A 72,089-nucleotide genomic window follows, 5' to 3' on the forward strand; every position below is an offset into this window, starting at 1 on the left:
GATGAAAATGTCTCCTGTAGTGGAAACTGTTTGTAATATTTTTACCATGAGATAAAGCGGAAAGCAGTTGTTTATGTAACATTTTGCCAGTCTGTTATTACCTTGGGGAAGATCTACTTTCACTATAATAGCGTATTGCGGCAAGTAACAACATTAACCAAACGTTGATTGCGATTGAAAATTTTGATTTTGCTCAAGGTATACATCTAACAGCATACGCAGTCAATAATAAAAGTGATCGGAGCCGAGTTGAGTTTCTTGTTATTGACTTTTATTTTTTTACGTTATATATTTATACTGACTGTAGTCAGAATTCCTTTTAATTGCGGAGGTAAAGGAAAAGGCGTAACATACGACGGGATACAGAAGGTCGGGCATATCTAAATCAAATTAAACTTTCATTCTTTCTAAGAGTCTTTCGATGAAACCAATGTACTTACTCCTGCTTTAGTCAATGCATGTGTTGAATTTGATTGATGGTTTTCCAAGATTCTCCCTTCTAGAGAAGATCATCTCACGCTGTGGTTTTGAGTAGGACGGTCAAGGGATGTACAAAACGCAAGAGCAGAGCGCTTGCTCTGCTCATTGAATCTTTCCATCTGTTGTTGTTGTTGTTTTTTTTTTGCTTCTTTCTCGTTGCCTTTTAAATCGCGGATTCCTATGAGAACTAGGGAACCTTAAGCCATCAGGGTGCCAATGTTGATGGAAATTAGTTTATGCTCCTTATAAGAAATTTCGCGAATAGGTTAATGCTAAAACCGTTCTCAGCGGCGTCAGACTACATCTCTAGGGAAAGTTATATGAGCAGTGTTGAATTTCAAACAGAAACGTAGATAACTCGCCGTTAAGCCCGGTTTCCATATAATCGTCCTTGTCGCAACAGTCGTCTCTGTCGCTTGAAATACTTGGAAGCGACAGGGACGATCACATGGAAACGCTCTTGCGATTAGCCGGGACGATCCTTGCGACAGAAACGATCGGTCGTCCGAGATAGACTCGAGTTCTATCCTTGCGACTGAGACGACTGGAAATGACTCAGAAGCGATCGCATATTTTTAATGGAAACCGGTGAACACGACCCTTGCGACAGAAGCGACGCGACATATCCCATGATGCCCCTGATTAATTACAGCACGTAATTGAAAGTGGTTAAAAGCTCAAGCTTACTTGTAGTAATACTCGTGATCTTTGTCTTTGTATTGTATTGTAATTGTATTGTAATCTTTATTTAGACACGATCAATTCATCAGCCTATAAAAATACATATCACATACGCTAAGATATTTAAAATTAAAACTACATACTATAACACTAAAGCTGTTTTCCGTGAATGCCGTGCGTTAGACTTTAAAAATGTCATTGATCTTACGTTTAAATAACCCCAGAGACTCTGTGTTCCTTATATCGCGTGGTAAACTGTTCCATAATGTGGCGCCATTGTAGCTAAAGCTTTTTCTGTAATAATTAGTGCGCGGTAGTGGAACATTAAGCTTATTTTCAGAGTCCCTGAGGTCATAACCAGAGTCACGCCACGTAAACTTTGAATATAGATACCTTGGAGCTAGCCCGTGCAGACATCTAAACATCATGGTGGCTTTATGGATTTCCTGCTGGCGTGCAAGATTTTTCCACCCTAAAAACTCGAGTAGCTCAGTTGCTTCAGCATCATAGTTAGAGAATGTCAACACACGGGCTGCTCTATTCTGCAATTTCTGCAGTTTGTCTCGTAGCGTTTTCCCACAGCTACCCCAAACAATGTCACAGTAATCAAAGTGAGGTTTTACTAAAGCTTGGTAGATGAGATGTAAGGTTGATGCTGGGATCAGGTGCCTAATTCGCTTTAGGGCCCCGATACCAGAGGCGATCTTTTTCGTTAGTTTTTCGATGTGACTATGCCAATCGAGTTTATCGTCTATTATTACACCAAGCGATTTTGTAGCTGAAACCTGGCTCACTTGAGTATTGTTCATTCTAATTGTTGGAGAAGCTGTGAGAGTATTCAGTCTCTGCCTCGACCCTATTAGCATGAATTCGGTTTTAGTCATGTTCAACGTGAGTTTGTTCGCTTGTAGCCAGTTGAAGACGTTTTCTAGGTCTTCATTTAGACAAAACTGAACGTTCTCAAGATTGCATCCCGCATATGTGAGGTGCGTGTCATCGGCATACATTCTCGGTTTACAATTTGATAAGCAATTTGGAAGATCGTTGATATATAATAAGAACAATAATGGACCGAGGATGGTCCCTTGTGGGACGCCGCAAGTCAATGAGTAGCTACTGGATAGCGACCCGTTGACAGAGCATTTTTGTGTTCGGTTTTCCAAATATGACTGAAACCATCTGAAAGATTTTCCATGTATACCATAACAGTTTAGTTTCGATAGAAGGATCTGATGATCATCAGTGTCAAAAGCTTTTTTCAAATCTAGAAAAATGACTCCATTGATTTTCTCGTTATCAATATTATATGCCCAAGAATCTGTCGCTTCCAACAAAGCTGTTGCAGTTGAATGATTAGCACGAAACCCTGATTGGTTTTGACATAAAATATCGTGCTCTTCCAAATAGGCATATAACTGTTCATAAACTATCCTTTCAAACACCTTCGCCATTACTGGAATCACCGATATTGGGCGGTAATTGTTAGCATCACCGCGGTCACCCTGTTTATAAAGAGGGGTAATCCTTGCATATTTCCAGTCATCTGGGAACGTCCCTTGGCTAATAGATTGATTGAAAATATCACATATCGGCACACAAATGAGATCAGCACATTCCCTGATAAACCTAGCAGATATTTTGTCAAGGCCTGTTGCCTTTGACTTGTCTAGTTTATTTAAAAGTGAAAATACTTTAGTTGGATTGATGGGTTGGAGCTTAAACCGTTTATCTGTTGCGGTAAGATATCTTTGATAGCTACCACTATCACAATTTATCTCACTGGCAAGTTTTGGACCAATATTAGCAAAGTGGTTATTGAATTCGTTTGATAGCTCCAACGGATTAGTTATCGTTAATCCGTTCACTTTTAGTGACGCCACTGGCGTTTTCCCAGATTTTCGAGAAGTTAACTCGTTTATAGTCTGCCAGGTCTTTCGGGAGTCGCTGGTTTGCTTATTAAAACTATTTTGGTAATAAGCTTGCTTAGCTGAGCGTATTTGCTTATTGACTATATTTCTTTGTTTCTTAAATAATGCCCAATCGTTAGGATCATTTGTCTTGCTAGCTTTGATTTTTAATATGTCTCTATTATGCATAAGGTCTTTCAATTCAGAGGTAATCCACGGAGAACTCCGTGAACGAACGCGCATCGTTTTCAGTGGGGCATGTTTGTCAGCGATAGCCAGAAATGTACATTTCCATTGCTGCCACATCACGTTTGGGTTGGAAGACTCGTATACATTATCCCAACATTGAGATAGAATATCATAACGAAACTTTTGGCGATCGAAATTTCGGAAATTTCTGTATGTAATAGAATTATGTCCGTTAGACATCCCATTCAGGGCAAGTTTTCTATATACATACACCATGCTATGGTCACTTATTCCGATATGACAAACTCCCGAACATGCAATCTTATCCGAGCAGTTGGTATAGATTAAATCAATTAGAGTTGATGAGGTGGGTGTTATCCTCGTCGGTTCAGAGATAAGCTGCTCGAGTCCGTAGACATCAGCAATACTCCTTAATTTGGATGTGTTATTGTCATATCGAGTCGTGATCATGTCACAGTTCATGTCTCCCAGTACAAAAAATTCTACATTTTCACTATCCAATCTCCCAATTAGGGATTCAAAAGGTGAAAAAATGCCAATAGGAGAGTCAGGTGGTCTGTACCAAGTAACAATCACAAAGGATTTTGAATTTGGCTTATGGATTTCCAAGCAAAGATTTTCTAGTGTATCCATGTGTAGGTCATTTCGTACTGTAAAGTTGATTGAAGTTTTTACATAGAAGCATACCCCTCCGCCGCATTTTGTTAGTCTATCGCGGCGAACTATTTCGTATCCCGGAATATGAACTTCTTGATCTCGAATACTCTCGTTCAGTTTCGTTTCATTTATGGAAACAATATCGATATCATTGTTTGCTAATATGATTCTTAATTCGTCTATATGAGTAATTAATTGATTAATATTGAGTGATGCCATTCTAAAACCGCGCAAAGGAGGCAATATTGAGACAGATTTTTCGGCCTTTTGGTTGTTTAATTGATCCCGCACGGCATTGACGGACAGCACATTATCTCATTCTAGGTGCGATTTAAAATTATTATAAAACTGCTCATTACCTTTAAAATTTAAGTGCAGTCCACCTTTGTTGAGTCCACTATGAGATATGTTCTCATGATGGATTAATTTCCATCCATTTTGATGGCAGAACTTCCTTAGATGCTTGTTGGCTGTTTTCACTGCCTGGTCCAGCTTATCTTTTCTGCATACCAGCTCCGACAGCGTAACTGTAACTGTCTTTCATCTCTTGAAGGAGTGTATGAAAAACTCCAAGACGTTCTCTCCTGGAATATGGTTCGAACCTAAAACCTATGCTTTCTTCGATGTTCTCTCTCGCTTCTTCTTCGAAAAACAATTCGGAGAAGCAAAAAACATGCCAAAAATCTTCTTCTTCGATCGACTGCCGCCATTTTTATTTTGGTTTTGGCGGTAAAAGTGACTAGTCCCAGTCTTTCCACCATTTGATCCGATACATACGATTTAATGAAAACCAGTTTTCGCATGGATCGCTTCAGTCGCGTCTGTCGCTTCTATCGCTCCGGGAAGTGGCAGAGACGACTGTTGCGACAGGGAAGATTATATGGAAACCGGGCTTTGGGGTTCCCTTTCTCGAAGCATTCACATTTTTGTTATTTCATGTTGTTGTTTTGAAGAGGGAAATTACATAGAATGTATTCAGAGCACTGAAAAACAAACGTAGCGAAGTAGCGCAACATAAAACGAAACAAAATCTGCATCATTTTACCAGATTTCTCAATTCATCTTATCCGACAGCCCATCTGTAACAATTCCATTGTTCAGGTTTGGCGAGAGGGGCGAAACACTCTGTTGCGCTCGCTCCGCTCCCCTGAAAAACGCCATAAAAGAACAGAATTTTTTAAACGGCCTTCAACTTTTAAAAAAAATTACAAGTCCAGCTCTACTTGAGATTCAGGGCCGTCCCTGTACCCCTTCCCAGACAGAGTCAATAGGACTGCAGATAAAGCTTAAGCAAGACTCAATACTTTCCTGACAAAAGACTCAAGCGTAAGGTCTAAAAGGTGTTTTATTAAAGGCTGTGGTTTATAGTAAAGATGACTCCTTTATTGACAATTTTATAGCTTGGTACAATGTTCTAATCTCGGTGCCATATCCCTCTAAAAGCCACTTTCATGTTCAGGTTATTCTTACTGTAAAAGCCTTGTTTGACGATCGCATTTCGACCATGCTATCAAGCAGTTTGAATATCACGTGCTACAATGAGCTAGATTTCTCAAAATGAGTTAAAAGATCTTTAAATGAACTACAAAATTAAACACAAATCAATACCAAATATCTAACTTAGTGATATTCGTAGACCTTTTTTTATTCATTTATTAATTTGTTTATTTTATTTTCAAGAGAAATATTAATATAAGCGTAATATGCTTGGACGTCAATTAAAGTCCTAATGCCTATCATGCTCGCAAACAAGTTAAAAAATCTAAGAAATGAGCTAGGTTATTGATAAACTACGAAATCTGTCATAAGCGATGTCAACCTGTGTAGTTTTTTTTTTTCATGCGATCACTTGTTCTATTCATTCGTCTATTTATCGACAAGAGATACCCATGAAACTCAATGATTAGATTCGCAGCTTGAGTGAAAAATACTCACTAATGAGTTTTGCAGAAAACTATTTATGTTGTTGTCCTACCAATTAACTCATAACTGACTTAAGTACCCAAACGTTTGTCCAAGTTATATAATGGATCCTCTCGATCAGTCGTGGAAAACGTCCTAACATTGCGAAAGTAGACTTCACTTTACTTTTAAATTACCATAATGCTTGAAAACGAGTCAAAAAGATTATAGAAATGAGCTACTTATATCACTTAATGCCTGAACACTAGTTGGTAATGTGCTATTCCGTAAATTGTTCTCCTTTTTTTTTGCCATTTTTATTCTTATTTACTTTCATTTAGAGATACTGATAAAGCAAACAAAACAAAACAAAAAAGAAAAACAAACCAAACGAAACAGAACAAAACAAAGCAAAGCAAAACAAGGCAAAACACAACAAAACAAAACAAATGAAAACGAAACAAAAACATAAAAGGAAACAAAAAATGCAACATTTTACTCTGATTACCACTAAGTATCTGCCATGTGAACGGTACGGCTGTCTAAGTTGTATAGCCACATTCTAAAAACTCTTTTTTAGTCTCAAAACGCGCATTAGGTGCAAAAATACTCCTAAATTTGTTTTGAGTTAACAATGAGCCACAGAACTTTGTTATACTAATAAATCTCTTGACATATTTGCCTCAGGATCATACTAAGTTTTTTCTCCAAATTAGTTGACTTTTTTCTTAAACTAGAGATACCTATGACACTTAACTGTCGATACGCAATCTAAGTGCTAAACATTTGCTTTTGTTAATATGATATATGTCATTTTATCAAAGTACGGTTTTAAAAAAAAAATCTGAGGTAGAACCTACTCTAGAAAAAAGTTATTCAGGAAATTGAAATATTGAATCCCCCCTAGATTAGAGGAAAGCCCCGAAGAAGGCTAAAAAGTTGTAATCAAAATCAGCTAATATTCATATTTAAGACCACTGAGGCATTTTCCTACTCACTTTAAGTTAATCTCGTGTACTATTAATGATAGGAAAATAACTTCCTTAAAAAAAGAATCAGCACGCGGGCGTGATTTTCGGTGTTTAGCCGCTTTCCAGGTGAAGCCGTCAGGCAGCTTAAACTTCTTTCTCAAATCTATGATATCTTAGTATATGCCGGAAATAATAGACCTACAATATCAGCTAGCTAGACATATATCGCAATTGAGCACAAAAAGAATATGGAATCAGACCAAATGAACTCTGAGACACAAACAGAACTGTCACTACACGCCAATTCAGAGATAGCGCCCAATGTCTTTGATACTAACTATACCATGCTACGAGTTATATAGCTAAGGAATCAATTAGGGAAATTAAAAAAAAACTGTCAGATTGAGTTGACTAAGATATTTCCACAGACACTGTACTTGATCGTTACTAGAATTACTTTTTTCTATTTCTTGAACTATTTGTTTCTTTTCTCCAGCCCTGACGGTCTCTTTGCTGATGAAAAGAGGAAAAGTACACAGATAAATGATTTCAAAACGTATCTAATTAGTTGATTACTTGACCTGCCTATCAAATAGTCCCTTTGGGTTGTCTGTTCCAGCCAGGCAGCTACAAAATGGGATAAGCGATTGCCATGCCAACCATTTAAGCGTACAGTCAGGCTGACATTCCCGCAAAAAAAAAATCAAGCAGAAAGTCGAGCTGATAGACACCGCAGCAGTTAGGCAGACAGCCCGCCTAACAATCAAGCAGTGAAATAGTTAGATAATCTGTCAGCCATAGTCAGCCAAGCAGTCATTATCTCAATGTAATCTGAATGCTTACTCGTCAGCTGGCCGATTGATCTGTCAGCCATACTGTTATGTATAGACTCGTTAAGTTGGCTAACTTAAATTATCAAATTTAAATTGTTGCACTAGTCAATAAGCAGGGTAAATAATTCGAGGAGGGCAAGTAGATGTGTGTTAACAAAGGATATGCAGCAAATGGCACTCATAGAGCCCGCTAGCCACAGAGGACTCGTTTTTATTTCACTTTTTTCAAGTCATACATCGCCAAAATCAGAACGCAAATCGACGCGTATGTAAAACCGTAACCAGGACATTATAATCATTACTAGTTACAGTGCTATGTTCCTCGCCAGAGCCCGCTTCAGTTATATCAATTGCAGTCAGAATCTCGATTTTGAGCCTTGTTAGATCGACCATAAGCTTTAAATAATACATGAAAATTTACTCTGTTTAACTGGGAAAGAAAGTCAGTGGGACTCATATATGTATTAGGAGGTTTAAGTAATCAGGAGGCAACCGTCCATGCATATACACGGCAATGCATCAGGACAAAAAATAAGATATTTTCACCCTTCATTTTAAATGATATATATAAGACTAATGTCGCACAGAATAACTTTGATAAGATAGCGATCAAAACGCAAATTCTTTTTAGGACTTTGTTTTCCACACCCCTTTAGTTAGTGGTATTCAGTCTTGAAGCAAAGATAATAAAGATTTACCTTGGTTCCAAAACAGAGAACTAAAGCCTGGTATCAAACACCTCTTCCTCCCCTGGATAAATTACGAAAAGACATGGAAATACAAAATATTGTAATATGAATATATTATTTCTAACACAATGCTTGCTTGACTGTGTTAAAGTGCTTATCAAAACTATTATTTATATTTTCTCTATTTAGTGTACATTTGAGCAAGTACCTGTAAAGTTAAAGATGATATAAAAAGTGAGTCACACAACTAATTCAAGTGTGACATATATCAAGTTTCAGTATTTCAAGACAGATTTTGGCCCATTACTAAGACGAAGTATAATAATACCCAGTGTTTTCATTTTTCTCTCAATTCAGTCGCTTCTGATGTGAATCACCACGTTTCGATTTTCTTGAAGCGATAAGTTGGAGTGATTATGTGTCACTTTATGAACACTGACTCTATGTTGGCGGATTTACAAGGAATTTTACCTTCCTTTGCGATCTCTAAGTCAGGCTCAAGCTCCTTCTCTTCCTCTTCAACTCTTTGAACATCTGAAGGAGATGATGTATTTCACAAACACTATATTTGTGTTGAGTTGTTCAATCTTCTTTCTACTTAAGCATGTTATAAAACCATTAATTTTCCAGTGAATGTCAAGATGACAGATATGCTTCAATAATTCAACCCCTTGCCCTAACCTCACAAGTGAACAATCAAATAGTACCCCCTTCTTTACCTTTGTCACTAGGTAATGAAACTTCTTCACTCTCCTCTTTCTCCTCAGCCTCGAAAGCTGTGTAATAACAAAGCTATTTGTTAGAATGAAGTATAAGTATCTTAAAGGCGAAGCATAGAAAGTAATTGAGTTACCATCATTCTGACTGTGTAGGCTAACACCATTGCCGCCAAATGTATAAGTTTGTCTTCATAGTAAACTTGACCCATGGCCCTTCCATTAAGCCAATTAATTGCTCCAAATAGCTCTTAAGTCTAAATAAATATAGAAATTATAATAAAGAAAACTTGCACTGTATGCAGAAAAAAACTGAACTCTTAAAATGATGTCTATTTGGATACTTGCGATCGACGAAGTTGCCGTGATGTTGGGAGAATCACGAAGTAATTGAGAGAGTTGAAACGTTCAGAGTTAAAATTTTGTGACCCTCTAAAAGCCTTGCTGAAGGACCACCAGTTTAACCGATCACCATTGTCTCTGTTTCCTCAAGTAGAGAATTAGTGCAGATACAAGGCCTACCCGTATATGCCCTTCAACCCTATCCAAGCGGAGAGCCTAAAATGACTGAGGCCAAGTTAGTTTACGCTTTCCGTTTTCTCTGTAAGATGATGTGTGTACTCAAAGATACATTAGTCCTCATTCATTTAATCTTGTTCGTCATAAAGGAATTCAAAAGATATTTTTTTAAGTTTCTATTAAGTCGAATATATATTTTTTTATCAACTCATCTAGAGCCTTGTTATCTTGATCGACCAGTCGAAGACAAACCCCACCTTTACCTTTGCAACTTGGCTCTGGAATCCCTTCGCTCTCCGCTTGCTCCTCAGATTTACCTGTTGTGTGAGAACAAACGGTTGTTGATTAGAACTAAGTAAAGTCGCTCAAAGCGACGAATAGAATGCAAGTGACCGTCATGACCACTGAGTAGGTCAACACAAATATAGTAAAATTAAAAAGGTGGGTTATATAAAAGAACCCGGCTAATGGCCTGCAAGTAAGCCAGGTACATGCCCTCGTTGGCTTTTAACTTCATACAAAGAAAAACGAAAACAAACAAAAAACAAGAACTTGCACTGTATGTGGTATTAAAGAAGGGTGCTATATAATGCACCGTTCCGAAAGAACTCATCGCTTTTACCTTCATCAGTTGGATCTTCAGTCTCAGGATTTTTTTCTTCTTCTTGACCTACAGAAATACATCATAAACAAAAGGTACCCATAGAATGATGTTACTATTTTTTTTGTTTGTTGGTTTCATTTTGGGTAGATCATCATTATTCAAAACAATGACAACATCAAAATTTAAAGTATTAAGGAGAAAAATGACCCATTAGATGCACCCCAAATAGCGGTATGTATAAACCTCCATGAATAAGAAATAAATATATCTTATTAGACATTTTGTTGTGTAGTATCACTGAGTATTTTTACGAGTTGTACTGTATTTCGACGAGCCCGTAGTGCGAGTCAAAAGAGAGATAACGAATAAAAATACTTAATGATACTGCACAACAAAACGTCTAATAAGTTACTTATTATCCAACAGACCAAATTCTTATTTCAATGCGGGGGAATTTCGCGGATATTCATTTACAGGGAGTGCGTGACAGAATTATTCGAGGCGGAACGGAATTGGGTTGTTGTCGTGTTGCTATTTCTACTTTCTTCTATAAATGAAGAAATTTCCTGGTCGTCTAGCTGTTTTTCCTCGTTCGATTAATCTAATAAACTTGGATTTATATTGGCAAGCCATGCTGACTCTTCGTCGTCAGAAATATGACTCAAATTGTCCGCCATTTTTTTTCCAAACTTCAATCCAAATCTTCGCTTGCGCGATGCAGGAAAACCTGTCTAACCGGTTCTCTAGGGTACAAATATCGCGTGATACTTGTACTCGTCGGTGGCGTTATCTGCACTCTACGGAGTGTAGTTGGATAATAAAACCTATTTTTATAAGGCCGATTTGGTGAAAGCCTAAAGAGAAATAGGCGTACGTTTTGGTTTGTTTTGACACTCGCGGGAGTAAATATGACGGTCAGCCGCGCCGCACTCGTCCCGGAATTTTTTGGTGATATTACAAGTAAACATTTTCACAAGAGAGTACACTCTTCAATTCAAAATATGAATAACAAAGCTTGTACGCTCACGGAAAAGTAAACAATAATAATCAACTAGGAGCCTGTAATGGCATTTTGTTTTTGCCAGCTCCTTTTACTGTCCTCAATCTCGACTAAGCAAACTTAGGGAAGCGCTTCCAATGTTGCTATGTGACGTCATATTGGCATTGATCATCTGACGGCGGCGTATACAAGAGAACAGTAGAGTGATAGAGATAATTGCACAAAATATAACCATAAACCCACACTTCATTTAGTAGGTCGAATGTAAAGAATTGTACCTTTTGTACAATGAAGGCTGACAAAATGTACTTCATGGATGTGTCCCAAAGCAAGTGTCCTGCTTTTTTCAACAGGACATTGTGGCCGTAAGATAACATCGTGGGCAGCGGAAAGACTGCTGACCACATGAATGCTAGTTTTGTAGCAGTTTGCTGCGGCAAATAGAATAACATGGTCACCCCAAGCGCCATCTTGCTCCATGTACGTTAAGTAATCAGCCCATGATGGATGTCCATGGACGAAGTGAAACAGATCTGTTCCATCCGGCTGAGAGAAGAGTAAAATAGAGAAAGAAACTTAAAGTGTAATGGGAATGGTACACTGGACGAAGTTGAGGATGTTGGAAGGAATCATCGGTTTAGAAAATATCAAAAGGATACTAAACAGTAATAAGAACGGACAATAACCGATCAGAGTTATGAACTCAATGTTCTACATTGGATGTAGCAGTCTATTTGCCCTTTTGAAACATCAAATGTCTAGTGTCCACTTTATCCAGAGTCAAGGCTCCCCAGTTGGGACTGTCCCATCTGGGGGGAGATTCAAACGTAAAGTACTTTTAAGAAACCTCGGGTTGGCTGCCTTCTCCACAGGACAAAGCCCTTTTGACACGGAGGTCTGCATTCTGCATTCATCCGTGACCCGGACATGGTTTCTATTAAAACTCGAGAACTACAAAGCGTGTTCTATGGGTCATCCGACATATTAAACAATAATTCCCCAGAATAAAGGTGACTAGAGCTGGGTATTTATCGAGGCGAGGAAGCAAGGTAATTATCCATCACTTTCACAGACGCTGAGGTAGAAAATTACTTACGTATATAGTAGAAGGCGGTGAATGGTACTTATTAATCACTTACCATAGCCAATGAGCACGCGGTGTGGTTTATACTAAAAGCTGATGTCAGAGTATTTATGATCTTTATTAACCCCTACAGGAGGAGTAGTGATGTGTTGGCCAGTTGGCCCACATGGAGATCTAACGTTCATGGTGCTCCTAAAGTAATAGTAGTTACATAGAGTGTAAGACTTCAACTTACTAGTTTAGGGTTTTTTTTGAGGTTCTGGACCAATATTTGTCTTAATTCGTCGTGTTTTATTTTGATTCCCATAGTAATTTCCAGTTGATCTGACAAAGCAAAGAACATGCAGTTTCCTGATCCTTCATTGTCGACAATTCTGAAGCCTTTGTCTGAAGCAATTTTCTTCAACTCAAGTTTTAGGTCTGTCTTGTCATTGACTTTGCTTGCATCGAGTTGCATCTGTTGAAGCTGAGAAATTAACTGGACAGAACCTAAGTGGAGAAACGGATGAATAGACAGAGGATAAGTACCACCATGCCCGTGATTAAAGGAGGACCAAATAAAAAAAAATATCTACAATGTAAATATTTTTTTTTTAGGTTTCTGCAAGTTCTTAATATTAAGTTTTCTTGATATATGGAGGAGCGTTATAGAAAAGGAAGTAAAAAAAGAATTCTTAACGCCTCGGTTTTCAAATTTCATTAAATCGCACTAAGTCATTTCTCCAAAAACTTCCTAGGAGATTAAAAAGATCTACACTTCGCCCTCCAAAAGCCAGATATTTTAGTCCAATACTTTTTTTTAGTTCATAGTTAAAGTAACGGGTTACTTTTGACCTAGTTAGATGAAGCTTGGATAAATACAATGAGATTATGTATACAAAACAATCAAAAAATGCTCAAATTGCTGTCAAAACTTATGTCGTTTTTCAAGATTTAGTACTTTTTATTGGCTCAAGTGTTTTCAATTCGTGGCGCTGCGCTCTTAGATTGGTCTGTAGTTTTTAGCTTCTGACGCGGCATTTTGGTTTCAGTTACTATCGATTTCCTCGAAAAAAAATCAATATTCAGCCAAACGAAACATGTAGCGGTTGGTTTCATTGTAAAGTACACATAGCTTGAGAATATGGGCCGAATCAATTTTATGGCCGCTGCCACGATATTTCGAAAATTGTTCAATTTGGCCACATTTGTTCTTGAGCGTTAGTTTATTGTTTTGTAGAGTGATTTATTTCCCCATTAAACAGACAAACCAAAAACCCGGATGTCAAAATCATCGTCATAATCTGTTTCAAAGAACAAGTAGATTAAACCATGTCATGATGCTGACGGTTGGTGTTTTCTTTTGAAAGAAATTCCTCTCAAATGCAGTTTTTACATAAGTTAATATTCGTGTACGTTCAATTATTCATTGATTCGTGAAATAAGATTGTAAAGCCTAGTTTATACGTCGCACTACAGCCGACTTTTATTCAGACGAATTTAATTCAAGATCCCACAAGCAATTAAATTCGACGATAGCGCGATGTCTAAAACGAATTCAATTCGTCTGGTAAATTGAATTCGTTTTAGACGTTTTATCCGTCTTGGTAAGACGGATAAAATATCGATAAGGCGTCTTCAGTTTTAACGTCGCACTAGCAACGAACAGTCGAATGAAATGCATACATTTTCTTCATTTATTTTGGCGAGCCCGCAGTGATCCGTGGCGAGCCCGCAGTGACCCGTGGCGAGCTTTTCGAGTGACACCTCTGACCAGAGACACTGCATTTAGGAAGATAATTAAATTCGACCGTATTGACTCCGACGCATACAACCACACCACGATTTATGTCGATGGAACGACGAATTTGATTGAATTGAATTCGTCTGAATTAAATTCGACTGTAACGCGACGTATAGACTAGGCCTAAGTTATCCAGTAAAGGCATTTTAAAAGATATAAGTATAAAAAAGAAAAAAACAGATTTCATTTTCGGTCAAGCTTACTGTTCGTTTTATTGTCAGCAAAGGACCAGCGTAACTTGTACCAAAGTTTAATAAAACACGATCGATCACTTAGTTGAGTTATCAATCAAAAAAAAAAAATATATATATATATATATAGAGAGAGAGAGAGAGAAAATTTTAAAAGATAATAATAATAAGGCTAATACTGTTGCCAAGGAAATTTGATAGCACTCGTTTCTCTCTTTTATTCATTCCCATTACATCATTTCTTCTAAGGCATTGGCGATTCTTAGAAATAGTTGTAGAAAGCAGTTCAAGTGGAATGAATGGAATACTAATCTTGTGCGAATGACGCGGTTATCTATGACTTGCTTTCATATTTTATTGATAAACCAAATTTTAAATTCAAAGAAAAGCAAATAATAGGCAAGGAATTTTATTTCAATTAATAGGACTTTGTACCTGAAGGAGATATGGCGTCATCCCCTCCACATGCTTGTTCCACTGCTATCGATGGAGTAAATGATTTTTTTTTAAGTAGAGTTATTTATCAAGTAATAAATTAGAAAACTTGATACCCTGAATGGTTACTGTCAATACACATTACCAGATCTGTGTCATACGGACGACGCAGGTATAATTTTTAGACAATACGACGTATATGTTACTTATATAAACGGATGATCATGAGATTCTCACAAGCGAGGTTCAGAAAGTGCGTTAAGAAAATTGTCATCAGGATTTTTCGAGTTGATTTAGTTTCTATATGGATTCCTCTTGCAGTTATCAAACAAAATTGATAACATCAAATTTCTTCCCACTTATGTCATATGGGGAGACCATTGCTTAATCTTTACTTATTCTATAGTGCACAAACTTATGTGTCAGAGCATGGTAAGGAATGCTATGATTTCATTCTAGAAATCTCAGTATTTTCAAGAGCTACCGTTTGGTAGACTAATCAATTCTGATTAAAATGACTGAATTCAGAGGTTTCCCATTTCATTGTCCACTTTACTAATTTTGAAATGACGTATCAATAAAAATAAGTAAACGGATAAAGCACAGACCTGGTTGCGGAGCAGGCAACTCAGGGGCTTCCGCTTCTGGGATTTCTTTCTGTTTTATTTCTTGCATTTCAATTTGTTCTCCTATGGGGAAGAAATTGCAAATCAAATGGGACTACGAATGGGGCAGAATGAAAGGAGAGACAGGTACTACACGCTGAGCCCCTACCCAAGAGGGGAGAAGACTTTTTATATATAATTACACTGAGAATACCCATATTTTACCGTTGTTAGCATCTCACCTTCAAATCTGATCTGTCTCTGCTGATCATTTTCTGTTTCTTCTGTTCAATAGAACAACAGCAATAAATCTGTACTGCTCTTCTCCAACCGGAGAATAAACTTATGTCAAGTTTTTCGAAATATTGATTTTGAAAAATAATTCTAAATGGCCGCTTTGTATCTTCACCTTGGAACTAGAAACATCTCTTTATATCTTAAGAATAATTTAGAAAACTCCGTTATTCTTCATAATTCAAGAAAGTTTGCAAACTGAATTCAATTAGATCCTAACAAATACCTTTGAAGACACCAGCCAACATTAATTGGGATCAAATCATGATTTCAAATGGCGTCGTTGCCCCTTTTGAATTCGTTAATTTATTGCTTTGTCACCAATTCTACCTTTAAACTTAGAGTCACTCACATGACTGATTTCATCTTAGCTACTTCTTCTATAGCAATTCATGTTCTTGATAACAATCCTGTTTTCACATTTTGCTTCTTACACCTTTGTGGTTTTAATAATTAATTTATTCTATTGGAAATAATGTCTATTTTTGCCATTTCAAAGCAGTTTCACCCTTATCCTCTTTGAAAAACTTATAGTATAGGTAAATAGAACATCAAACTGAACCTTCTTGTTTTTTTCCCCTGCTGAAAATAGATCGAACATTGGCCCACAGCTTCCTCAGTTTTACTTTCAACACGGCTTGTACCTATACGTTAGAAATTCATGGGCTTGTTAGTGATCTGCATGGGTATTATCAACCGTGAAAAAGCGAGCAAAAAAAGAACTTTACAATCATTTATTCCATTTTGATCTATGCGACTTTTGTGTCTCTATTTCGGGTTATTTCGCAAAGAGAAAACTCCTCTCGAATGAAATGTGATGGTTTCAAAATATTTCTTGTCCGTCAGGGAAAAAAAAAACCGCCTTTGAAGTAAAATTATCGCCAACATCTCTGAGGAACATCTATCGGTGTTTGTTTCAAACAATTATCTTGCAGTGTGTCTGTTAACCTAAAAATGACAGTTTGTCCTATTCCGAAGAAAGATGAAAATGTTACCTGTGGAGTAGAAAGGGTATACAGCAGTGGGTTGATAGCTGAATTGATCGGCAGGGCGAACACTGCAATCCACACCGCCAGATCACCAGGTGGATCAAACGTTTTCTCGACGTGCGACTTGATGCCAATGGAAATGATTGGTATCCAACACAAGAAATCGGTCAAAATAATAAAGAAGACTCTCTTAGCAAGTGCCCTTTCTCTTTTGGCCTGTGCACTTTGTGCTCTTGCTCGTATTTCACGAACAGTTCCATGCGCACCGAGCCGTCTGCTTGAAGACCACGATTTCAACAAAATGACAACATAAGCCACCATAATGAAGATGAAAAGAGAAAAATTTAGGACGATAAAGATAGAGGTGGAGTATTCCCAGCCTTCTTGTAATTGCGGGGAAAGTTGCAGGGGCAGGCACACAACGTTCTTGCCATAATACCAGTCACCAAAGTAGTGCATTCCAGACAAGGGAAGGAATGCCATAACGCCTCCCACCAGCCAGATAACTGCACACATTATACGAGTCTGCCTTGGCGTAATTTTTGCAAAAGTGTAAGGAAACACAATGTTCTTGAGTCTGTCCCATGCAATCAGAGAAATCATCATAACTGACACCTCACTTGAAAGGACAGACATGGCGCCATTAAAATGGCAAAACCAACCGGTGCGCCACTTATAGTCGTGCATGTAGTATTCCCCTGACCATTGGAGGTCTTTTATACCAATAATGATAAGGTAAATGCCCATGATGCCATCTGATATACCCAGATTCACCAACATGATAGACTGGACCACATTGTTATCAGGGAAAAAATACTGCCACCCAACTACAAACAGAGACCCAAACAACGACAGGAGGCCGACAACCCAAAGACTTCTCCTTGGAGCAAGGTTGCGGAACATGGATTGACAGCTTGCAAAGTTGTCATTGAAGGAATATTCGCAATCGGCATTCTCTTTGAAAAGATCAAGGTGACAGCACATCAGATTAGTGTCCAGAGTTCTGGAATTAGAAAAAAGAAGAGGAAATTTTAAAAGGTGCATCGCTAGAACATTGAGAACGAAACTATAGAGATATAAAAAAAATCGGCAAAACAGTGATTTATGCAAGCTAAGACAAAGATAATTGATAGAAAAGTAATTTCTTTCTTTTTCATTGATTGAATCATAATAAGAAAGCCCCACAAAGTATGTTTGAAGCATTTGCGTTTGAAATCTAAATATAGCATCATATCATTTCCAATATTGAAATTCGAAGTGATGGTGAATTTTTTCATGAATCCAAAGTCACTGGTGATCTGAACTATAAAAGGCTGAGCTGAAACAAAATGATTGAAATGATAACAACATGCTGCATGCAGTAAATGGCTTGAACCCGGGGGTAACATGTGAAGTAACATGTGATCGTCCGGGTGAGTGTAGTCCTGTGAAGGACTGTTGTCGGTGGTAGTGACTGACGTTTCGACAACCTGTGCGGAAGTCATCATCAGAGTCAAGTGAATGATTGTTGTCAGTAGAATGTTCTTATTCCAGTTCGTGTGAAATGATCGGTTGGTTTTGCCGTGATGTTATTGGCTGTAAGAGTCAAGTGACGTAAGTCGGTCGTGATTGGTCTATTTCGATCTCTCGATAAAGTTAGGTCGTTCTTTTTCGGTCGTTTGTGATGTTTATGTCGTGAATGAGTCGTTTGTATGGAGCGGGTAGCTGTTGACATCTGTTTAGGGAGTCTGTTGTAAGTTAGTAAACCAGCTTTCCAGAGTCAGTCGTTGAAAATAGTCAGTGCTGTAGGTTAGGCATTGCGCAGAGTCCTATTTAATGTTGTCCCAGTCCCAGTCAAACCAAAACATGAGTCTGATTGAGCGTTCAAACACAATCGAAGTTGTTTAATGAGCAATATCTCATTAAAGAGACAATCAAACTTGTTAGGGCATTTTCTCAACACCTTAAAACAATTGTGAAAGTCATCCGGAATCCTGCCCGCTGAGTGTTGTTTGCAGTCGTAGATTTTAACGCAATGAAGACTGGTCAGCGATCCTTAAGTTTAGGAAGGTTTTAAAAGTGGAGTCCACAAGTTCCAAGGGAAACCTCAGTTTAGAGAACAAAGACTACTGTCGTTCGCACTCCTCAGTGAAGTAAGACCATGACGAGAACAGGCGATACGCGCGATCGAGGATAGTTGTCAAAAGGCCGCGCGTGGACCTATTATCAACATGACTATGGTAATGGAGGACCAGACCGTTGTTTGTTGGTTTCATGAACACTTTAGTTTCCATGTGGGGCACTCGGTTTAGGAGTCGAATACCCAGAAAGGGGAGCATTCCATCATTTTCGACCTCCATAGTGAATTTGATAGCGGGTTGAAAGTGGTTGACGGTGTTGAGGAAGTCCCTTGCTGTAGACAAATCAGGCATCACAGTCTTCATCGTGGTTAAAATCTACGACTGCAAACACCACTCGGCTTGCCAGACCCTCTATTAAAGACCAGGAATCAACTAATATCGTTAGGACACAGTTAAAAGATCTCAGTGTGAAACTCCAGACCATTGTCCAACCAGTGTTTACGAGCCGCAAGATTGCCCAGGAGTTCCCGACAAGCGAACCAAAGACTCAGCTTACTGATCAATGATGTGTTGTGTATAACTTCAAATGTGACCAGTGCGATGCTCGTTATGTCGGATACACACGTAGCCATCTCTTCGTACGCGTTGATGGACATAGAGGCAAGACCTCGTCAGTGCGCAAACACTATGATTATAGACACGCGGGCATGATTCCGGATGACTTTCACAATTGTTTTAAGGTGTTGAAAAATTGCCATAACAAGTTTGATTGTCTCTTTAATGAGATGTTACCCATTAAAAAACTACGCCCGTGTTTGAACGTACAATCAGACTCAGTTCGCGCCAAGGTCTGTGGCTGACTTATGCAAATTAGTGACTCTGGATTCTTATTAGTTACTCTTGAAATCGCATATTTAATTTAGTTTTCCTTGACAATGCCGCCAAGATGTCGCCGAAACGTCGGACTTTTATCGTTAGTTTTTGGCTGTATGGATATATTTTTTTATTATTATTTTTTTCCAAGGCAATTCAAACAACATTCGCCTCATATATCCTTTTGAAACCATTGAATAAAATGATTAGAATAGAATCTTACACTCTGATAATGTGCGGAAAATAATTGAAAAATCCTTTGGGCAGCTCAGCCATGAGGTTGTAATGCATGAACCTGCAGTTTCGAGTAGAAAGTGAAAAGTACCTTAGATTATGATGTATAAACTGTTCAATTATCTCATTTTCCCAAATAACTATTTACAAGCCTTCCCTCTGACTGCAAAAAAACTGAAAGTGAATCCACTTCAATACTCTAAATAAAATTCACGCCGACATCTCATCCGATTGCAAAACATGCGATTTTATTTACCATGACAAAGATCAGTCATTTACAATGAACTTACAAAAATCGCAGTTTATTGGCATGCTTAAAAGTCGTACTGCTCACGTCTTGTATCTTATTACCGAAGATGTTGCTGTAAAAATGAACAACAAAACTATTTAAAATCAGAAGGTAAACGTTTGATTCCTTAAAAACTCACATGGAGTTGCCTTTAAAGCTAAACAGTACTCAACTATGTTTATTAGCGTTTTTGAAAATATTCACTTTGGTCATTAAAAGCATGTTTTACTAAAAAGGCTACCTTTTTTAGCTCAAAAAAGAAATTATCAGCAAAAATTACATTGTTGAGCATTGCAATTTTTTTTAACATGCCTGTTCTACTTCACGTTAACATTTTGAAATCAAAATTCCATATTTTAAATGTTTCTGCTACATACATTCCATCTCCTTAGAAAACTCTAGACATTTTTTGTACGTGATCGGCTGTACTTACAGGGACTTGAGTTTGTTAAGGCCCTTGAAAATTTTGTCAGGTAAGGCCTCAATTCTGTTCTCCGAGAGATATCTTAAACAGGTGAAAGGGAATTTTCAAAATTAATATACAACTGAAACATTTTTCGTATATGAGAACGATCCTTCGCAGTAAAGCACTATTTGAGCAATAGTGAAAATCAGACCTGAAAAAAATTTCAGGCCTGTACGGGATTCGAACCACTGACCTCTGCGATACTAGTTCAAATAGTGCTTTACTGCGAAGGATCGTTCTCATATACGTCTCATAACCGCAGTTCACACATATGTTTCATATGTTTGTTGTTAACTGAAACATTGTAATGAGGCATGGCACATTTAAATTGACCATAATAATTAATATTAAATATTATCACACTCTTTGCAAATATCTATCTGATGGCAAATAGTCTAATAGATTTATTGTACTAGCCGTCACTGATAGAGGATTCTACCTCCATTCAATTTTGAGGTGTTTCCTGTTATGGCTCCGAATATAAGTTACCAACTAATATCTGTAGACAGTCTCACTTCAACTTTTATTTACCGTGCTTTTAAAATGCAGTTCAATGGGCTGGTTCTGGATTGTTTTGTGAATACAATAGATCACCGTGGAAAACTAACGTGTCAGTTCTAAATATACTTACAAATCAAACAATTTCACCAAGCCCTGGAACTGATCTTCATGAAGCCTCTCAATTTTGTTATAGTCCATTTTCCTGAAGAAAGCACCGTGCAAAGTTTAGACTGAAAGACGCACATGTAACCGTGGATTGATATCCTTAACTCTGCTTGGAGCTTTCTTCTAAATCTACTACAGGGAATTTTTTTTAGTGAATTAGCAGCCAGTTTTGATGTTTAAAATTCAGGGTGAAACATCTCCAAGGCAACAAGTTCTAAGCTTCTATTTCTCTCTCTCCAAAAAAAAATTATGATAAGACAAAACGCTCTTAACTGATGAAAAAAAATTTACAAATGTAACTTTTCATAACTAGGAAGCTGACTTATTTACCACTCGTTGTTATTTGCAAGACAATCCTTCGAAGTAATTTTCAATTTCTTAAAGAAAACAGAAAACCTCACTTACAGCATTTCTACTTCTGTAATGTTTTTGAAGATGTATGGCGGTAGATTTCCGAGTTGATTATTTGACAAATCCCTGAATAAAAAACAAAAGAAAACAAGGTTGAAAATCTATAATTGTGAGATATCACCATTGATTCGCAGAATAAAAATCATTCACGGCTTCTGAAGAACAACTGCACCTCAACCTCAATTACCAAACACAGCTACATGATATGGCATTGTGTAATTCATCTAAACAGTTTCGCAATTTTCAAGACATCGAGACAATTAAAAGTACGCTTATTTGTTTATCCTTAATTTTTGCTAATCATTATGACGAAGAAAGATCCTCGAGCAATTGGTCTTCCTTGATCCTATATTACTTTCGTTATAGTTTTCTAGCTCTTTAATTAGCCAGCTTGGGCTTAAAATTTATAAAAAAAAAACCATGGTGTGTCTGTAACAAGGAATTAACATTTGGAAATTTTGATTTATAAACATTTGTTAGACCTATCAATTCTACCATTTCTCGGTTAACTGAATATGGCGCACAGCTTTGACAGTCGGAGTCTTAGAAAGTTCTGATTACCTCTTTTCATAAAATTTTATTTTGTTCATTTTACTCACAGAAGCGTCAGCTTCGAAAGGCTGTCAAAAATTCCTTCTGGAAGATTATCCAATTTGTTATTTGACAAATAGCTGATTGAAAAGGCAAAGGAACAAATTGAGTCTTGATTTACCCTGTTATTTGTAACTCATAATTCAAAATACATACAGACGCTTGTCATCAAATTAAAAGTGGTCAAATGCAAAAGAGCCGAAAGTAATCATTCATGTGCAAACAATATGCGTATTCTAGTAAAGAGGATAGAACAGGTATTGTGATAGATTTGTCTTAGCTAGGTCACGATTTTTTTTAAACGAAACAAGCACCTGAGAACTTAAAACAGCTCACGATACTCATGTCTTGTTTTCGAATAGAGATGACAATAAAAGCTAAAAATCATTCCTTTATCTCAGCTACAAAGCTAATTACTGTAAAAAGGCGTCTGCATGTAACTTACAGTTCTTCCAGACTTTTTAGATCTTGGAATAATCTGGGAGGCAACTCAGTGAAATTGTTGTCTTGCAACCATCTGTGTTAAAAAAGAGAAGTTGATTTAGTTTTATTAAGAAGCTTACAAAATGACTATTCCTCTGGTTGTATGTGTGTGATTAAATATTAATCGGAAGTTTCACTAGCAACCTATGTGGCTTTTTTGTTGCTGGTAAAAGGAATCCAAGACGGATGGGATTCCGCTCCTGTGATGGATGATCAGTGGATGAACTGGGAAAGTAAACTGTATGTGAGGATGAGCAGGCGTAAGGAAAATGAAAATCTTAAAATAGAATGTGTTAAGGTTACTGATTATATCGAGGGTGCAACTTCTGTAACACAACACTCTCCGACTCGATAAAAGTTAAAAAAAAAAACAAAGAAATTTAAAAGAAAATATTTGTCTTCTGGATATAGAGATTCAGGGGCAATCATGGAAGACAATGGAATAAAAAAAAATGTTAAAGAGAAACAAAACCAACAACTAAAGGCTAATAGGAGGGAGCGAAAGATTCTAATGCTATGTTGATTATGTTTCTAACCACACGTTACAAAACAATGCAGTTCGACTCAATGCAATGCAAAGCGGGCGATCAAGTCGTTTAAATTTATTCAATGGGAAGGAGGGCCGAGGTAGAAATTTTTAAGCTCGTGATCTTGACGTAAGGACCGAGTGGAGCGGGTTGTGTCATGTGATAAGATGAAATTGAGCAATTCAATTACCACATACTGATAATGGATTCTCAACGTGATACAATATAAAGATTTCATATAGAGTTTATCTCAGTTCTTAATTGCGGAGCACTTATTCGCTCCAGAAAATATCTTGATCAAACCTTTCGAGATAAATATTTTTAACAAGGAAATTTCCAGTCGTGTCAGAATTAAGAAATATCCGATTACCTTTATAATTTCAATAATTTCAAAATGTTATTAGTTCTGTTTTTTTTTATCTGTTTCCACATTATCTCTTGTGATGTTTCACAAAAGAGATCTTACTACAGAACGATTCAGCAATGCTAAATGATAAACTGTCACCGTGAATAATTTCGTTTTGGGGACGAGGAATGCCTTTAAAAAAGTATTTCTAAATTTACTTACAGTTCCTCTAATCCAGTCATGTCTTTGAAGGCACTTTCATTTAATCCTTTCATGTCGTTGTCATTCAGGCGTCTGCGTTATTTATCATATACACTGATTAATATAATTAAGATACTACTAAAGTGTATTTCCTTAGACAGGGGGGATCACTGAAACTTTCTGGGCCTGTTGTCCTTGACATATATTGGTGTTTTGACAATTAAGCATTAATTAAAAATTGATATTCGTCTCCTGAGGCAGGATCTGTCATAGGTACAAACCTAATGAATACTCCTCAAACCACAACACACACACACACACACACACACACACACACACACACACACATACACACACACACAAATACATATATATATATCCATCCTAGCATTAGCACTGCACTGATGAGGCCCAGAAGGCCGAAACAGTACTGTCTTACTCTAGTTTGAGCACTCTGGCATGACTTAGACGATACCACAAAGGTTGGATCGTTTGGGGTGACCATATTGGTTCTCCTCCATCCTAGCATTAGCACTGCACTGATGAGGCCCAGAAGGCCGAAACAGTACTGTCTGCAGTTAGATATAGCTCTTTGGCATACAAAGCTTTGCTTTCATGTCCAAATTGAGCACTCTATCTAGGATGAGTCATTGCCGTTGCAATTGCGCATGCTCGCTGGTTTACTCTAGTTTGAGCACTCTGGCATGACTTAGACGATACCACAAAGGTTGGATCGTTTGGGGTGACCATATTGGTTCTCCTCCATCCTAGCATTAGCACTGCACTGATGAGGCCCAGAAGGCCGAAACAGTACTGTCTGCAGTTAGTTATATATATATATATATATATATATATATATATATATATATATATATAATATACATATATATTGAGCACTCTACACTGCGGTTGCCATGCACTTAGCCTTCGGGCGAAGCTCATCACCTTAGTTGTGATTTGAGCACTCGCGCATGGCAACGTGTCTGCACTTGGTCCCACAAGTGTAGCGCCCAGGCAATGGTTTATTCCAGAGCTTGGCCCAGTGTATGCACTGCACTGATGAGACCCACATAGGTCGAAACAGTGTGCACTGTCTGCAGTTATATATATATATATATAACTAACTGCAGACAGTACTGTTTCGGCCTTCTGGGCCTCATCAGTGCAGTGCTAATGCTAGGATGGGGGAGAACCGAGACGGTCACCCCAAACGACCCAACCTTTGTGGTATCGTCTAAGCCATGCCAGAGTGCTCAAAGTAGAGTAAACCAGCGAGCATGCGCAATTGCAACGGCAATGACTCATCCTAGATAGAGTGCTCAATTTGGACATGAAAGCAAAGCTTTGTATGCCAAAGAGCTATATCTAACTGCAGACAGTACTGTTTCGGCCTTTTGGGCCTCATCAGTGCAGTGCTGAAATTATATATTGAAATTACCTCATGAGTGTGGTCATCTTCGACCATACGAAACAGCTGCCGTAATACAACGATATATATATATATATATATATATATATATATATATATATATATATATATGTTAAAACATGTCTGCACTTGTTCCCACAAGTGTAGCGCCCAGGCAATGGTTTACTCCAGAGCTTGGCCCAGTGTCTGCACTGCACTGATGAGACCCACATAGGTCGAAACAGTGTGCACTGTCTGCAGTTATATATATATATATAGAATAAATGTTTGAAAAGAAAATTTGCCCTGAGCGGGATTTGAACCCACGTCCCCCTGTTACTAGTCAGGTGTGATGACCACTACACTATCAGGACAACCATACTGGCAACATGGCAGTCGAAGATGTGATTAAAGTGATCAAATCCCGCTCAGTCCAAATTTTCTTTTGAAACATTTATCCTATTTAAGTATGATTATTTGGGGTGTACAGGGTCAGGGTTTCCCTTGTATGAATTATATATATATATATATATATATATATATATATATATATATATATATATATATATATAACTAACTGCAGACAGTACTGTTTCGGCCTTCTGGGCCTCATCAGTGCAGTGCTAATGCTAGGATGGAGGAGAACCAATATGGTCACCCCAAACGATCCAACCTTTGTGGTATCGTCTAAGCCATGCCAGAGTGCTCAAACTAGAGTACACTAGCGAGCATGCGCAATTGCAGAGCAATGACTCATCCTAGTTAGAGTGCTCAATTTGGACATGAAAGCAAAGCTTTGTATGCCAAAGAGCTATATGCTATATGCTATATGCTATATGCTATATGACGCAGCGAATTTATATATATATATATATATATATATATATATAAATTCGCTGCGTCAATGTTGGCTCGAGACCTTTTAACTTGTTATATATATATATATATATATATATATATATATACATATATATATAACCTAGCGTATGCTCGCTAGTTTACTCTAGTTATAGCACTCTGGCATGGCTTAGACGATATCACAAAGGTTGGGTCGTTTGGGGTGACCGTCTAGGTTCTCCCCCATCATAGCATCAGCACTGCACTGATGAGGCCCAGAAGGCCGAAACACTACTGTCTGCAGTTAGCTGTATATATATATGTAACAAGTCTTTAATGGAACTCTCAGGCCAACAAAGGTGCACCGCGCCAGGACGATCAATAAAGATTCGCAGTCCAAACCTCACAGCCAATACGAACGTAGAAAGTTTAAAAAATTGCGAGGATGGACAACCTCTAACGTAAAAATTATAAAAAATTTTAATAAAAAACGATTCGGTCAGAGACCTTCTTCAGTTATTTACCTCCTTTTTTTTAATAAAAAGATAACAAAAAACCTAATTACAAAGAAAGCAATGGACAAAATACAAGAAACAAACCCTAAAAACTAAGAGATAAGAATACTAAATATGTTAATATGAGTGGCGTAACCAATTGCAAGGAAGCAATGCGGCGAACATTAAAAAAGAGAAGGCCCACTTCTTACTACAACTGTAAACCGTAACAAAATCCCAAAACAAGGCCTTTGGAGCCCGAAAGGGTAAATTACCAACAAAATCCCTGGAGGGGCCCTTAAATGATACAAATCATAATAGGATCTCTTGGCAGGGCCTCTGAGTCCAATCCACACCTAAAGAGTCGACAAAATCCAAGAAAAGGGCCTTTCAACGATCAATTAGTAGCGCCTAATATAAGATGGAAAATTGATTATAGCAAATTCTATTTTTCGAATGAAATTCCATTCTTTTATTCAAACCATGCGGTGCCAAAGAGAACATTTGAGCACTCCAATAGGCCTCTTTTGTGATTAAACGCATTTTAAAAAGAAGTGTAACATGGAAAGCATTATTTACCAGGCAGAGGTCACCACAGAAACCGCAAAGGAAACGTACATTGGTCTCTGTGACACTGCTTTTAAAATGCGTTACAGGAACCACTTGTGTTCATTCCGAAACGAACGTTACAGGCATGCTACTGAACTTAGCAAATATATATGGAGTCTTAAAGATAAGGACACTAAGTTTAATATTAAGTGGCGCAAGGTGAAACAAGCTAGTTCGTATTCCAATGTAGCTAAAAGATGCAACTTGTGTTTCTGGGAAAAATATTTTATCATTTGTAAACCGCAGATGGCAAGTTTAAACAAAAGAAATGAGCTGACATCAGGTTGCAGACATGTCAGGAAATTCCTGTTAAAGAACCTAACGTTACGATAGCGCGTGCAGTATGTTGCGCGCGCATGTATACATTGTTTCGTCTTTTAAATTTTGGTGGATTGTAACCGTTATTTCTGGCAGTTGCCTGACGATTGCTTCGCGAGAGGCATGAAACTCAGAATTGCAGTAAAAGTTAAAGTAACCTAATTCTTGAGGTATAATTATCCATAGCTCTAGCCCTGCTATTGCATGTCTATTGCATGTCTGACATGTCTAGCGCCTGCACTTGGTCCCACAAGTGTGGCGCCCAGGCAATGGTTTATTCCAGAGCTTGGCACAGTGTCTGTACTGCACTGATCAGACCCACATAGGTCGAAACAGTGTGCGCCTTGTCTGCAGTTATATATTTAACAAATGGTGGACGCCATAGCGTGTACTATTGAGTTCTGGATGTACGCGGGAGGTTACTAAGCACGAAAGAATTGTAAGAGTCGCACGAGGCGATAGCCGAGTGCGACTCTAGCTTCTTTCGTGCTTAGCAAACCTCCGAAGTGCATCCATAACTAAATAGTACACGCTACGGCGTTCACCATTTGTTTTATAACATAACATTGGAAGAACAGAAGTCCTTTTATTGAGCTACATCGTAAAAAAATATTCATGTAGTCTTACATGACAAGAGAAAACAAGCGCGCGAAAATTCATTCATAACAACCGACTGCACACCAGCAACTCGATAAAGTTTAATCGCGCTTCCTGAAATACCGACCAAAATCCTCTTTATAAGGTCTGTATCCAACAACCGGTGAAAGAGTTCAGCAGAACTATGAACAAGCTGTAGTGTTTACCATTTGTTTTATAACATAACATTGATACATTGTAACAAGAGTTCCCTTTTATTTAACAAATCTTACCTGATCAGAAAAAAACAAGCGCGCGCGGAAAAATAGTCTTAGTAATTGCTCACGTCAGCAGCATATACCCATGGGAAAAAAGTAGATGCTGAATTAACCAATCAGAGCGCGCGCTTTGTTTTAGTTATGATATATATATTAAAATCCCCTGATGAGTGGGAAACCATGAAATAGGTCTGTAAGGATGAAATTTAGTTGATGAACTTTTTATTCTGCCTATCACACGTTACTCTCCCTCTACTAAATGTATAAAGCATTGTTTTACGAATATCAAGTTTAACCCTATATATATATATATATATATATATATATATATATATACATACATATATATATATGTATAACTAATGTGGCACACAAGGACGGACAACTTCGAGCGAAGGAAGACATATACTCAAATCGATCTAAAAAATTTAATAAAAGACGTTTCGGTCTGAGACCTTCATCAGTTGTAATACAATTAACTTACAAACTCCTTAAAAAGGTTTACAAAGAGGGCGTGATGACATGTATTAACAGAAACAGTAATTACTACGCGAAAAATTACCACAGTCTACAAGAAAAACAAGCATAGAAATGAAAAAATTGTCAAATCCACTGAAAATGTTAAGGAACCAGCGTTGAAATAAGGCGAGAATTGTACCAAAATTCCCAATCAAAACTAAGACCGGGACCTATGATGCCCACCCAGTAGGTAGCAATCAAACAAGACGACACATCGTTTCTGTTACTCTAAGTTTCGTGCTTACGCACTCATCAGACAGATTATATATTATATAATAAATAAATATATAAATATATATATATGTATATATCTGGAGGATATGCTTTAGTTGGCTGTATAGTGCTCGATAAATAAAGTAGAGCGTAAATAGAAATAGTAAAATCAACAAAGAAACAAAGTTTCCGTAACTCGTAGTTTCATGCTTTCGCAATTTCATGCTTTCGTTGCTCATTTTACTATTTATATATATATACTAAAACCAATGAAAAACGAAAATCCTCTTTTTCTTTTTCTTTGCTTTTGCGCTACGCATTTCACCGCTGTTGCGGCTCTTTAGGCATTGCAAACTGTGTTTATTCACTTATTACGTCACAAATGTAATTGTAATTACAATAATAATTGCTATTGCAATTCGAAGCTCGCGTGAGTAACTAGCGTAATTTCAAATCATTAAGAACGGGTTTATATTTAGAATAAGAATCTATATAAGAATCTTTCTTTGTTCTTTCTCATGACCTCGGAAGGGCCGAGAATCTTGTAAGACGGAAAGATAGCGAACTGAGGGGTCAGTCCCGCAGCGCATTCATCAATATGCTTGCTGACTCCCAGCATACGTGTACGCGGGTCTATAATTTGTTGTTTATGAACTGTCACTCTATTTCTCAGGACATCACCCGTTTCTCCTATATAAATATATCGACATCCTGCACGTGGTATTACGTAAATCAAGTTCATTCAGGTGCAGTTCATCGAGTGTTTTATCCGAAGTATTTCATTCGTGGCTGAGAAGGTGAATTATTTACCCTGTTTTAAATAGGGACATGTTCTGCAACGTTTTGTTTCAAAAATTAACTTCCGCATCAGTATCCTTTTGCTTGGAGAAATAGGAGTTTGTTAACATCCCTTTTAGGTTTCTGGGTTATCGCTGACTGTGATTTACTTTAGTCTTGCTCAGAATGGATTTTAATGAGGAGTTTTGGTTCAACATTGGAAGTGTTCTCCTGACCAGCTGAAATACTTGCGGATTGTTGGGGTTCTAAGTTGTTACAAGACAAAGGACATTATTTTCGGTAGTTTGCTCTCTCACCCTTCTTAACTCTTCCGTCGTTTGAGCGCGGGCCTTGTTTACACCGTAATCAATCATCTCAGCTGGATATTGTTTCCTCAGCAGGATTTTTTTGAGATTGTGGAGGCGCCGTTTCCTTCTGTCCTGGTCCTCAACAGTGATACGTATCCTCCGAGCCAGGTTGTATGGTATGTTATTTTTAGTGTGTTTTGGATGGCTGGATGTATGTGGGAGGTATTGGAATGAATCCGTCGGCTCATAATAAATATACGTTGTTAGGTGAGTATTGTCTTTTCTTATCATCACATCAAGGAACGGAAGTTCTTTGCAGCTAGTTTAAGCATTAAGTTGAATGCTGTTATATAGACTATTTAAGATATCATGAACCTCCTTTAATTTTTCCTCACAGTATGGCCAGGTTCTATAACAATCATCTGAGAATTTTCCCCAGTTTGTGTAAAAATAATGGCTTATTTCTTCTCGCATTTTGTCAGAGACCTGGTTGTATAATTCGTTCTCCAAATACCCGAGTACGTCTTAAGAGCTGCATCAGCAGTGAAACGCGTAGCGCAAAAGCAAAGAAAAAGAAAAACAGGACTTTCGTTTTTCATTGGTTTTAGTATCGTTATTCGATATAGAAGTTTACAGTTTCTTTATATATATATATATATATATGCAGTTAGATAGCTCTCGCTTGGCTTTGCCTTTTGGCTACCTTGCGATTGAGCACTCTACACTGGGGTTGCCATGCACTTAGCCTTCGGGCGAAGCTCAACACCTTAGTTGTGATTTGAGCACTCGCGCATGGCAACGTGTCTGCACTTGGTCCCACAAGTGTAGCGCCCAGGCAATGGTTTATTCCAGAGCTTGGCCCAGTGTATGCACTGCACTGATGAGACCCACATAGGTCGAAACAGTGTGCACTGTCTGCAGTATATATATATATATATATATATATATATATATATATATATATATATAATTATACCTCAAGAATTAGGTTACTTGAACTTTTACTGCAACTCTGAGTTTCATGCCTCTTGCGAAGCAATCGTCAGGCAACTGCCAGAAATAACGGTTACAATCCACCAACATTTAAAAGACGAAACAATGTATAGATGCGCGCGCAACATACTGCACGCGCTATCGTAACGTTAGGTTCTTTAACAGGAATTTCCTGACATGTCTGCAACCTGATGTCAGCTCATTTCTTTTGTTTAAACTTGCCATCTGCGGTTTACAAATGATGAAATATTTTTCCCACAAACACAAGTTGCATCTTTTGGCTACATTGGAATACGAACTAGCTTGTTTCACCTTGCGCCACTTAATATTAAACTTAGTGTCCTTATCTTTAAGACTCCATATATATTTGCTAAGTTCAGTAGCATGCCTGTAACGTTCGTTTCGGAATGAACACAGGTGGTTCCTGTAACGCATTTTAAAAGCAGTGTCACAGAGACCAATGTACGTTTCCTTTGCGGTTTCTGTGGTGACCTCTGCCTGGTAAATAATGCTTTCCATGTTACAGTTGCCATCCATGGGGCATATGTCAGGTTTTCGACAGTTGCAGCTTTTCCTAGCTCGATCATTAGCGCGTGCGAGTTTCCGGATTTCAGATTTGTTGTGGTTAGATATGACAGTTTTAATGCTGCCCATGCAGCTGTAGCTCAGTTTAAGGGTGTTCCGGTTGAAAATTTTGTGAAGAGGATTAGCTTTTGTGAAATGCTTATCAATAAGTGCAAGGAAGCATTTTCCGACGTTAGTTTCCACGTTCTTGCTGTATGGTGGGTTAAACCAAGTAATATTCCGCTGCCTGTTTCTTCGTGGACGTGGTGCCTGGTTTGATGCAGCGTTGAATGACAGGGTGTAGCTGTACCCACTTTTTTTGAGAGCTTCTTGATAAATAGGTTTAGCACTATCGAAGCATTCCCTGTCGGAAGATATCTCGGAGAGCCTCCTATTGATTGATTCAGGGATGTTGCGCAGAATGGATGGTGGGTGGTTAGATTTTTTATGCACGTACAGGGGGATGTTGCCTTCCTTAGTAAAAGGGTAATACTTCCCACTTGAGAGGTCAAGCGTGACGTCTAGAAAATTGGTTTTGGTGATGTTAGCCTCGACTGTGATTTTTAAGTCATTGTCGCGGAAGACTTTGCAAAAGCCTTTCTTGATATTCTCTATTTCCTGCGGTGTTCCATTGAGGGCAGCCAAACCATCATCCCGGTATAAACCAATATTTTGACCATACTTCTCGGTAAGAATCGATAAGAGAAAGCATCCAACCAGCTCACACGTTTCTGCTCCATCGAAGGACCCCATGGTAACATCAAAGAGGTTGCTGGCAGATTTTTTCTCCCATGGGCGATCATCGTTAAATAGCAGAGATCGTTTTGCATGCAAGATAATTTCACGCTCATGGCTGTTGATTGAGCAGTACTTAGAGGCAAAATCTAGTGCTTTGGAAAGCAACTTCTCAGTGATGGAGGGGTAGAATTCACAAACGTCGAAACAGATGAATGAAAGAGAGCTCTTGTCTTCTAAACTATTAAACCATTTGAGAACACTTGAGGTGTTTTTCCACTGGTTTAGTTTACTGCTGGTGATGATAGCGTTGTTAATTTCATCGAGGAGATGCTTACTGATTTTCCCAATTTCAGGCTTAGAAGGGTTTATTAAGCGGCATGATGGATTGTCTTGAAAATTGGGCTTATGGTCTTTCAACGTGATGAATGCATCTTCCTGAATCAATCAATAGGAGGCTCTCCGAGATATCTTCCGACAGGGAATGCTTCGATAGTGCTAAACCTATTTATCAAGAAGCTCTCAAAAAAAGTGGGTACAGCTACACCCTGTCATTCAACGCTGCATCAAACCAGGCACCACGTCCACGAAGAAACAGGCAGCGGAATATTACTTGGTTTAACCCACCATACAGCAAGAACGTGGAAACTAACGTCGGAAAATGCTTCCTTGCACTTATTGATAAGCATTTCACAAAAGCTAATCCTCTTCACAAAATTTTCAACCGGAACACCCTTAAACTGAGCTACAGCTGCATGGGCAGCATTAAAACTGTCATATCTAACCACAACAAATCTGAAATCCGGAAACTCGCACGCGCTAATGATCGAGCTAGGAAAAGCTGCAACTGTCGAAAACCTGACATATGCCCCATGGATGGCAACTGTAACATGGAAAGCATTATTTACCAGGCAGAGGTCACCACAGAAACCGCAAAGGAAACGTACATTGGTCTCTGTGACACTGCTTTTAAAATGCGTTACAGGAACCACCTGTGTTCATTCCGAAACGAACGTTACAGGCATGCTACTGAACTTAGCAAATATATATGGAGTCTTAAAGATAAGGACACTAAGTTTAATATTAAGTGGCGCAAGGTGAAACAAGCTAGTTCGTATTCCAATGTAGCCAAAAGATGCAACTTGTGTTTGTGGGAAAAATATTTCATCATTTGTAAACCGCAGATGGCAAGTTTAAACAAAAGAAATGAGCTGACATCAGGTTGCAGACATGTCAGGAAATTCCTGTTAAAGAACCTAACGTTACGATAGCGCGTGCAGTATGTTGCGCGCGCATCTATACATTGTTTCGTCTTTTAAATTTTGGTGGATTGTAACCGTTATTTCTGGCAGTTGCCTGACGATTGCTTCGCAAGAGGCATGAAACTCAGAGTTGCAGTAAAAGTTCAAGTAACCTAATTCTTGAGGTATAATTATCCATAGCTCTAGCCCTGCTATTGAGCACTTTTTAGTAGATGATGATCTCATTCCGCTATTTTGGTTATATATATATATATATATATATACTGCAGACAGTGATATATATATAGATAGATATATATATATAGATATATAATATCTATATATATCTATATATATATGTATATATATATAGATATATGTAAAGAAACTGTAATATATAGATATTATATATTTTCTTTATAATATATAGAAAATGTACTATATATAGATATATATATATATATATATATATATATATACATACATAAGTTAGGGAATTAAAGAAGACGCATCAATTCTCTTTATCTCTGAGTTTCGCGCCTAAGCGCACGTCAGACAGAGTTACAGAGAGTCGATGTGCCCTCTTTAATTCCCTAACTTATGTATAATTAACGGCCATTTGATGGAAATCTTTTATTATTAAAGACACTAGGGAACGCCTGTCATATAAAGAGTGGATCTCGTAAACGGGCAGTGTTGGACCATTGTCGGATTACAGAATTTCATGTCAAGAATGTGACAGTTGATGTCAGGTTGCATTTTTGTTATAAATACTAAGATGACGGCTTGGAGCGGGAAATCTGATACACCTGTCATAGGTTCTGTAACACCTTGACTTGTATCAGTTTCAAACAAAAACGTTAAGAGACTTTTGGAGTTGTTGTGCAGCAAAAGAGACACATCTTGGCCGCTCTTTCAGAAAGATTTGACAATACATATTATCCACCACTGAATCATTACAACTCTTTGTTCGTCTAGCTTTGAGAAATTGGTGAGAACTGGTCTGAAGTCTGAGTTTTCAACAAGCGATTGTCAGAGACTGCTAGGAGAATTCTCTGTTCTTAATTTGTTTCATTGTTTTTTTTTTTTTTTGGTGTTTTTTTTCTTTTTTTTTTTATTTACAGCACAAATTGAAATCAAACGAGCAGGACTTTTTTATGTCTTTAAACCTTGATCTATAGGTATCGTTACTTACATCAATACGGGTTAAGACCCACTTGTCGGTAATCCTGAGATTGAAAACTCGTACAGGAAAATAAAAAAAAAAGAATAGTACTCACAAAAATCGCAGCTTTGTGTTCTTGTCAAAGATTCCCGGGGGAAGGTTTTGCACTTGAATCTCAGACAAGTACCTATAGACAAAGCCCAGATACATAAATGTTGCATAGCATATAAAACAGCAGCAATACCATTCAAAATCATTTACTTGTTAGCTAGGTATTCCTACACTAGAAGTGTAACTTTAAGGATAATTATGACTAATGAGTCAGTTTCTTCTTTCAGTTCGATTCTTTTTTTCGAAGAAATATATAATTAATAAGCTGTAAGATGATTTCTCTTGGCATAAAATAATGGTAAAACCAAGTGCCAGTGGCACATCTTTTAATTTAATGTATCCAGCCACAGAGATACTTTATTTGTTTGCAAACCTGACTGTAACTCGAGGCCCACTTAATTTTCATGATATTCTGAGCCGCAAGAACTTGTAAACAGGTGTCTTCTGGCGAAGGACATTTCAGATGACATTTAATCTTGGAAATTTTGTGAATTCCTAACGTACTTATTGGTGGCAAATTATGGCGAGAACGAGGGAACCCCAGCAAATACGAAACGGAACACGGTAACTAGATTCACAGGTAATTTGGTTATATCAAATAAGTTGAAATTGTAAATTAGCCACGGTAACGAGTAAAAAGCTGACGTTTCGAGCGTTAGCCCTTCGTCAGAGCGAATGGAGGAATTGTGGGTTGTGTGTGGGTTTATATGCAGAAAATGGAGCTACGCCATAGGTGGGAACATGGCGATGAGAATAACACGAATAATCAGTGGAATGAAAAGCGTTCGTTCATCATTGTGGGATTAAGAGTTTCGATTTGAAAGATAAACTATTGTTCAAGAGTTTTGCGGCTTTCCGTGTTACCTAAATGCAAGGAAATACCGCAGATTGCCACCAGCCATATGTTGCTTAGAATGATTAGGTAAATTAAAATGTGTAGCGACTGGTTTTGATGCGTCCTTGTCATTTCTTTCTACGTCGCGAAGGTGTTCTCGGAATCGGTTACTTAGTCGTCTTCCTGTTTCGCCGATGTACAACATTTTGCAATAAGTTCAAGTTATGTAATAGATTACGTTAGCGAAGGTGCACGTGAAGTGATCGGTGATCTTAATGGATCGTTTGGGTCCCGATATTTTCTCAGCGTTTTGAATGAAAGTACAAGTTTTGCATCGTGCGCGAACACATTTAAAGTACCGGGTTGGTCATTAGTGTGGAATGAACTTCTCACCAAAAAGTTACCCAATGTTTTTGTCGCGTTTGAATGAAATAAGTAGAGGTTGCGAAAAGATAGTGCCAGTCTCTGGACCGTTTTGAAGTAATTTAAAGCTTTTAAGAATAATGGATTTAAGTGAGTGGTTGTGAGGGTGAAACATGAGAGTGAATGGAATGCGGTCGGAACTTTCCTTCTGTGATGTTTGTAGTGCTGACTGTCGATCAATACCTTGGGCGTGGTGGTGACCCACTTGAACAACAGAAACAGGGTAACCACATTTTTCGAAAAACTGGCACACTGACTCTGATTTGTGGGAAAAATCAGAGTCATCACAACATAAACGACGACGTCTTAGAAACTAAGAAAAGGGAATGGAATTGTTAACATGAGATGGATGGGAAGATGAATACAACAAGTAGCTATGTGAGTCTGTAGGTTTGTAATACACACTAGTGCATAAACCGTTGCCTTCAATTGAAACTTTGATATCTAAAATAGGTGGAGAATTGTCGGAGATTTTCCAGGTATATTCTAGAGCCGGGTGAAAAGAATTGACTGCAGTTATGAATTGAATTAGCTCCTCTCTGGTAGAGGAGGTAGCGCCGATACCGTTGTCGATGTAGCGACCGTATGGTTCAGGTTTGGGGCCAATATGTTGGCTAAAAAGTTGGTGTTCAACAAAACCTACATTAAGATTGGCATAGATAGGTCTCATTTTAGTACCCATGGCTACGCCATTGGTTTGTTTGAAAAAGTGGTCCCCGAATGAAAAACAATTAACTGTGAGCACTAGTTCAGCTAAGCGAAGTAGGGTTTCAGATTTAGGTTCCTTAATTGTGCGTTGATCAAAAAAAAAAAAAAATTGGAGGGCCAGAAGACCTTCGCCATTAGGAATGGCAGTGTTAAGTGGTGTAATGTCCATGGTGAAAAGAAATTCAATCATTACACCCACCTTCCACGTAAGAAGGAGCTGGGTTTTCAAATCTCCGAGATTAGTGAAGACGAATCTTCAGTAAGTGTTGCACTCAAATTTGTCTTACCCCTCATGCGGACTAGATGTTGGATTATTGTATCCATCATCGTCATTATAGTTGTAATAGTTATAGCTGTCATAATCTGTAAATCTCGTGCCAACCGGCACATAAGGTCTTTGCGGTATTGTTTTATTTGAAACAGTCTGATGTGAATTTTCTGGCCCCATTCCAACAATTAACGACCTGAAACAGATATTTTTCAGGCGGTTCTTCTTTAGATCTTACTCGGTCTCCCCGAGCCCTTTTCCTATATGGTGTCTCGGAAATAGCCTCGACTTGTGATGTTTTCATTTTACGACATATGCCCGACTATTCTATCTGCTTTACTGAATTCAATCGTCATACCAAACAGGTGCAGCTGTATTCATGATAGTAGCTCTGATTTCTTTTTAAGCATTCAGTCTTCTTAGTTTAAAGTCATTTATATATTTGGATATATAGGATAGGAGATACTTTTCGATGAAGTAGCTGAATTTTGAATCATTTTGTGTTTCTAGAAATACTAATTGCAATTCAGTAATAAAAATAGAGGCCACCAAAACCAGGATTGGCAGGCGTAAGAAGCAGAAGATATTTTTTTAAAGAGGTCACAATGTTTCTATGAAAACCTCTGGTTAATTGTTAAAAGAATGATCGCAGCTTTTGAGAAATAAGCGGGCAATTCTTATCGTTGGAAGCTCGTTTTAAGGAAAAAAATTAAAAAAAAAAAAAAAGAGAAGGACGCTATAACCTTATAAAAACATTGCTCTTTAAAGGAACGTCGCCTTTTTTAGGCATTCACTTTCCGTTACTTTTTCCTAACTTTTTGATGTTTAACATTGTATAGGAAATGCCAGCAGCAAGCAAGCGAATCTCCATGCATATTTATCGACAGTAAACTCTCACAAAGAACCTGAGATGTCGAACATCCAGTTCCTAGTGGCCTAGCTGTATACTCCTCACTCTAATGGTGCCAATAATGTTTGGTCTTTTTCTGAGTAAAGACTGAGATTACTAATCAGGAAAATTTTCATTGCAGGGTCATTCTTTTCGCCCCTAAAATTATCAGTTTTCAATTAAAAAAGGAAAAAAAGGAAACCAAAGGGTCGTTAATCCATATCCACATAGGGTCAAAAACTTCAGCAATAAGTCAAATCCATAGACATAGGATAATAACTTTTGTTATGGTAGCTTTAGGTAAACTAAGGGATTTGCATGTCTGTTTTTGTTTTTGTTTTCTATTTATTTATTTATTCCTTCCTTTTGTTTTGTCTTTTATCGCATTGCTTTACTTATGGTCTTGTAACAAACGATCATTCCAGTTTTGTTTGTGATCGCATGATTTCTTAAAATACAACTGAAAGGTAATGAACGAAGCCTTTGCCAACTGTTCAGTTCATAGTCGGAAGTTCCTTCCTCCTCATACGAATTGTTCTTGAAGCTGTTCTTGAAATTTCTGATCTACGGATTTTAACATGAATTTGCTGGCACAATCATTCTTTTGAACAAGGCCTCCTACATGTAATATAATTTCCCATATCAAGTTATCGTATCTTAAAAGTGGAAGCGTCAGCGAATTATAAGTTATAAAGGAAAATAGGTACTTTAACTCTTTATTGCTACTCTTATAGTGTCTTAGAATAGTCTAACCCAACTTACAGCCACAGCAACTCAGTATTTGTACTGAAAATATCTGACGGCAATTCCTTCAACGGGTTCCTGGACAATAAACTACAAATGCAACAAAAACAAAATGAGTTACAAGTGCATTTATAACTAATTAATTGTTGAGTTATTTTAAGACCTTTAAAGCTAGAAAACTCTAACAAAGAGAGGTAATTACTCGCCGAAATATATATATATATATATATAAGTAGAAACTTGTAAGGGGTCCCATAAACAATGCTGATCAGTCTCAAACGCGCTGCCTGGAGGATCACTGAAGCGATCGTGGGCTCTTGAAATAACGTAAATAAGAGCAGAAATGTAATGGTCAAGAGGCCAACTCCAATGTAGCTTTGTTGGTTTAATAGCTCGACGTTTCGACCGTCTCGGTCTTCTTCAGGAGCATACTAATTACATGAGCAATATTCAAATTTAAAATTCGTGTCAACAGTAAAAATGTCATGACGTAATAATATAAAAATAGAATAGATAACAGCGAAACGTGTCATGTTGTCTAAAATAGATAAACTAAAGTAGTTATAATTCATGTAGTAAGCTTATTGATAGTAGGATTGAGTCTTGATATCCAATAATTTTCTCTTGCTTTTCTGATTTCTTGATTTTGACTTCTAACTTTTTCAATGACCGTAAGTTTAAGATGGTCGACTCCACAGTTCTTAAAATGTCTGACAGAGGGTATGTTTTTATGTCCACCCTTGATGTCGCTACGGTGTTGATTGCCACGGTGGTGAATTGGGTGACCTGTCTCGCCTACGTACTGAATGTTACATCTGCTGCATTCAATCAGGTATATCACATTGCTTAATACATGAATTATAACTACTTTAGTTCATCTATCTTAGACACCATGACACGTTTCGCTGTTATCTATTCTATTTTTATATTATTACGTCATGACATGTTTACTGTTGACACGAATTTTAAATTTGAATATTGCTCATGTAATTAGTATGCTCCTGAAGAAGACCGAGACGGTCGAAACGTCGAGCTATTAAACCAACAAAGCTACATTGGAGTTGGCCTTTTGACCATTACATTTCTGCTCTTATATATATATATATATATATATATATATATATATATATATACATATATATATATATATGGTTATATATATATATATGTATATATATATAACCAAAATAGCGGAATGAGATCATCATCTACTAAAAAGTGCTCAATAGCAGGGCTAGAGCTATGGATAATTATACCACAAGAATTAGGTTACATGAACTTTTACTGCAACTCTGAGTTTCATGCCTCTTGCGAAGCAATCGTCAGGCAACGAGTTGCCTGAGGATTGCTTCGCAAGAGGCATGAAACTCAGAGTTGCAGTAAAAGTTCAAGTAACCTAATTCTTGAGGTATAAATATATATATATATATAATACGATATTTCCAAGGCTCTCTTATAGGGTTAGCGTTAGCGAGCAATGAGAGTACTGGATACGGTGGTCTGGGTTCAAGCCCGCTGTCAATGGGACTCTTTCGTTATAGTCACCCAATTCCAATCTATAACTGTGTTCTTTAATTGCCTGAATGGTTTCCTTCCCGACGATGTTTTTTATTCCCATCTCTCCATACTAGCTCTCTTCTATGCTTAATTTCCCTTGTCTAATCTATTATTTTGGAATTATCGTGGTATTTAATCATGCATGCAACAAGGTGTCTTTTTCGAATTAATAAATGGCTAAATAGAAATTTCAAATTTCCATGCGTTTAAACTCTACAGGCATAGCTTGTTCTCGATACATACAGACACTTTTCATTTTTATTGATTGAAGACAAATGCCGAAGGCTCCCCATAAGCGTATGTCGGATCCTAACACCAAATTGTAAGCGCCTTCTGTTTTGATTTGTTTGCCCTTCGTACCCCGTTTCGCTTAAGAACTTTACTGCGTTCGCCGCAGGGAAAGGCCTAATAATCATGTCGTTTTTTAGTTCTGCGGGTTTAGCGATACCCCAAAAGTATCGATCCAAAGCGAGGCCGTTTTCAACTTTTTGATGCCTTAAATCCGCGGGGTTGACATGCTTTTACTTTTTGGCCGAACAAAATGAATTACTTCAAACTAAAAACAAGCCACCATTCGGTGTTTTGATATATATATATATATATATATATATATATATATATGGGTCACTGGATAATGCAATTGAAGACGTTTTATTGGCTTAGCCATTATGGTATATGAGCCAATATATCATAATCTACAAATATGGCAAGCGTACGCGTCAGCTTAGAATTAAAAGGGAGCTAAAAAATTTAAGATTTGGTAAAATTTGTCTAATATCTTGGGGGCGTTTTAAATAAAACAATTATTACACTCGCGCTTGTTGGATATGAGATGATTATAGCCAACGAGGCGCGTAGCGCCTCGTTGGCTATCTATCATCTCATATCCAACGCGCACTCGTGGAATAATTGTTATATATATATATATATATATATATATATCTATTTTTTTTTTTTTTTTGCTATCTCTCTGCTATCTATCTGGCTGCTTCAAACTCATCGAAGTAGTGCTTAGCCTTCTCTTTTTTTCTTCCAGCTACTTCGATATTTTTTCCGGAACAGAAAACTCTCTTCGCAATTCTAGATATCTTTAACGCTTATAAGAAAAAGTCTCCCACTCCATGGAGCGTTTGGCCATCTTTTTCTTTTTTTTTTTATATATCCCCAACCCCTGTTATTTGTTTTATTTCATGTTAGTTCATTTATTAAAAAAAATATCGTTATTACTGTTACTATTATAATAGTCATTATTATAATAATAATAATAATAGTCATAATCATCAGTTCTATCACTATTATTATTACTATTGTTACTATTTTGCCTTTCTGTTCCTGTCTCCTTCGTTTTAATCGTCTTCCCTTATTTTTTTCACTCAGACCAATTCGTGGTCTGATGATGAACACCGAACTCTTCTTTATTCGTATAATGTAGGTTCTTGCACCCTTTTACTTAGAAACCTGATTCAATTAGCGCATTCATAGACGTATCAAACGCGCGGTCTCCATTTTCGCTGACATTGAACTCTCCATGCAATAGTCCGCACAACTATGTTAATAAAGTTCATTACAAGTCCATGCGATTTTGGTTGCAGTTTATGCTTTGAGGTATTTACAATCAATTAAGGAATTCCATAAAAGTGCAAAATTTTTATCCGAACCAGCATGAATAAACTCAAGTCAGAGCTACATTCACAAAAATATATCGGTTGGTTCTTCAGGTTTTCTCACGAGTGTCTTGCATTACACTGTTAATAGGTACAGTAGCATCCCCCACTTACAGAGACTTCAGAAGATGGTTGTTTCTAAAAATTCCTGAAGACAAATTCTTCAGCTGGTTTTCGTCGATTAACCTATTACAAGAAAACATTTTAAACCATCGATTAAGTAAGACCTTTAAGGTGACAAAAGACCTAAAACCAAAAACACGGCAGGTAATAGTCTTGGCATCTCTGTGTACAATTGAAGAGACAAAACAAAAAAACAAACAGAGAAACAGAAGGAACAAGCAAAAAAAAATTAACAAACAGACAACATCAACAAGGAACATCTTTGTCGGTATCCCTGTGTACGATAGGGATGGATGGAGTGGGGGAGGGTGTGGGGGTGGGCTGAGCCTAACTTTAAGGAGAAATTTTGGTAACAAGGGAACGCTTTACACTGAAATAAACCCTTCCCTTGCAATTTCCTGGTCAAATGGGCTGAGGTGAACTTGAATTGAAGTTGACTACTGAATATGTATTTAAACAATATCTCCTATATACCCATTATATTCTTCTCATGACTATAAGTTTGTTCAGTTTATAATGATTCTCTTTTTAACATACAATGTAGACACCTTACTTCTTGTAGAATTGCAGGACTCAAGTATTTTCTATGTACATATTTCGTCGTAATATAATTAAAGCGTTATTAAATTGCGTGATATTGATTTCAATAGCTAGATGTTGGACTAGGGCCCCACATTCCTTCCACGTTTTTACCAATTCTTGCACAGAATGCTTAGAATCCTCAGCGAGGGAAAGAATATCGGAATTGATTCTATGTCTTGTTCTGGAAATGGGGCTTTCTGTTATAAGCAAGGAGGAGCTCGTATCAGCTCATGACAGTTGCACAGAAACGAACCACTATCCAACAAAATCTCGCCTCATAATCCTTCTTTTTATTTCTCTCGAATATGTCTGGACGTGTCACCTGACCCAACAACTGATAAGAGTCTTGTGATACTCTCTTAATAATTGTTCCCAAGTTAAAAACCTTCCCCATAAGTCCCCCACCATTTTCATGCCAATAAACGTTATTAGACACATAATTCTTGTAAACTTATCTGGTGCAGTGAAAGTGAAAATCATTTAATTTTTCAGTTCTCAAATAATGGAGTTTCTTAATCAAATGAGCTGATAATGTTAATTGGAGGTATGGTGTGCTGGAACTTTGGTGATCAGGTACGAAGTAGACACTTCCAGTACCTCCTCCACTGTGTAAGTGTAAAAGAGACAGATCAAATAATGCATTATCTCTGGAAGCAGCACCCTGAAGAGATGAAGATGTTGGAAGATAATGTTTTGACTGTTTGTGATAAAGAGTGCACTATCGAATTTCAGCCAGGAGCAGACATGCTCTGGCAGAGCTGGGCTGCCAATGAACTTAACTAGGCAACTACATATCCTTCCCCAAATGCAAATGTTCATAAATGAGATTTAAACACTATGGGGGGGGGGGGGGGGGGAAGGGGGTAGCATTGGAATGGGTAAAGATGACACCTGGAAGCCTTACACTTTGGAGATGAGAACCTCTAATGCTGAAAAGGTAAACAGCTTTCTTGCCTCTCTTCCCCCAAATCTTTCAGAAAAAAAAAATACAAATTCAAGAAAGTTACAGTTCACGATTTAAAACGGCATCTGACAGTTAGGTCTCCCTAGGATTGGGCATTCTGCAGACAGGTTAAGGCCAGAGCCCATATATTGTGAGATCAATGCCTTGCAGCATTTTATTTTGATCTCCTATACTTAGAGACAGTGAGAAGAGCAAAGTTTGATCCTTTTGTTTCTGTTCTGGGAGCACCTATAGGGAATAGAGATGGAGATGTTAAAGGGGGACCACCCCAAAGACTCTTTTGAGGGTTTCTGGTATAGACAGTGTTAGGGAGCGTGCTACGAAGCAGGGGATGTTGCAGAAATAAGAGGAGGACCTAAAACAATACTTGCAGAAGACAGATTTTCCTCATGTAAGGCTTGTATCAGGTTAGGGGGTGTGGAATGGGATACTTGGTTTCAAGAGTGAAAGAAAATTTTAGTAATGAAGCTAACAGGTATATCAAGTTACCAGTTAAGCTTGTTGGCAATCAAGCCATTTCATTGGCTCGATATTACTATCGTAGTTGACACTTTAGAAATGAAGATGAAACAGAGGCACAAACAATCCAATGACTGGCTCTTAGCAGGATGGGTTAACCTTCTGAGGAATGCAGGGGGACTTTTTAATAGAATAGAGACCAATTCTGCCCAGGTTGCAGAACTGAAAGAAATGTGTAGTATGTGTTTTAACTTGATGTCTTTGTTTTTTTCATCCAGTGTTAATGTCACAACATGGACAGTTGGATATGCCATTCCCTATCATGCAAATTTGCTGTTTACGAGGTATAGGGTGGGTTGTGGCATTGTCTCTTTGCAGGCTAAAGAGGCCAAACATTCTGGAGTGAAGGAAGATTTGACCTGAACTAAACGGTCAAATGTAAGCACTGCCACAGGTAAATGGTGGCAAGTAATGTGAAGTAATTATTTTTGCTGATTTTACCTCCCAGAACATCAACCAATGCCCACTTCTTATACCTCACACTACCAATCACGTTCTCCCCTACACTGTTACCAATCGTTTGTTTGCAATTGTGGTGGAAATAAAGAAAATGATTTTCTCAGTTGTCAAGTTTGTTTGTCTAATATTGACCATGTGACTTGTTCAAGCAGCAGAGCCGTGACAGAATCAGTGTTGTGTACACTAAAACCCATTGTCTATACACAGTGCAATACTCGCTTTGCTGACAACTTATGACTGTGGTCTCATCTGAAGTTCTGCAATACCACTGAGGTAAGAAGTGTAGCTATCAATCCAACTTTGATGACAGTACCTGGTTTAAAGGAAGCTTTACATAGAAGAGGACTAAGCACTGCAGGTAATAAGGAAATTGAAGGTGCATTGTCTGGAGAAGGGTAGTTGATTAATTTTTTATTCAACAGTTTAAATCTCCTAAAATAATTCATTTGAATTTTATTTTTCTTGGTCGAGTTGGTGCACAATAAGACATACTTGTTGTGAGAATGATAACTAAGCTCTCAACAAATTCTTTGTACCAGTAATGTGAGTGATAATATGCCTACTTTATAAGAAAAAAAGTTTTAAAACTGGTGCAAAACTGTTCAAAGTAGCTATGTTTGCTAGACAGGTTAAACCTGCCGGAACACAAAAGTACTTTTGTCACTGATATCAGTTAGTGTGCACTGATATATTACATAGAAAACTTTATAAACCCATTTTTTTTTATCTGACTTCCATTTTAGAGGCAGAGTTTCTGCTCTAATGTATTTATGGAATTTTGTACATAAAGGTTTGACCACTAAACCCTTTACATGCTAACAACAGTATGAATATTCTCCATACTGTTCTCAATACATTTTCCAAGGTACTGACGAGGAGAATTTGTTTAACAATCAAGAGTTTCTTTAGTTAGTAATTGTTTCCTTCATCCTTGTGACTTTATGTTTAATTTGGGGTTAATATTGTAAGAAGAAATTAGATGCTGGTCACTGTTAGGGGTCAAAGGGTTAATAACTAATGACTCAGCATTTTGTTTGTTATGTTGACACAATGCATTTGTTTTAGTAATGGATTTGTCTTAAATAAAAGGTACACAAGGTTGCAGCTTGATATTTTTAAGAGCAGGATGAGGTATACATAGATAAATGAAATTTGTATTTAATAGGAGTAATTCTCTATACTGGTAGGATAATTTCATAAATGAATCAGACATCATAAGTGAAACAATAAACAAGCTTTTAGCTGTTATGTTTAGGTAAATCCATACTTCTATCTATTTACTCCAGTGTATTTCTGTCTACAAGAGATGAAGATTAAATTTTAAAATATATGCTTGTATTAAAAACATATTTTCTTCAGAACGCTGTTTCAGATTACATTCAGGGTTGTCATTCTTTTGCTATATGAAGTTTCGTGACAAGGTCTAACAAAACGTTAGCAAATTATGCTGTTAGCTAATTAACTGTCAAGCCAGAACGTATTCAAATTCAATAGCTTTTGTAAATTTGAGTCCGTTGCAAAAGCTTCTCGATCATAGCGCTGCACGTAAAATGTGGTTGTTCCTTTTGTTGTTTTACTGAGTAAATCGTTTGAAGCGGCGTAGTTTGCTTGACAACAACAATTAACTTGCCCCTGTAACTTTGAAGCACGCGACGATCCTCAGGAATATTCTCAAAGTGGCGCTTCTTGAGAAAATTCTCTCCCCTAAATCTCGCTGGAGACCAAATTTACTATGCCGTGTCGAGCCTTCAGTTTGGCAATTGAGCGTGATTCTCTTACCATTCTTTGTTGTTTTCGCGCTTCCCCCGTAGCCTTATATTAAAAACCCAGATACGGCTTAAAGATTTGAAATGGCATAAATAGAATAATGGGCGTTATAAGATCGGTCATTCTAGTGCGAGTGAGCTTCACATCAATAGAGAGCCCGATTTTCTTATGAAAGCCATTCACCAGAGGACCCGCGGGCTCCAGCTTGTTGCCTGTGAGTTCCTCTAACACGGGATCAAGGTCTCTCATCCCGTAGTTGGGGTTATTTTCTGCAAAACGAACCCTCCTTAACCATTGTCTCTCCGCAGAAAGCTTCATCTCTACGGAGTTGGTATTTCAAAACCGATTCTCTCTCTCTGTTTCATCGTCTATGCCGAAGTGCCTTAAACATAGTTTGTTTGATGTGCTCGCGCTGTCATTATTTGCTGCCATTTTTGAATAGGCCTTTTCTTTTCGTGCCAACTGCTGCTGACGATTTCTGCGCCAGCGCGCATCAGAGTTGCGGGAGGAATACCCTAGGCAACCGACGGTCATTTGCTTGGCTGCTAGGAATTCATCTACAATGACTGATCTCCGGCTCCGTATTCATGATTTCCATGCCCCTTATCTTGAGCCACCTGTTCCGGATCTTCTTTAAGTGCAGTGTGTCCTCCTACTTTCAATTTATGTTCTAGCAAGTTCTTCTGCTTAGGACTAAAACGGAAAGCCTTTCTCGAAGATCGCAATGCCCAGCTCCAGCTCTGCGGTAACGCCTGAACACTTTACTCTGCAATCTCAGAACGAGCAATATACGACTGTGCGCTATATCCTTCCTGGTGTTTTCAATGGAAAGCATCTTTGCCTTGTCGAGAATTGAAGCGAGTGCGTTTCCTCTATAAATATGCGCTTGCCATACAGTATACACTGCTACACCGTGCAGTGGCGCTGAAAAGTACCCACGCATCCTTCAACTTAAAAGAAAAAAAAAATCGGTGTTTGTTGTCAATGGATACAACTTCTCCTCTCCTTAAACGATATCTTCTGTCTTTTCTTGGAGAGGAGACTGCTTTTTGTCGAACGAAAGGATGTCTTTAGTTAGAGTTCTCCCGAAGAAAAGTAGCTGTCGGGAAAGACTGGATCCCGCACTGAACCCATCAGTTTGAACAAAAAAAGAAAGGATAAAAAGATGGCTATAAAAGATGAATATAAATAACCCGCGTGAGAAATTAACATTTGGTAAAAGCGAGCAAGAATTATAAGGAAAGAATGCCAGTGTTTTTAGGTAAAGACGCGTGCTATTGCAAATGTGGCCAAGGACTTGTGGGTCTGCATCTAATGCAATCCGAGAGCAGCAGGGGGCAGTTTACTACTGTAGCTTGTGAGGCTAATAATGATTTAATAATTTTTAACAATTTATTATTTATATTGCGCAAATCAACATGTGGATATGATCAAATACGCATCACAACATTTTTCGGGGGACTTTGGCCGGACTGCATCAGCAGTTTACAAACAATCGAAGGAAACTTATTTGAATATTCCCCCTCCCCCCAGCTCGCAATAAACAGGCCAGACCACATCACAGTAATCTCGTGAGTGGGTTCTTTAAAGTCCCCTGCCTAAGCAAATTAACTAATTAATAGATGCAGCAGCGAAGCGAATGCACAATCCATGTTTGGCGCTAATGCGTGGTATGTACTAATTCATTAACAATACTCAAATTAAAGTGTAAATAAGGCAAGCATATTGATTTTATGGATCGTTACCAGTTTCAAATTGTATCCGCATTATAAGTACGATTTTGCATCTCGGCTTCTTTTGTTTGAAAAATAACCGCTAACATTTTAAACATCAGGTGACCTGAGCAACAGAAACAACGAAAGTTGAACTAAATTAGCTTTCTATCCAGGGTAGAAACGATTTTTTGCCCCACAATGGCCTGACGTCTTTTCCACGTGCGCAGTCTTGATATTTCTTTTTCTCCAGTTGCGTGACACGGAATGGTATATTTTGACCTCTGTCTTACTTTGTTTGGGGTCCCAACATTTCGTAGTCTTGAGTAGCCCAAAAATTTTATTGGACTTTTGTGAATAAGAAGCCTTGTTCTTCGCTGGATTAACTTGGTATAACCCCATGCCAGGCACCAAGGTGCGATTTTACCCTCTCAATTTTCCCATTTCTCTGTTCCCCTAAATAAGTGGAATAATGAAAATAACAAAAATTTCCCTAAAACTTAGTTCGCGCCGAAATTGGACAGGTAACACTTCAGACTGTTCGTAAATACGTGTTCTTTCTATCGAGAACATCGTTGGTCACATTTACCGTTTTTTTTTTTTAATCCTCAAGCGACGTTCAAATAATGATGGGTTGCCTGGACCTAATGAAGCTGGCATGAGAGCCACCAAACCGATTTTTACCGCCATTGACGTAAAATAAAAAATGTAATGGAACGTAAGGGATCTTGTTAAGAAATAGTTCGTCCAGACCTATATTCTGGCAAAGCTTGGGGGTTTTCGATATTTTCATATTGCACACCTAGCACCTCCAGGCGATATTTAGGAATGGCCGCTCTTAAAAAATTAAGTTTCATTTGATCTACGAAAAAATTCGACCAAAGTCGCTAACCATGTTAAAGTTTCTTTTGAATTATGCTATTTTATTACTTGCTTTGTATTTATATCCGAGGTTATAACCTCAAAATTCTAAAAAAAAGGGGCTTCTTCCTGTTTAATGTTGCACACTTTCCTCGTCCATTAGATATTTCTATCAGATTTAAAAAACAATTTTCAACTAGAAGACATAGGAAAAGGACAAAATGGAAATAACACACCAGACCCCCATTGCATCCTAATTTTAGCGCATCCCTTAATCCAGTTTAACGGAAATATAAACAACATTAAATTGTCAAATTCAAGTACGGTTTTAAGGAACCGGATGTCTCTATAACGGCCTTAAAGAATCCTTGGGGGTTTGTAAGTTATCTAACACCGTTCTGTATTTTGTGATAATGTGCAGAGAATGAGAGCTGAGGTGTTCACCACTGGTATTTAGTTACTTCATTTAGCAAAAGAAACGTGGTTCGGAGACAATAATGGGGGGTCTGGATTTAGGAAGGACTAGTACACGGGATACGTACCCCTCCAAAGTCTTGAACAATTTTTTCAGATGAACAAAATTTCTAAATTTCGCGTATGCCGTGATAATATTTCATAGACGCTTGGAGAGAAATTAAGGGAAATGACACATTTTTATATAGTCGTTAACAGTTATTGCACTGTAAGTTTAAAAGAAGCCGCCAGAATATTTGGAGAATCGAAAATCAGCGACGAAAAATCCAATTTCATTCCAGAAAATGACCCCTTTGAGGGAGACGTTTGCTCCAGACTGAAAAATTGGTCCTGCTCCTGCGCAGTTTGAATGAGCGGGCTCTAGGGCTGAACAAAGTAAACAGAAAAAAGGCGGCTGACAAGCGCACTCGTCCCGTGGAAGGTTTTTATCTCGGAACAGAAAGCCGCATTCGTCTCAAAGCCGAGAAGATACGTCCCAAAAAAACGGAAAAAGTTTATCAGGAGAAAATGTATCCAATTGAGGTAAGTAGGGAGATTGCTTTGTTGATAAATTTCCTCGTAACGTAATACATGCGGTATAAAACCACACTTCTTTTGAATAATTTTAACTTCTTCCGAAAGAAATAAGTTCATTAAGAGATAAAGGAATCTACAAATTTCATAGTTTTCGGTTTAACATGAAAGGAGTAACCTCAGAATACCTGATAGCATAGTTGACCGTAGCTAGTGAGAGTTATTTAGCCCATCTTTCTTGCCGCTATGTAAGTAAATATAACAGTGCTGATATTTAGCAAGTTAACCTAAAAGGGAATTTTCGTCGCCTCAGATACTCATGGTTTAACTGAGATCCTTCTGAAAAAATCTTTAATAATTTTGTTTCAGGAACTTTTTATCCGTGAGCATTTCAAGTAAGTACTACAAATCAACGTAAGTTATGTTGTCAAAGTGAATCATAATAGTCCTAAGATATAGATAATATTTTCTTTGCAGATTGTTTACCGAGACAAAATAGTAAATAAAGTGAAAATTCACTTTATTGGATATTCAAGTGATTTTGATGAATGGAGAGGTGGAGATGACTTAGTTGACAGAGACAAAAGTAGTCTTGGTCGCTTGGTACCACGATTCATACCAAGTGAAGATTCCTTGTCTGACAGGGCTTCAGCTTTATTCAACCGCCTCGGCCGCGAAATAAAGTTTAATCTATTTTCAACCAAAAGGGAGTCACCGGAGGTTCGAATTGAGATGCAGATTGACATGGATATCTATAAAACACACTTACAGAATATTGGATTTGTAAAAAAGTCAAGAGGACGGGAAGTACATTGTGTTGATGATAACTCTCATTTATGCGATCTACTTGGTAGTAAGTGGTTTGAGAAAATTCAAAATGTAAATGGAGACTTTTGTTATGTCATTCCTGTAACTGTAAGATTTTGGCTTCAGGAAAAAAAGCCTGTGAGAGAGTTTGTTTATGTTGGCGATACTCTTGTAGAAAGCCACACTGAAAGTGACTTGGAAGTCATTTTTACATTTGTTCGTGGGGATAGTGTGAAGGCTTAATACAACAGCAATGAGTGGAAATCGCCCCCATCCTTACAGTAGTAGTAGTCACAATGTTTCTGACAGTATCAAACATGTAATGCATTAATGTTGACCAAAGAGGATGAGTTGTTGCCCATTGCTAACAATAATCCCTATTCCTCAGGGGGATATAGGCACTATCTCAGCTTTATCTATGACAAGTTTTTATAACAGATTATAATAATTTGTTCGTGTTTGTAGTGTGTACAATTTAGGGCTGCAAAATTATTTATTTGATATAACAACAACAGCAATTTACTAAGGTACTTCCATAACATCTATCTCTAAACCAATATATTATCATTTTGACATTTCTTAACCCATTTGCTATTTGATTTGATCACATGTAAGGGAGAACAACATGGTTTATATGCACATGAGCTACATGGGGATAAACAGGTCTTAATATTATGACCCTCTAAATTACAGTTTCCACAAGTAACACTTCTTGTGCCTCTTTGGCTACCAAGATCCTCGAAATATTGAATTCTGTTCCTTTTTTGCACAATTTGTTTTAACACATCCATTCCTCATTGATTGGTAGATCTGAAGAAGTCCTTTGTTGTTTTGTCATTAAGTTTCTCTAGACCTTGCTGAGTGAAGGAGCTGATAGTACCATACATTTGTATAAACTCAGGCACATGCCATACCAGTGCATGCATGTAGGGAACAACATGCTTAGTGTGATACAATTTCAAAAACTGTTCCAGAAAAGATTTTGATGCCTCCTGAATTTCTTCTTTGCTTTGTTGAGGAATAGTGGAACTCAACATGTTTGTAATTGTTAGAAACTGTTTCCACAACTGTGATATTTGATCAGATTTCTGGTGATTGGGCAATACCCTAGTGAAATTTTTGTTCCTAAATAATTTCTGTTTCTCTGGGCCTGTTAGATCCCGCCATTTCAATTTCTTTGAATCCTTACAGACAAACCAGTTGAAGGGAATTTTGAGGGTATCATTTAGATAGGTCTCCCAGCCTGCCATGTGCTTGTACTTTGATCTCTCAAAACCATCCTTAAAAGTTTTGTTTTTGTCAAGTGCATCTTGACGTCGCAGCTCTTGAATGAGGAGGTTAATGAGGTTGTCAGAAATTCTAAGGAAAAGGTGCAGTAAATCTATGACAACATGATCAATGGGAACTGAGGGAAAAAGTGGAGCATGTTTAGAATTGTACTTCTCCACTGTTCTTGACCTTCTATTCACTTGTTGTTGAATCTCCTCAATTGAACGTGCTCCTTTTGAGACATCAGTGAGAGACCATTCTTTTCTTCCATCATATTTGTCATATAAGGGACATTTACACCAAATACAGGGGTATGTAGCATGGGCAGCACCAAAACCGCAAACACATGCAAGGAATTTCCAATCCCCTCCCAGGAACCACTCAATTTTAAACTGCTCTGTTACCACTGACAAATGTTTTAAAGATTCTACATCTTTTCGGATGTCTGTCAATGCTTTAGAAAGTTTTTCATAGTTTTCAGGCCTCTTTATAACAGCTATCAAATGATTGCCACCAGCTGCCTGAGCCAATGTTCCTTTATCAAGGACAATGAAGGTAACATTGATGAAATGTAGTCGTTTGCCAATTTTTCCCCAGAAAGTTTAACTCGAATCTTATTTTCTTTGAAAGCAGCATTAGAAGGACTATTTTTCATAAGAGTCTGCAACCTTACTTCTAGTCGTTCCTTGATGCTCTGCTGAATCCCACAAGTATCATTGGCAGTATTTGACAGATTCCATTTACTATTTAAAGCTTTTATCCTCTCCTTGACTTTCCATGACTGAGGTAGTTCCTTGCAAATCATAGAAAGTTCATGGTATGCTTCATCCGATATATTAAATCGTTCCTTTGTGTACAGCAGTAAATTTATGTCATCAATCTCATCATCAGTGACTGTCTCGGCTCGAGATGAGTTTTGAAAGTTATTGTTATCAACCAATGTGAGAGTCTCGTACTCTTTAGTGTTCTCATGGAAAATTTCAACTTTAGTGGCAACAAGGTTATGAAGTCCAAGAAATGAAAAATGAAGTTTCAGTATGTGACCATTTGCTTTCGAACTCTAGTTTGATGCCTTTTGCTATAGTCTAGAAATGTTTTACTTTTGGCAGGACCCCTTGATTTCTTATCTTTTTGTAGTTTCATTAATTTCTGGACAAGCCCTTTAAATTTCTTTTGAAATTTGCTAGTAATTTCCTTGTTTTTAGCAACAGCCTCCTTCATTTTCTGCTCAATTTTGGCCTTCTTGCACTTTTCCTCTTTAAGATCATCTTCAAGCTTTCTTTTTTGTCCCCTCAATTCATTGTTTTCGTTTTGGAGCATGACACAGTCCATTTCATAGTAACAGATCTTAAAATTCCAACTTGAAAATTTACCCTTTGTCCACTTAGAAAAGAGTTTTTTCACCCAATTGCCTTCCATAGTTTTAGCTTTGCCAAGTACTTGATTTAATCGCCAGATCTTTGTTTTGAATTCTTGGATCAGCCTATGATTTATTATTACACTAGGGATCCCGCACTCCTGTCCGACTTTTTGTATAAGTATCCTTAAAACGGAATTTTCTTTGCCTAAGCTTTCCTCTGGATCGAGTTCTTCACCACGGTCAGCCTCTTGTTTTGAAGATTTGCACAATTCGTACAGAAGTTTCTGCCAACAAACACGTAGAACATTTATCAATTGCTGAACATGAAATCGGGCGCAACTTCATAAATTTACGACAAATTTGGAATTTACAGAATCACAGATTACTTGTTTATTTGGGCCTGAAATGATGGATATTCTTTGTGGCTGTAATTCCCGCCATCGCCGTTTTCCTTCTTTTCTTCGTCGTTTTGCACGGCCTCTACTGCACAAAACAACACAAACGTAATGCAAACTACAAGAATAGCCCGGGCATTGCGCAACATCGCCAACATCTGCTAAGAAGTACTTTTCAATCGCCGATTTACATATATTTTTTCGCTTTAACACGTACGAATTTGGAGCCAAAATGTTTATTATATCCCAGGCTTTCCAGATCAACCCGTACATACGCTTATTTTAAAGGACTAGACCGCTTGAAGTGATGAGTTTGTTTGGCCGAGCGGTCAATGCCAGTCACGACTTCTTTCAAGTTCGACGACTTCGAAGCCCGATTTACATGGTTTATTTTTCACTTTTCCAAAGTATTTTGCGACTTCTAGATAGAGTAATAAATATATATCGTAAATCTAACCGTACATTTAGATAAAGTTATCGTTAACTTTGTCTAGTTCTGCTTTTCGCTAATAAATTAACAATTTCCGCTATGATTTTGTGTCACTATTGGGGGCCTGAAAACGAAAAAAAAATTAGAGGCAAATATCATGTAATTTACTGGCATGTTATTTTGCCAAAACATCCCTTGCTGTGATCTAGTTTCGAAAAAAAATATTTTAAAGTTCCAGCGTTTTTTTTTTCCAGCTGACAATTTAAAAAGTTTGAAAATTCGTTTAAAAAGCCGTTTTCGCCTTGCCTAAAAGGTCAAATCGTCACGCAGCCTTAGGAAGATGTTGGCAGCGCTAAAAAAGTTTATTCACCATCAAACTTTTCACAGTAATTACAATATAACTCCAAAATGAAAGCATATAAAATTTTTCCTGTAGTTCTCTTTGGTATGATTTTTATCACCGTTTTTGTAGAGGTGTATTTTGCACGATGTTTTGGGAGACAAAATGAAGACTAACTTTGACCGGTTTAAACGACACGCGGTACCTAAAAATTTCGACATATTAACCATACCAGACGAAAGCTCATTTATCAAAATGTACACCTCGAAAGTTTGGCCTTTGGAAATTAAGTCTTGTCTCGGTAGTTAAATGAAACGTGATGCCACCCAGGCGCCATACGAGTGTGCAGAATTCGATTTTCATTTCAAGCTAGTTATATAGTCAGTTTGTCGAAAATACACAGAAAAAATTAGATGACCATTGAAAGTAGTCAGCATCGTTATGTTTCTTCTGTGAAGCTGTGAATGTAAAGTAAAGTCGCTTGTAATCTTTCTTAATCACGCTTTAAGTGCCAGCATGTCTCTTTTGCCTACCTAAATATCAACTCGATCGCCTTCAGAAAGTTCAGAACGCGGCAGCTAGAGTTGTTTTTCAATTGTCTAAGTTCGACCACATAACGCCTGCTCTTGTTGACCTACACTGGCTCCCTTTAGAGTTCCGAGTCCAGTTCAAACTGCTTCTAATTGTCTATAAGTCCTTACATAACCAAGCTCCAGATACTTTAACGATCTTCTGTCTCTGAAAACCGAATCCAACTGTTCTCTTCGTTCGTCCTCACAGTTTCTTCTTTCAGTTCCCAGAGTCAACTACTCTACATTTGGGGGTCGTGCTTTCACCCACGCTGCACCGGTTCTATGGAACTCTTTTACCACTGACTATTAGTTCTAGTAGCATTATTTCTGTGTTTAAAATAAGACTTTTCTTTTTTAAAAGTCTTTTAATTTGTGAATTTTAGTCTATTTGATATATATTCTTATTGTACAGCGCTTTTGAATATTGATCAATAGTTAAAGCGCTCTATGAATATATTACTATTATTATCATTATTATTATTATTATTATTATTATTATTATTATGCGACAGAAGCGGTTTAGGAACTTAAAAACATTCCGAAACATCTGTTAAACAAAAACATCGCTTCTTATACTTGAAGAAATGGTCTGTTTAGTTTTAACTACATATCCAAAAATACATTTCAGCGTCTTCTTAAAACTTAAACTTAGTAAAAGAGAAGTGTGTTAGGTTTGGTGACTTATATATAACTACCGAAAACGTAGAAAACATTTGAAAATTCTCCGGTAAGTTCATCCTTCGCGTGACCATTTTGTGTACGTGACCTAACCCCTGCTCACTTTTTCAAACTCTTATGAAGAATCTTTGGTGCCACACTGAAAATCCGCAAGGGAAAGTGCACTGGAAACATAACTGAGAGTAAGTGGTCAAATTTAACAGCTGTAAAAACACAGTTGCATATAGTTTTAGAAAAGCAAACTTAAACATAACCGAACGTGCAAATGACTAGCACCTTACGGCACTGTAAACGCAAGTAAATACCCGTTTTAGTGTAAAAAAAATGTCTTTGGTCGACGCCGTGCAACATGTGCAGCTTAGATAGCCAGGAGATTACATCATATTTATTAGTGATATTTATGTAGATGTCAAGGTAAATCATTTTCTCTCGATACAACAGCATGCCTACTCCTTAACAAGAAGTAGCTCGATTCTATTGTGACCGTTTACGCTTAACATCTAATTACAGCTGATAATAAAAAATCTTCGAATTCCAAAGAGGGAGCATCAAACTACTGCGAAATCACAATATTTATTTGAGTTCTACATATGCACTCATGTAACGCATGTGCAATGCGTCAGAAACTTCCTGGCAACGCGCAAAGTGTATCTTACATGCGTGCGACGGTTGAATAATTATTTCACCTCGCTGCGTACCTGTGGATCATGACGCTGTTTTAACGCGAGCATTTTTCCAATTCCCGAGAGGGTTAAGTCAACTAACATGTAATAACCCCACTTCAATAACCTAAGCAAGGGGACACTTGTTCGGGTCTCAAACACGTCTACTGAGAACTAACTCTCACCCCAATAATAAAAGGACCATTAGAACATGCCCAGTTACGGGGGAAATTTTAAAATCGCACGATTGTGTTCTTTTTGTTCATTGCTCGCTTTTTTAGAGTTATATTAAGTTATCAATTTACTCCATTGGCTGCATGTCTTTTTAAATCTTATCTCGTACGTATATTTTGTGTTTTTTTTTGTTCAATAACTGAGGTTCTTGTCCTAATTAATTTAAAATGACCAAAACAGAGACTCCTAAACCACGTAAAATGCCAAAATTGCTGATTAAAACTTACTTATTGAAATAAAATATTATCGATTACGCGATCTGTTCAGCCATTACTGCCCTAGGTATTAAAAACAAGCAAACGAGATAACCAATCAGAACTGATTAAGATAGGTTACTGGCGGATCTGGCATGTGCACGGAGAAACAGCTTCACCAAGCAAGGCAAGGTATGTATCAAATACTTCGAGTTCGTCCATAACCAAATTAAAATTGTTTCATGGTGAGATTCACATTCCAACACAACTAAGCGAGAATCATACAGAATGTGTAAAAAACAAAGCCTAGCTAGCTTGCGAGAGCATGTGCTCCGAATCACGTGACTATAAACTGTCAGTCATTTCTTACAGTATGGTGCTTTTCGTCGAATGGCAGGTTCAGGAACATTGAGCTCCAAGTTCTGGCAAATACTCTGCAGCATGCCAAGCTTTAGCTTCTTCAACGTCTCGTTCCTCACTATGGTACAGATATCGAACAGATGGAACACCATTAAGTTCTGAAGAGAGATGGTTTCTAGGGCCAAATTCCTTGCCATCGTGAAGGTGATTTCCTCTTCGCTGGCCTGAACATCGCAATCATCCGGTAGTTGTTTCCGAACTTTGGCAGCAAGGCGGGAGAAGTAGGAAGAGATCTCCTGTGGGCTCAGGACTCTGCAACATTGAAAATTCGAGCATCGTCAGGTCCTTGGGCACGTCTCATCTCTCTTGCATCTATTTCCTTCTCTAATTTTCTACCTGACATTTGGCAGAGTTGGTATGGTTCCCACACTTTTTTCCAATGCAGATTTATACGCGATCTTGGCCAGGTCTAGCAAAGATCTCTTCTCTAAAGACTTTGTGCATTTTTCTGAGGACAGGTGTTTCTCTAAGGCAGAATTCCTTTGAAAAACTCTCACGCATCCGTCTTAAGGGCAGGCAAATGCTGCTGTTTCATCTCCAGCAATCTCTTCATGCGTCTTAGAGACTTCAGGTTTCTCTGTAGTCTCCGACTCCGTCTGCGTGGGCTGCTTTTTGTTGAGTGATTTAAAACCACCTGTGGAAAATGTTGACCCCATCCAGCGATAACTACACTCTGATAACAGAATGATGTTGTGCTCATCAAAAGATTCCGTAAAGAAGACGTTGTTAAATTGTGGCAAATTTTTTTATGCGACTTTGCAAAGAATATTCGGTACGACAAAGAGCGCGCATGTAAAAAAAAGTATTGCTATGTTAATTGGCTAAATTGAGACTGGCTAACGGATCTGACCGACAGGAAAAAAAGGAGAAACAGTAAGCAGGAGGGAAGCGATCAATTAACAAACACATGCTCGACAAGAGAGAGAAGAATCGATGGATGCACGGTCTGACGGTCGGGTGGACACACCCACGAACACGGGTGTGGTTGAGTATGGACGGGGGACTTGCGCACGGACAGGTGGCAAGGAGATTGCAACATATCAAAAATATGCTACTTGTCAACACTGTATGATGTAGCTCACTAGCACTTACCGGAAGATTGCTTCTCTAATCTGATATCTTTCCCACTCCCGATTTCATAGGCACGCTAAGCTATAATGCTTTCGGGGTTGAACTTAAAATTGTTGAGCTTGCTCATACTGGGGATCTTCCTTGCCTCATCAATGACGAAATCCTCCATGCTGTCAATTGCAACTACTCTCGCTTCTTCGATGCCTCTGTGGGAAAGAAGAACTTCTTGGAACTGACTTCCTGTCGTTGCCTTCGTTTATTTAGACCCTTACGTGGCCTTTACATTTTGCCGCAAGTCTGCCGTCTGCGGCACCTTTACCTCCCTGCGGGTCAGAAAAGTCAATTCCTATAACCTGGACTCCAGTAGATTCTGCAATGGCTGGACACGCTAGGATCAAACATGATAAATGATAGGAACCGGCGTTGTCTTGCCTGAAATATGCCTTTATTCCTTCCCCGTGTTCAGCTTTAGGGTCTTCAGAACATCCTGCATGATAGCCACAACCTCAGGACTTCCTTGACTGCACGATTGGATTTCATGGGTGAATCCCTGCCATTCAAGGAGGCCATTTACGTGACGATAGATTTTCACACAAATAATTCTCGGAAAGTTCTTTAAAAAATATTAAGATAGTTTCCTCGACGGATTTTTATATTGTTCTTTCATCCAGGATTTTTAAAGCAGAAATAAAAGAATTTTAGGCGATTCTTTGTTTACCTGAACAAGTTAAGCGTCACGGCTTAGGTCACGCAGAGGTCAATATAAAACTTGATAAATTGCATACGTTGTATAAGTCATGAATGCTGTGAATGATCCAAATAGCTTTCTTTTTCTTCATTTTAGCACGAAGATTTTTGTGTAGATTTGATAAGAAGCAACTCAACACATCCTTAATTTAGCGGCGTTTTAGTCAACACTATGATTGTTTCCGACATGTCCTGAAGTTTGTAAATCCCATCAGCCGTGTTAACATGCGTGAAGAGACACGCTGGCACTTAAAACGTGATTAAGAAAGATTAAAAGATTAAAAACTACTTTGCTTTACATTCACAGCTTCACAGAGGAAACATAACGATGCTGACGCCGTTTAATGAAATGAACATCGAACTCTGCACGTTTACATGGCGCTTGGGTGGCATCACGTTTTATTTTACTACCGAGACGAGACTTAATTTCCAACGGCTAAACTTTCCAGGTGTTTAGTTTGATAAATGAGCTCTCGTCTGATATGGTTTTAATGTCGACGTTTTTTAGGTACCAGGTGTCGTTTAAACCGGTCAAAGTTAGCCTTCATTTTGTCTCCCAAAAAGACGTTCAAAATACACCTTTATATATAAAAACGGCGATAAAACCCTTACCAAAGAGAATTACAAGAAACTTTTTATATGCTTTTATCGTGCAGTGATATTAAAATTACTGTGCAAATTTTGATGTGGAATGGACTTGTTTAGCGCTGCCAACATCTTTCTAAAGTTGCGTGAAGATTTGACCCGCGTTTAGGCAAGGCTAAAACGGCTATTTTAGCGAGTTTCCAAACTTTTTTTAATTTCAGCGGAAAAAAAAAATCGCTGGAACATTAAAATATCTTTTTCGAAACTAGATCCCAGAAAGGGATGTTTTGGTAAAATAAAAAAAAAATTAAATTTTTCATCGCTGATTTTCGATTCTCGAAATATTCTGGCGACTTCTCTTAAATAATTGGCTCATTTAAACTGGGTTGTCACTATAGGTGTCACTAAGCTGTTATTTTGTTGTTGTTGTCGTTGCTTTTTTTATTATTCGTTCGTTCGTGCAGACGAGAATAATCAGAAGAAGACTGAAACACACCCTTGAACACTGAATTACATAGAATATTCTTCACTTGATGGCGAGACTATTTGAGGAAGAGGGGAAGGGTCTAACGGTAAATTTGACGCTAGAATGTTCCCTCAAATTCCCTTACAAATTTTTCTTCGATAATCCATTTTTGCCAACGAATACAATGCATGTTCTAGAGGCAGTTTCTTAGTCTGTGTTTTAGTGCGGCTTTATTGGGACTTGACCAATGATATACATGAAATATGCAATAAAACCCATTCAAATGTCTGTTTTGAAGGTCAAATTTGACTTTTTTCTCTTACACCAATATTAAGAAACACTGCAAACTTACAGCCATTCCAGCTGGGTATTGTTACTGAAAATGCCTGATGGCAATTTCTTCAACTGGTTGTTGTCCAGCCACCAGCCAAAATTTGGTAAATGTAGTATCAATTACATAGTATTTGACAACAAAGATCAGAAAATAAATATGCTTCAATCTATTCCTCATGTGCTGATACGAGGGCCTAAAATATCATACACTTCATTAAACCAATGTTGTCATTGATTTGATATCTACATTTTAGTTTGACATCTCAAGGCACCAGAGAGGATAAGAAGCTATAATCTGTGACAATATGAATTGAGATAGATTCGATTTCTTTAGCTCTGAAAGCAAATTGATTACCTATTGTTGTACTACACAAGGCTCGACATTACACACTGTCATGTATTGTAGTCCTCATAATAATGCAAGCAACACTGAGTAGGGGATAAGGGGTGAGTAAATTAACAGCAATGATTTGGAGCGGGAAATATTGGAATAGTCATGTAAAACGTATATTGAAAATAGTTTGTTGAAGATTACATAAAAACTGTTCTATTGTGCACGCACAGATTCATATGATACGATCAGGCTTATTTCGCAAGACAGGGGAAGAGAATAAAATCTGTATCTCTGCTAAGGAATCAGCTGAAGTTTTTAAAATCAAAAGAAACCCGACATAGTAGTCTTGCATTCAAGCTGTATTAGACAAACTTTGCATATTTTATGATTAGTGATGTTCGCTCCAAAGGGTGGAAAAGAAAGATTATTCGCACGCGGATTTGTCTAGATCAGAATAGGCAAATAGTTTGAAGGTGTTAAATAAGTCTGCTATCATATTCTGTTCTATCCTTTTTGTTTTTTTCCATCATTGGTTTTGAACAATTTTCTTTAAATTTACACCTGAGTCTTAACAAAATATTTCTGGTTCAATATTGAACACCTCTTTAATAGGTTGAATGTTTCCACAGCCCCATGCAAAATTAAAAAGTAAAAGGCTTGGATAACATCAAAATAACTCATAATAAAAGGAAACAAGGTAACCACCTTCTTATTACACTGTAACTGAAGAGTAAGAAAAAAAATTCTTCTTACGCTGTATTTTTTTGTCATCACTTTAAATATCTTTTATAGCAAGTAAGCAAATATTATTCCAAAAACTGTTCGCACTGTAACCAAAACAAAATATCCCTCGTGGTCTAACGGCTCTAATATGAAAGTTGTAACATTTAATGATATTCTACTAGATATATACACTGTCTGTGCCATTTTCCCTGATTATATGTGCTTCGGCTGACTTTAAGTTGAGAAATGAAAATGTTTTTAAACAACATCTCTTATGTTAAAAATTATACTCTTCTCATGCGACTCTCAGATAGGTTTATTCAATTTAAATTGATTCTCTTTTAACCATAGTCACCTTATTTCTTGTAGAATTGAAAGACTTAAGTACTTCTTACGTATATATTTCGTCACAATATATCTGAAGCGTTATTGATTAGCGTAATTTATTTTCTATTGGTAGAGATATTGGACTACAGCCTCTTTTCCTTTCAACGTTCCGCCCATGCTCCCTACAAAATGCTTGAATTCACAGCAGAAAGAAGATTATCATTCATTTCATGTCTTGTCCTGGTAACCCGTAAAGCTTTCTACCGCGAAAAGGACGCTAGGGAGTTCACGCCGCCAGAATCAAGCGGAAGTGGACAAGTTTCCTCCCCCCTAAGATGGAAGAAATAAGCCTCTAGTGCCTGCGCAACTTTCCATCAAACCTCCTTCCTCCTACCCTAAAACTCGAAGGGTAACTAGGCTAAGAACCTGTGGACTGGGCTAATATACATATATCATAACGACTGTCTGATTGACGACTTCAAAGTGTGGCCTTATATATCAATATTCTATTTTAAACAATAGTACATTTATTTGTCAACTTTGGTGAATATGTCTGATCATTTCAGCGTAGTAACTGATACAACTATCTCTTTAACACTTTCGTTTTCCCTGTGCATTGTCCTTTTAATTTGCCTGCAGGATTAAAATTAGGAGGAATAGGCTTCATTTTTGACTCACAGGTACTGTAGGTTGGTATTCTTCATGAATATCTCTTTTGGTAAGTCTTCCAACTGGTTGTTGTCCAACCACCTGTCAACAAATGATGGCAGTTAGTTTGTGTAACGAGCGTTCAGCTGCATTGCTGATATAAATGCATTATCGTTATCATCAATACCCTCAAGTTGTGAAAAATGTTTTGGGTGAGAAGCAAAGCTACTGATACTGCAAGAGATTCATATTTTGAGCCAAACGTGTCCTCTGCAATATTACATTTCGTTGATCGCGCGGAGCCGATGTATCAGACATCCATCCATGCAACATGTATTAGCCATTGGCCAATCCTATCTTTTAAAAATCCACAGGGCGTTCGTGCTTTCTTTGGTGGCATTTCCTTTACCATTAAGAAATGAACTGAGAACACAGTCGTTTTGTCAAGGAGCATTTGAAACAGTGTATCAATTTTTCGTAATAAGGTGCTGCGCAGTAATGCAAAATTAAAAGCCTAACTTTGTAGAAAGGAAGCTTTTTCTTTGCCATTATGAAATGAAAGGAGAGATAATTTTTTCGCAATTTTTGTAATTTTTGCAATTAATTTACAAATGTCATTATGGGCCAGCCAAAGACCAGCGCGTGGTAACGATGACCCAAACCAGAAAGGTAGAACCTGTGAATACATCACAGTGTCGGTGTGTTGATAATATATTTTTGTTTTGACATTTCGTTTACTCCAGTTTGTTAACCCTTAAAGTATAACTTTAAGAAGTTTTCGGGATTTTCATTTAGGACGAATGATCCGGTTACTTTACTAATCGCTTTTTGGTTTCTTAATAGTTTGGTTAGATTGACGTCTCCGTGTTTAGTTAGCTAGTGCTTTTTAGATAGAAAATTATAGTTAGAGTTTTAGTCCAGGATAAGACACCGTGTAATCATGATCCTTTTTGGAATAAAAGACAAGTCTAGATCGTAATTCTTGATAAAGCTAGTAATCACGATCCGCGAGCAACAGTAAGAAACAACTTGTAATACACTCAGGATCTACGGATTTGCATGCATATATATCGCATGTATTTCATTTATTCTAGGATATGCAGTTTTTTAATTTTTGGTTAAGAGGAAGTGTGTCACGGACGTGAGTAAAGGCTTTCCAATTTAACCGCGGTGTACTACACTATGTTCGCACAATACTTTGGTAATTTCTTCAAGTATAGATTCCAGTTCTCCGCTTTCATATAGGAACGCTCCAAAGAATAGGATAAAAAAGAAAGAGAGAAAGATTCTTTGTTTGACAGTCTATCGCATATGCGTGTATCAACCCAGGAATCGAGATTCAATTCTAGCTTGAAAAGAAACATTTGCAGCAAAAATGATTTTACTTTTAACTTTTGTATGATATTTCCTTGATATATCAATCCGGAAAGTACTGAAACTACAGTGAATTTTATTTCAGGCCTACATGTATCTAGGATATAAATTTTCCTTTGGTCGAAGGGCATATTTATGCAAGTGTATTTTCTTATATTTCCTGACGAGAATTTATTACACATTCTAATAATGAGCTATTATTTGTAATTTGACCAAGTAGATAAAGAGGTCATGTGAAAGAGTGTTCACCCCAAGTTTGCAGATTTAAGATAGCACATACGGTTACGATAATTTCTAGCCTTGTAATATGAACCCAGCTGCTGGCGATACAACTGGAGGTGAGCACATTCGAATAATCCCGCGGAGAAGCTCTTAAGGTTCAGAACTTATCGTCGATCTTGTAGATCGAGTCTTTGAGAAGTTAATAAGCAATATTTATACTAAACTTGGTGCCTTTAAGAGCAGTATTCATTTCCAAAGTATCATTTCCGGATAAGGATATCGTATCCTTTCCGGATACCTGTGGACATGGCCTTATTTTTCCTAAGGATTTATGATTGCTTGACCCGTAATTGATTTAGGTAAACTTCATTACTTTGCATTTTCATAGACAACCAAGTTCTGTGGAATCCTATCGTCTTTGTAGCACAAATGGAAATATTTTACCGAGTTTTTCTTTGGGTGACAAATTGTATGAAACTGTTGTACTTAAGAGGGGGGGGGGGGGTGGGGAGACGATGTTGACTTTGACAATTTACGATGAATCGTTCTCGATTTTGATGGTTGATTGTTTAATTCTAGGTCCTTGATAGTTGACTTTTAGTAGGAAGATATCAAAACTTTCTGTTTTTTAACATAAATAATTTCTCCAGTGACTTTCAGATCAAGCATTTCTCTGGAGAAATTCATTGAGGCCTAAGTCGAAGACCTTTGACAATTGTTAGATCCAAACAATATCTTAATTCCCGAAAGCATAGTCACAGAATCAGATGACGAAAGAGATTAAAAAGCTGCGGAGGATTACCGTACGTGAACACAGGCTCGCGCCTGCACTCTCCTGCTCAAAAACTAATGGGAAATTAATGGGAGGGTTGAAAAATAAATAAACCCCGTTCTGGCTTGCTGGTATGTCGGATGATAATGGCCTTGGCTGAGAGATTATCCTAAAAATTGGATATTTGCCCTCGAAGCTTCGCTTCTCGGCTAAATATTCAATTTTCGGACAATCTCTCAGCCGCGGACATTATCAGCCGACATACCAGCCGCCGGCCAGAAGAGGTTTATTTACTAAATAGCACAGGGATTTTTAAAATGAAGAATTGATGAGGGACGGTGAACGGTATACAATTATGATAGATTCTGGAAAGAAAATGCATAAATGTTTCATATTTCGCGCACCGTGCATTCTCGTACTATCCCGGTATCTATTTTTTTCGTGAGCTTTTGCGCTTAAAAGATATTGGTCCCAAGAAAAGAAAAATGATTGGAATAGTTTTCAGAATCTGCACCCGGAAATATTGTAATCGTTGCAGATATAAAGTAGTAAAAGTCATTTTTGTACAATTAATTAGTTAATTAATTAATCACATAAATACTATGGCCGGTTGCGATGTAAATTCCTCCCGTTACTATCTTAGAGGTCACGTGACGACGCGTTCACGGCTTGAGCAGATTTAAACAGGAGGGTGCGCTATAAATAGGTTGGCTCCGCCCCTTGATTTCAATTCAAATGAAAGAATCATCCAATATTGCGACCAGCGGTCTGACCATAAGGGAAACGGTGTGCATGGAAGACGCAGTAAAAATATTATTTTGGGTCAAAAATTAGAAGATATTGAGTCTTGTTGACTCGTATTCCCATAATTTAGCTTATTTGGATTTTATTTGGCACCAACACATCGTTCGGCTGTTCAAAGTGCGAGCTACGGTCGACTATGCAATCGTACAGTTGTCTATTCAAAACTCGCGCCGTGTAACTTCGGCTTACATCCCCAAGCCCCTTATACACATCGGTTGGCTGAGCCTTCAGATTATTGACACTGAAACTAGCGGCGTCATAAATACTGTATGCTCAATATTATCGCTAACAATGGCTCTATGTAAGTGCGATTAGCAGCCAGAATTTCAGAACTCGGCAACATTCTTAGCTGTCGCTGCTCGAAGGATATTTATTGTGAATTTTCTGCGTTATGGCCGACGGAAATAACCCATCTATGCGCAAGAAAAAGCGTCCAACAGATCGAGGTCTTCAGTTCTCTTTCAACAGAGAGCTTCCTCAAGAGAGCAGACTTCTTGGCATCAAGGACCGCTTCAAAATGGCAAAAGGTGCGCTAAATCTAACAAAAACGACCTCAAGTACACAGAATGCGGATCTGATGGAGGCTCTTCTGTTGGCTTTTCAGGAGAAAATAGAGAGGAAAGGACTGACATCGAGCCAACTGAGCTTGTCATCAACTGGAAGCACAGCTAGTCCGGACCCCTCTCTTGTTTCTACACCATCTACCACACGGTTTTCTTTTCCTTTAGCGTCTTCCACTCCATCTTCGTGTATTTCTTTGCCTTCCTCTGATGCTGTTTCTCCAATTACCCCTCCACATACAGAACATACACCACAAAGAATGCAGATCACTGCGCCTTGGAAATCAAGCCATCGCATTGGCTTGATATTACCATTGTTTAGTTAACACTTAAGAAAGTGGAGATGAAACACAGGCATAAACAATCCAACCACTGGCTCTTAGCAAGATAGGTGAGTATTTGAGGAATGCAGGGGGACTTTTAAAACAGGATTTGTTAAGGACAATTTTTGAGTACGTGAGTTAAGAGTGTACACCGCAAGTTTGGTACATTTGTGTTAATGTCACAACATGGACAGTTGGATATGCCATTCCCTATCATGCAAATTTGCTGTTTACAAGGTATAGGGTGGGTTATTGCAGGCTAAAGAGGCCAAACATTCTGGAGTGAGGGAAGATTTGACCTTAACTAACCAGTCAAATGTAAGCACCACCACTGGTAAATGGTGGCAAGTAATGCGAAGTAATTATGTTCGCTCATTTTACCTCCCAGAACATCAACCAAAGAAGGAAATTCTAGGTAAGCGCCTTGAAGGTGCATTGGCTTGGGATGGGTAGTTGAATTAATTTTTAATCAACAGTTTAACTTTCCCAAAATATTTGATGTGAAGTGTACTTTTCTTGGTCAAGTTGGTGCACAATAAGGCACACTTCCTATGAGAATGATAACTAGGCTCTCAACAAATTCTGTGTACCAGTAATGTGAGTAATATGCCAACTTACTAAGAAAAATATTTTAAAATTGGTGCAAAATTGTTTAAATTAGCTATGTTTGCTAGACAGGTTAAACTTGTCGGAATGCAAAAGTAATGTTGTCACTGATATCATTTGGTATGCACTGATATATTACATACAAAACTTTATAAACCATTTTTTTTTTTAATTGACTTCCATATTAGAGGCAAGGTTTCTGCTCTAATGTATTTTTGGAATTGTGTACATAAAGGTTTGACCACTAAACCCTTGACATGCTAACAACAGTATGCATATTCTCCATACTGTTCTCAATACATTTTCCAAGGTGCTGACAAGGAGAATTTGTTTAACATTCAAGAGCTCCTTCAGTTAGTAATTATTTCCTGCATTCTTGTGACTTTGTTTAATTTGGGGTTAATATTGTAAGAAGAAATTAGATGCTGGTCACTATTAGGGGCCAAAGGGATAATAACTAATGACTCAGCATTTTGCTTATGTTGACACAATGCTTTTCTTTTAGTAATGGATTTGTCTTCTATTGATAGTTTAGTCTGGTAGTTTAATGATATATATATATATATATTAATGATATCTTACAATATTACAAAAAATATGCACTGCCCGCAGTTAGCAAAGGCTAGTCGAGGGGGGCAGTGTTTAATACGTATATTATAAAATATAATATAAAAAGATTTACAGAGCAAGAGATTCAAAATTCTAGACAAATTACAATTACATTAATACATTTAAGATACGGCAAGAAAACAGAACAAGCTGGGGTCTTATAGTTGTGCTATTAAAGTAGACAAATCAATATAATCGTCATATTTTTCGAGTCTCTAGAGGAGGAAATCATGAATTTTACTCTTAAAGTTGTATTTTGATAGCTGGCGCACTTCACAAGACAAGCTATTCCAGATTCTAACACCATTTCTTGAAATAACTAAAAGTTACAAAAGGTTGCAGCTTGATAGTTTTAAGAGCAGGATGAAGTATACATAGATAAATGAAATTTGTATTTAAAATGAGTAGTTCTCTATACTGATAGAATAATTGCATAGATGAATCAGACATCATTGTTAGTCAAATAATTAACAAGCTTTTAGCTGTTATGTTTAGGTAAAACCATACTTCTATTTATTTACTCCAGTGTATTTCTTTCTACAAGATATAAAGATTAAATTTTAAAATATATTCTTGTATCAATAAACATATTTCCTTCAGAACTTTGTTTCAGAATACATTCAGGGTTGTCATTCTTTTGCTATATGAAAGTTTCGTGACAAGGTCTTACCAAACATTAGCAAGTCTTGCTGTTACCTAATTAATTGTCAAGCTAGATCGTATTCAAATTCAATAGCTTTTGTAAATTTGAGTCTTTTCCAAATCCTTCTCGATCATAACGCAGCACGTAAAATGAGGTTGTTACCCTTTGATGTTTTACTAAATAAATAATTTGAAGCGGCGTAGTTTGCGTGACAACAATAATTGACTCGCCGCAACCTCGTTCCCAGGGTCTCTTATCTTCCCGCCCACTGGAGCGAGCGAGGAGAGACCCTGGTTTAGGCCGGTCACGTGTTTAGAGAGCAAATAAATTCCTTAGGGACAAGTCGTTTGTTTGCTCGATTTTTGCCTCATATCCTTTGTCATCTTCAAATCGACGCTATCGTTGTTCAGGTCGCCACGTTTTATAGCAGCCTTCAAGTCGCTATATCTCGGAGTTGGTATTGTAACCTTAATTTAAAACCCAAACAAGTCCAGTGTTTAGAAGCGATGTATTCGGGCAGAGATGTTGTGGCCGTTTTACCGACGGGATACGGTGAATCTTTGATTTTTCATCTTCTTAATTCTTCACTCTTAGAGAAGTTAAACAGTCAACGACCTGTACCTTCCTTGTCATTTTGTCCAGTTGCTTATGTTGTTTCGCCTTTGAATACCTTTATTAAAGATCAAATAAGAACGAGCACCGGCAGCCGTAGGTTTTTTTGTGACTAAGGGCCTGATTACATGAGCCGGGCTGGCCCTGTTAGCCGGGCTGATTTCTTTTGTTTTGGTGTTCGCCAAAGCGTGAAAACAAAAGAAATCAGCCCGGCTAGCCGGGCCAGCTCGGCTCATGTAATCAGGCCCTTAATTGAACACTGGCACGTCAAATTATGTAAACAAAGGAAACCGAACAGTTACGTGCAATCGCCTGCGCATTTTTTTCCTCTTCTGAAGGAAATAGGTACTAGAAAAAGAGAGATCGGTTAGACGAGCACAAAAAATAAATCTGTACCAATTTTCCTGGTCATCGACAACATCTTCGCAAACATATCTGACAGTGGCTGAGTCAATCGAAGGTAGCTCATTCTGAAAGAAATTTGTCTCCTTTGTAAAAATACTCGCAACTCAGAAGCGGCAAAGGAGAATCTGGGACCGTCGAGACGTAACAAAAAACAAATCTGGCAAAACACTATTGAAGATACAGTTGTTTACCTCTTTTCCAGCCAAAGACTGCATCTGTGTTGGTGCTTTTACGAAATTAGGGAGTTTAAGCAAATCACTACGACTGGCGCTGCTGGGGCTGTTGTGGTTGACGAGGCTTGGGGAGAGTACGTCGCCGTAGCCCACCAAAATTCAACTTTAAGCAACGCGAACTACAAACCTAGTACGGCTGAGAAGTTAAGCGTCTTCGCGGTAGTTTTTGCACGTCTAAAAACTCAAAATGACTTCGTTCAAAGGGACGAGGGATTCCAACGTTTGTAAAAAAAAAATGTAAGCGATCCTGTGCACAGTGAATGAGTGAATTCAAACATTTAAGCTTACGTGTTGTAAAATTGCCAGATTCGAGCTTACAAACACCAAAGCAAAGTTTCTACACGGTCCTTCGTAACCCTCGTCATTCCTCGACTTCAGCTGTTTGAATTTCAAGTATTCTTTGAGGTTTTAAAGGAAAAGTTAGACTTTCTACTAATACATTTCTCCTTGCGTTCGCTGCGTTCTCCATGTGCACACTGCTCCGATCCTTCGACAAACTCGGCTGCAAAAATAAAGGCAGATTCACTCGGTGAGGGACAGCAAGCTTGATAAATATTCCCGATAAGCTATTTTTAAAGATCTTAAGTGTATTTCAATAGTTAAAATTGCTCAGGAGAATGAATACAGCGAAGAAAGAAGCGAGATAAGTTCACGTACCACAGACTACGCCGAAACCTTCCCACTCGCGTAGAAGGATTTCCCGCCACGGCTGGATGGGTACCACTGACATGCCCATTGACTCGTTTCTGGACAGCTTTACTTCCGGTAGCCGTAGCAGCGCCAGCCGTAGTGATTTGCTTAAACTCCCTACTTAGACCGCGACGGCTTCTGTGAGATTCCCTTGCATCATAGCCAGGGTGTGTGAGACAGATTGTGATATTTCTGTACATCGCTTCACCGTTTCTATAAAACTCTGACTTTCACTGATCACCGTTTTGAAAGAAATAAAATTTTTCAAGCGTCTTTTCAAGGCCTACATAATAAATGTGGAAAAATTTTTTCTTGTCTCAACGGCCGGCCATAAATGTTGTTCGTTTTTATTGCCAATACGCTACGCTCGCAAGTGGACTAAGTGGAGAGAAAATCCCACTTATCTGCCCCTCCCTCAAACCGCTAATTTGAAATCTCCAAAAAATCTGGGACAAGCCTAAACCAAACACGTGACCAGCCTAAACCAGGGTCTCTCCTCGCTCGCTACAGGGGGCGGGAGGATGAGAGACCCTGGGAACGAGGTTGGACCCGCCGGTGTAACTTTGAAGCACACGACCATCCTCAGGAATTTTCTCCAAGTACCGCTTCTTGAGAAAATTCTCTCCCTTAAATCTCGCCGGAGACCAAATTTTCTCTGCAGTGTCGAGCCTTTGGAAACTGAGCGTGATTTTCCCACCATTCTTGGTCTCTCATCCCGTAGTTAGGTTTATATTTTACAAAACGAACCCTCCTTACGCATTGTTTCTTCGCAGAATACTTCATCTTGGTATTCCAAAACCGGTCTCTTCTTTCTGTTTCATCCTCCATGCCGAAATGCCTTTAATATAGTTTGTTTGATGTGTTCGCGCTGTCATTCTTTGCCGCCACTTTTGAAGAGGCCTTTACTTTTCGTGCCAACTGCCGCTGACGATTTCTGCGCCAGCGCGCATCAGAGTTGCGGATGGAAACCGTAGGCACCTGACCATCATTTGCTTGGGTGCTAGGGATTCATCTACAATGACTGATCTGCGGCTCAATATTCATGATTTCGATGCCCCATATCCTGAGCCACCTCTGCCGGATCTGCTATGATTCCAGTGTGTCCTATTTTAAATTTGTCTTCTAGGAAGGCCTTCTGCTTAGCACTAAAATGGGAAGCCCTTCTCGAAGATGGCAATGCCCAGCTCGGCGGTAACGCCTGAATTCTTTACTCTGCAATCGCAGAAGTGGTATTATAGGGCTGTGCACTAGATCCTTCCTGATATTTTTCAAAGGCATCTTTGCCTTGTCGAGACTCATGGGGGTCCGCATGTCGTGTAATCAGAGAGAAGCAGAAGGCAGTTCACGACAGCATTTCGTGAACTGAATGCGCAATCTATGTCTGACGCTAATGCATGGTATGTACAAATTCATTATCAATACTCAAATTGAAGTGTAAATATGGCAAACATATTGATTAGATGGTTGGTTACCATTTTCAAATTGTATCCGTATCGTACAGGACGATTTTGCATTTGGCTTGTTTTGTTTGGGAAATAACAGCTAACATTTTAAATATCAGGTAACCTGAGCAATAGAGACAACGAAAGTTGAACTAAATTAGCTTTCTATCCAGTGTTAAAACGATTTTTCGCCCCACAACGGCCTGATGCCTTTTCTGTGTTACTTTTGTTTGTGGTCCTAACATTTCGTAGTCTTGAGTAGCCCAAATATTTTATTGCATCTTTGTGAATAAG

At 37.9% G+C, this 72,089-nt stretch overlaps 1 protein-coding gene and 2 pseudogenes across 1 annotated transcript; 1 reads left to right on the forward strand and 2 right to left on the reverse strand.

Moving 5' to 3' along the window:
- Positions 1 to 5,283: 5,283 nt before the first annotated feature.
- On the reverse strand, positions 5,284 to 23,771 carry LOC148737758 (uncharacterized). Its single transcript, XM_088749337.1, has 22 exons — positions 23,719 to 23,771; positions 22,586 to 22,657; positions 22,149 to 22,220; positions 21,544 to 21,615; positions 21,104 to 21,175; positions 20,440 to 20,511; positions 20,008 to 20,079; positions 19,707 to 19,778; positions 16,557 to 17,553; positions 16,124 to 16,205; positions 15,510 to 15,551; positions 15,271 to 15,351; positions 14,663 to 14,707; positions 13,504 to 13,536; positions 12,583 to 12,742; positions 11,908 to 11,978; positions 10,188 to 10,235; positions 9,829 to 9,882; positions 9,050 to 9,106; positions 8,802 to 8,864; positions 8,340 to 8,391; positions 5,284 to 7,321 (listed from the first exon to the last, which is right to left on the reverse strand). Exons 1-21 carry the CDS (start codon positions 23,769 to 23,771, stop codon positions 8,360 to 8,362), a joined length of 2,322 nt encoding a protein of 773 aa, XP_088605463.1. The 3' UTR covers positions 5,284 to 7,321; positions 8,340 to 8,359.
- Positions 23,772 to 46,036: 22,265 nt separating this feature from the next.
- Positions 46,037 to 46,663, reverse strand: LOC148737759 (uncharacterized; annotated as a pseudogene).
- A 3,236-nt stretch (positions 46,664 to 49,899) lies between these two features.
- Positions 49,900 to 52,020, forward strand: LOC148737760 (uncharacterized; annotated as a pseudogene).
- The last annotated feature ends 20,069 nt before the right edge of the window (positions 52,021 to 72,089 follow it).

This window comes from Stylophora pistillata, chromosome 2 (assembly GCF_964205215.1).
Source record: "Stylophora pistillata chromosome 2, jaStyPist1.2, whole genome shotgun sequence".
NCBI lineage: Eukaryota > Metazoa > Cnidaria > Anthozoa > Scleractinia > Pocilloporidae > Stylophora > Stylophora pistillata.

Bases quoted from the DNA above. Each gene is read 5' to 3' on its own strand.
- LOC148737758 (XM_088749337.1), bottom strand. From the start codon at position 23,771: ATGAAAGGATTAAATGAAAGTGCCTTCAAAGACATGACTGGATTAGAG. The intron at 21,616-22,148 runs GTGAGTAAAATG...TTTTTTATTCAG, and splicing joins CTTTCGAAGCTGACGCTTCT to GGATTTGTCAAATAATCAAC. The intron at 8,392-8,801 runs GTAAAATTCCTT...TAATTTATCCAG, and splicing joins CTTAGAGATCGCAAAGGAAG to GGGAGGAAGAGGTGTTTGAT.